The 70,540-nt window shown below is 42.3% G+C and overlaps 3 protein-coding genes across 8 annotated transcripts in view; 2 read left to right on the top strand and 1 right to left on the bottom strand.

Annotated features, from left to right (window-relative positions):
* Window positions 1-479: 479 nt before the first annotated feature.
* Window positions 480-23,401, bottom strand: AREL1 (apoptosis resistant E3 ubiquitin protein ligase 1). 2 transcript variants are annotated; one of them, XM_054275704.1, is made up of 20 exons: window positions 23,338-23,401; window positions 18,237-18,498; window positions 17,025-17,084; window positions 16,170-16,366; window positions 14,310-14,547; window positions 13,157-13,326; window positions 12,898-13,078; window positions 11,958-12,205; window positions 10,180-10,257; window positions 9,532-9,673; window positions 9,004-9,125; window positions 7,185-7,260; window positions 6,654-6,763; window positions 5,961-6,140; window positions 5,680-5,805; window positions 5,355-5,484; window positions 5,220-5,278; window positions 4,940-5,029; window positions 3,809-3,984; window positions 480-3,618 (listed from the first exon to the last, which is right to left on the bottom strand). In XM_054275704.1, exons 2-20 carry the CDS (start codon window positions 18,325-18,327, stop codon window positions 3,516-3,518), a joined length of 2,577 nt encoding a protein of 858 aa, XP_054131679.1. In that variant the 5' UTR covers window positions 18,328-18,498; window positions 23,338-23,401; the 3' UTR covers window positions 480-3,515. The 2 variants fall into 2 exon arrangements, with proteins under 2 accessions (XP_054131679.1, XP_054131678.1); XM_054275703.1 differs by having other exon boundaries at window positions 16,140-16,366.
* Window positions 23,402-23,441: 40 nt separating this feature from the next.
* FCF1 (FCF1 rRNA-processing protein) lies at window positions 23,442-28,456 on the top strand. The gene is made up of 8 exons (XM_054275922.1): window positions 23,442-23,482; window positions 23,576-23,643; window positions 23,790-23,861; window positions 24,123-24,271; window positions 24,680-24,752; window positions 25,098-25,185; window positions 25,641-25,735; window positions 27,834-28,456. The coding sequence occupies exons 1-8, from the start codon at window positions 23,480-23,482 to the stop codon at window positions 27,880-27,882; spliced, it is 597 nt and encodes a 198-aa protein (XP_054131897.1). The 5' UTR covers window positions 23,442-23,479; the 3' UTR covers window positions 27,883-28,456.
* A 4,434-nt stretch (window positions 28,457-32,890) lies between these two features.
* The window catches only part of YLPM1 (YLP motif containing 1), a 39,511-nt gene continuing 1,861 nt past the window's right edge, over window positions 32,891-70,540 (top strand). Inside the window, exons 1-22 of one of the 5 annotated variants that reach the window (XM_054275175.1) lie at window positions 32,891-33,919; window positions 39,006-39,242; window positions 40,141-40,335; window positions 41,500-42,242; window positions 44,357-46,669; window positions 49,020-49,125; window positions 51,691-51,769; window positions 51,881-51,934; window positions 53,098-53,190; window positions 53,548-53,722; window positions 53,881-54,026; window positions 54,376-54,563; window positions 55,185-55,247; window positions 55,539-55,658; window positions 55,957-56,133; window positions 56,348-56,431; window positions 56,659-56,742; window positions 58,161-58,247; window positions 61,218-61,269; window positions 66,029-66,159; window positions 67,585-67,764; window positions 68,116-70,540. The exon at window positions 68,116-70,540 is cut by the window's right edge and continues 1,861 nt beyond it. In XM_054275175.1, the coding sequence (XP_054131150.1) occupies window positions 32,891-33,919; window positions 39,006-39,242; window positions 40,141-40,335; window positions 41,500-42,242; window positions 44,357-46,669; window positions 49,020-49,125; window positions 51,691-51,769; window positions 51,881-51,934; window positions 53,098-53,190; window positions 53,548-53,722; window positions 53,881-54,026; window positions 54,376-54,563; window positions 55,185-55,247; window positions 55,539-55,658; window positions 55,957-56,133; window positions 56,348-56,431; window positions 56,659-56,742; window positions 58,161-58,247; window positions 61,218-61,269; window positions 66,029-66,159; window positions 67,585-67,731 (6,303 nt within the window). In that variant the 3' untranslated portion in view covers window positions 67,732-67,764; window positions 68,116-70,540. Of the gene's footprint in view, window positions 33,920-39,005; window positions 39,243-40,140; window positions 40,336-41,499; window positions 42,243-44,356; window positions 46,670-49,019; window positions 49,126-51,690; window positions 51,935-53,097; window positions 53,191-53,547; window positions 53,723-53,880; window positions 54,027-54,375; window positions 54,564-55,184; window positions 55,248-55,538; window positions 55,659-55,956; window positions 56,134-56,347; window positions 56,432-56,658; window positions 56,743-58,160; window positions 58,248-61,217; window positions 61,270-63,969; window positions 64,782-66,028; window positions 66,160-67,584; window positions 67,765-68,115 lie in introns of those variants that run through there. The other 4 variants (XM_054275173.1, XM_054275174.1, XR_008482985.1 and 1 more) reach the window with 4 other exon arrangements.

Raw genomic sequence — 70,540 nt, forward strand, 5'->3', positions numbered from 1 at the left:
GTAAAGGACTCAAAAGCCCCCTCTTCTGCTGGCTTCACCTAATCTTGATACTACTGTGAAGCACAAGCTCCTCAAGTACCTGAAGCTCAGTCAGGTAATATACAATGAGACAAAAAAGTGATTGCACCAACTGCACTATTAATTTACACTAAAGAGTCTTTAAAATTCTTTCTAGCATTATTAGCTGCTTCACAGCATTTTCCAGCCTACCTGCAGTGAGGCCTCACAGTGGTCTGCAAGCCCCAGCCCAGAGTCCTGCCTCTTCCCAAAAGTTCACAGGTCCTGCCTTCAGTCAGTCATCCTGAAAGGCTGCAGGTGGAAAACCATACCCTCCCTCCTGCACCAGACTTCTGCTAGACATCTGAAGACCTGGAGAGGCCCCTTGCCCACAGACAGCACTAGTTTGATTCCCTCTGTAAAGCCCAGAAAGAATGCTGAGCTGAGCATAATTTTTAAAATATAATTTTAGACATAAGACATAATTTTTAAAATATTTTATTTATTATACAAACTATTTACAAAATCAGCTACTACAACCACAGGCTTCCAAATTTTGGCTGAACTCTGCCAGAAATTCACCAGAGGGAAGTAGGATTTGACCTGTATCATCAACAGCTCCTGGTTTTTATAAACATGCAACATGGCCAGGCTGAAGCCAGGCCCTCTGCACCTCAAAGCAGCTTCAGGAAGCAGAGAACCTGTCTAAGATGGTATCAGGATCCTAATGATTTCTACAGAAGAGCCTCTATTAAGTGGCAATAAATAAGGAGTAAAAAAGGGAAGTAATGAGCCAGAAGGAACATACAGTATAGGTGACAGAAGCACATCCCCATTGCCAGAGCTAAGGGCAGCACTCAAAGTGACTGTACTGGGAAAGGGTGTAAAGCTAGAGAGAAGTTTAGAAATATTGTGGTGGAACTCAGGAACATGGGGGCAGCCTAGGGGCCTGTGCACACAGAGGGGATGGGTTTAGTTGACTAAGAGTACCCATCCCAGTTCTGCCTGCACTTGTGTTAAGAAGGAAGTCCTTGGCATCTTCACAGCTGCTGGGAAGTGTTGGGTGCCAGCTGCAATGGAGCGAGAAGCATTAGGAGCTTTTTCCAGTAGAAGTCCACTCAGTGGTCAGCATCCTCAGAATAAAAAAGGGCCAGTTCAAGAGAAGAAGGGAGAAGATTCCTGAGGGAGATGTCACTGTCAGAGCTGGCCCACAGCTACAGGACCGAAAACATCCTCAACGAGGTGAGGCTACAATATGGGAAAAACACCAAGCCATGCCTCCCAACAAAGTGGAGTTAAGCTGAGCACCACCACCTCCTCTCAGTCCCCTGGGAAAGCACTGAAGCGGTGGCATGGTGAACACAGGAGCTGTAACTCTACTGACCATGGAAGAAGCCACCTGCAGTATAAATAAAATGGTACCATACTCTCCACCCAAAGAAGGTCAGAACCTTGCAGAATGCAGCCTGCACTAAAAAAGGGAGAACAGCCACTCCTAATGTGATCTGTCAGAGCACAACAGTGGCAACTATCAAGCCAGCAGCCTCGCAGCACCTCAGTGCCAGTGAGGGATGAATTCACAAGGCAAAGAAATCCCCCTGAGTAGTCTCAAAGTTCAGCTGACTGCTTTTTGGCACCAAAATGGCTTTTTTTTTTCTGTACAGAAGTAACACACTCAGCCCAAGAATGACTAAGGTGCTTCCTTAAAAACATTTTATAGATGTAGAATATTTCCCACAAATTCCCAGTCAATTCAACTAAGCTAGATTTGAAAAGCACACACAGTTAACTTAAAATATCCATACTGTGCTCAAGTCTGACCGGATCAGCCTGAGGACAGCAGAAGGGGACTGAAGAGGATGATGTGACATTTTATCCAATACAGTGTTCTAAAATTAGCTCAGGGATGCCAGTCTGAGAATCCATTCTGGAAGACATCCAGCAATTCCATAATCCAGTGAAAGCTTACATTGCAGATAGTAGCAATGCATTTCTCCCACTATGACTCCTGCATGCCTTTGACTTACTTGTAGACTGTAGAAAGCAAAGATCTTGAATTTTGCTTCACTGAAGAACTCATCAAGGCTCCCAGATTCCCCTTCCCTTTACTTCCCTGGGAAGGGCTGAATGGATTGCTAACTACAACAGATCCCAGTCATAACCTTACTTCTCATTCTGGTCTATCCACTCCTTTCCCCACAAGCCAGACAATGGAGGGTGCAAGCTGTTGAGTGACCACTTAAGTGAAATTCTAGTTAACGTTTTGTGCTGGAAAGCTAACAGCACTGAATGGAACATGTGGAAAGGAAAGATGAAGAAAGATGGAAAGAAGGTTGGAAGGGCAGAAATCTAGCTGCTCTCCAGGCACCAGCAACTCCGCAGACACTCTGCCTGAAATGCAGTAGAGAAAGAGAAGCCTCAGGCTGCTGCATGATAGAGGTAGAAGCCAAGATCCTATGGGATGCTGGGGTGGAGGTACCGTGTTCTGCCCAGTACCATCATCCCAACAACAAATGCAAGCACAGTGCACACTGTAGCTGCTTATTGATCTGTCACTGTTAGCACATAACATATATACCCTGAAGGTGAATGGGGGATAGGCATTGGTGCTCAGCATTGAGGGATCACACTCATGCCCATACGCTCTCTCCTGAGGAAGGGAAAAGAAGGCAAGGGCATGGAATAGCTTCCTGTGCAACATCAACTGTCAGAAACATTCAGTGGAGGAGAAACTTCTCTTCCAGTTAGTTTGCAGAAGCTAATTACCAGCCACTGCTGGAGAAGGGTGCTCCTGCTGCCGGACCCTGGCCGAGGTAGTACAGGATCACTGTCAGGGCCAGCACTTGTGCTCCAATTAGATTGTTCTCCTCTTCGGGTTACTCCCTCCAGTGGATACTGCCCTTTTTTCTCTGGGGCACAGGCAACAACAGCATCCAGAGCAAGATGGAGAAGGAGAACCAGAAACCCTTCTGGGTCAGGTGCTGAAAGGATGGACAACCCTATTCCCCTCACGAGTCATAGTGAGATATCAGGGAGCATCACTGGGGGAGTTGAGCCAGGGTAAAGGAAGCTACTAAGACTTCCTATGAGCCAAGGCTTCCAGCAGAGCTCCATGCTGGTCTTCCCTCTTCCTCCTAGAGAGCTACAGTAAAGGCAGCTCAGCAGATCTCCTGCACCTCAGTGTGACTTCTGCTTATGAACTTCATCTTCTCACAGAAGGATGGGCACACAGGGTGCATGGAAATCAAGTGCAGTATCTCCTTGACAAACGAACCAGTCCTTTTGCTTTTTCATATTGAACCAAAGGGAGAATGAGGAAAAGGGAAAAAATGAGCTCTTGATGACATATTTGGGATACAGAAAGGCCACATGACATCTTCTGGATGACAAATTCCTTTACATGGAGTCTTTGCTCTGCCTCCACTGCCCAAGTAAAGGGAAGGAGAACAAGCAGAGGATTGAACTTGGGTCTTGCCACAAAGAGCTGAGAGGCTAAATGGTCCCCTGGGGAGGGGCAATCACAGCATGCCAAATCCCTCACAACCCTCGCTGATAGCTAGCTGCAGCATCTTGTGCACTTCTTCATAGGAGTCATAAGTAGGGAGGCACAGCTGGTTAAAACTGTAAAAAAAAAAAAGAGAAAAATTCCATTCAAACTAGGTCTGAGAGCTGAGAGGGAACCACCCCCATTAGCTGCCTTTAGATGGATTGACACGAGCATTACACACATTACACTGTTTGCCCACCACAACTGGCTGGTGTCACTCCCAAAAGCACAAGGAAGGAAGTCCTACCAGCCCAGGATACTTGCCAAGTGTGGGCTGTCGGCAAAGTACTGTGAGTTGGAGCTGCAATGATCTGGAAAGATGGACAGAGTGCAGCAAACCCTCCTGGGGGCAGCTGGGAGGAACCAGTAGTGAACTGCAAAAGCCTTGCCAGCTCTTCCTGTGTGAAACTGGAGACCACAGTCCAAAACCACCTCATGACCTGTTCCAAACCAGGCAAGGTAAAGACAGGTCAGCCAAGGAAATCAAGCAAGCACATCAGCAACTTACAAGAATATCAGTCAATTGCAGTCACAAGCAAGTGTTCTATTAACAGTTAGACTTGATTTGTTTTACCAGGGTGACACACAGAGGCAAGTATTACATAGCTCCTAATCAGTTAAGAGGCATCCCACACTACTATCTCCCACCAATCCTTTCCCTTAAAGCAGAAAGGCTTCTCCTGCTTCTGCTCTCCCCACAGAGATTTTATTTTCAGAAATACCTGCATAGGCAATGAGGTAGGTTTACAATGCAGAAAGCGCGCTTCCTTCTTGCACTATGTTAATTTTTTAGTTTTTCACATCATCTGGTACTTCTGCAGGCAAGTAGAACCATCCCAGTGTTTACAGATTGAAAACACAAGTTTCTATCTGTTTTTGTCTGGGGTGTTTTGGCAGCTTCCATTATTTTTCTAAACAAAGCTGCTATTATTCCCATACCCCTCCCACTGGGAAATGCAGAAACGGATGAGAACCATTAGGAGGTACAAATTTAGGCTACTACATCAGTAGTACCACAGCACTGAACTCCAAACACTACATGTGGGCTGCAAGCATGTTTTTCAAGCATCTCTTATCACCATGAACATCTTCAGTAGCAGTAATTCCCACCAACTCCTCCTGACTTCCTCCTGAACTGTTCTTCATTAGAGCTGTGGTGGATGTTTTTAAAGAGACCACTGCTGACAATTTTTACTTGCTGCTATCTGATTAAGCATCAGCTCTAGTCAGTCAGAAGGATCTCTCTAGGAGGAAACATTATATCATAGTGTGTACAGTCCTACCTGACCCCTAAATTTTTCAGTTTGTCCTTCTGAAAAATTAAATTCCAACCAATTCTGATGTATTTGGAATAACTAGTTTCAACAAGCAGGAAGGAGAAAGCCTTTCATTTACCTTCTCACGGAAGTGCCAAGATCCTCCTACCACTACAGCATGTGCCTTGAAGTCACAGACACTGATATCTCCAGTACCACACATAAGCAGCTGAAAGGCAAGAGACTGCAGTCAGAAAGTCAGGAGCCCAGGAAACAAGGCAACAGCTACTGTGCAAATTGCAGATGTTTAAAGTGCTCAGACAAGAAACATTTCAGTTTTTTCCCAGATCCAGAAAGCACGCAATTTGTCAGAGAGGAGGGGAAGTAAATGTAGAGCTGCTTAGGGGGGCAGGAATTACCTCAAGCTCATTCTCATCAAAAATAGCCAGGAGGTTCTCAGGAACCAATTCATTAAGACCTGGAAGAGAAGAGCAGCATGTGGTATGGCCTGGGACACAAAGGCAGAGAGGAGCAGGGAGCAGGCAGCATGTTACCTTTCAGGAAGTGATCCACCTCCTCTCTAACCTGATTCGCCAGCCTGTACTGTGCAAGCAGATTTAGGTACAAGATTTTGTTTTCATTGGTCACTGGTATTTGAGCCCCGCCTGCCACCAGTTCTACCACCTGAAAACAGAAAACTTGACATGAGTGTGACCAGTAGCATTCCCCAAACCTGAACTCCCATTCACAAAAAAAAACAAGAAAGGAGTTACTTCCCAGAGTAAGCTCAATTTTCTGGGGCACAGCAGAGCTCTTGGTCCCCACTGCTGCAGGTATTAGGGGTTAAACCTTCCTACTTTCAGGAATTGCTTTCCTCACCTTCTCAAGCTGTCCTGTTTTGCTATACTTCTCTTCAGCAAAGACCAAGTCCATCTCACTCACATCATTGTTCAGTATGAAGCACACTTTGGATTTATAGAATTCTGGGTCATCCGTTTCAAAATACTGTGTGAAAGAGTAAGAAAGCAAGGGCATAGAAGGAAGAACAAAACACCCCTTACATTGTTAGCCAGAATTCTAGGTCTGCTACTACACCAACATTCATTCAACTTCTCTCCAAAGCAGCACAGGCTTCAGCTGACAGGGCTGGGCAGCTTTACCTTGTAGTGCATGCGAAGTCCGATGATCTGGGCCAGGAAGGAGCGGGTGAAGCGAGCCCGGACCAGCTGTTTGTAAGCCCCGCCCAGAGATGACTCGTACAGACACTTGCCCACCAGGCGGCCCGCGAACTCGTACACTTTGAGCCGTAAGTACGTGGGGCGCCCCGGGTTCGGATGCACCTGCAAAGAAACAGCAAATGAAATATCAGCTACCAGACTGACCAGCACAAATAGCAAATATGGGATCATTTCAACTCACTACATCTCTCAAGCTGGCCAAGGAGCTTTAGTGTAATGTCCTTTAAGCCAAGCATTAGAAATAAAATGCCAAAGCCTGTGTAGGAGGAACGTGAAATGCTTCACATGCACGGGAAAGAAGCTGTATGAGAGCAGAAATGGATTCTGATATATTCAGACCCAACAAAACCTCTAAACACTTTGATGTCACCTCCTCTTGCCCAAAAATCCAGCCTTCCCCGCTGATTTGCCACCCTTTACTGCTCATCCAGCCAGTTCTTTGATGCTTCAGTGGGTTAAGATCATTAAGCAAAGCTTTGAGAAAGGCACTGGAAGTGACTATGGAAGCTGGAAGCAATCTAAAGAAGAATAAGGTAGCATAGCACTTAACAGCAGCATTGTTTAACCATCAGTGGTCACATTTCTGTGCATTGAGCATAGGAACTACAGACTCACCAAGGCCTGGTTGTTATCACTAAAGCGAGTAAACAGTTGACTGGTGGTATCAAATAATGCCTTACAAATGAGCTCAAACCACTCTCTGCGTGGACCTCCCCAGTCCAGAGCTACAAAATAAAACAAGCTTGGTCATCCAAACTGGTCATCAGTTCAAGAGTTTCATGAATGCTGTTCAGTATTACCCAACACAAGAGTTCATCACAATGAATAGCTCCATAGCAATGTGGCAATAAGCAGGGACTGCAAAACTATAGGTTCTTCTCCAAGACCTATTCCTAGTTGGTTTTTTGTTTGGTTGGGTTTTTTTTAGGGCTAGAGGGACAGGATTTACATAAGGCTTCAGGTCCCTATGTGAAGTAGCTCTAGAATAGCACCAGCAGGATAATTCACTAATATCTGTGAGAAAATCAAAGGGCTGGAAAGCCACAAAAGAATGGACATACTACAAGAAACCAGAATTTCCGACTAAAACTACTCTTCCATCATTCCTTTTGCTTCCTCTGCATTTCTATTCACAGGATAACTCACCTTCTTCATCCTGAAAAACCACTTCAAAGTTTTTGCTCCAGTCAGAAACAGAAAAATTTCGTGTTGCTTTAAATGACTGAAAAACAGAAGAAAATAGCAACAACTGTTACTGCTTGGCACCCCATACCCAATATGCAGTCCTGTACATTGAATGGGCAAACACAAAACCCCAATAGCCTAGCACTTGAAAGTATAAAAAGTAAAAATTAGAGACACCCAAGGTCCAATTCTTATCTGACAAAGCCACAAAACCAATTCCTCATTTTCTGTTATGAGACATTACCCACATAAAATACAGCTCATCTTAAAACCAGTGTGAGGTCTTAACACAGAAATATCACTCTCAAGGCTGCAGTAAAGTATTGTTTGAAGTATTAAAATGCCTGTGGGAAGGAGCAATTTCTGTAAAGCACTTTCAGCCCACGAATTAGATTTAAAATAGGAATGTTTCAAAGAGCACTACAAAATAGCTTGAAGAGAATTACTGAGTTCATACTTACAGCAAGTCACGATGCAAAAAGTAATAAAATACCCCAAGTGCCTAAAATTTCCAGTGCCCTGATTCCAGACTCCAGTTAGAGAAAATTTAAAAAGCTACATGGTAGTCTTCAGTCATACAGGTAGTTTTGGCTTAGTTTATCCTCAAACAGGTTAGATCATCATGCTACTCACACCTCTGGACTAAACACATCCATTGTGCCTATCAACCTTGGTCACTAGAGCTTATATTTATTTTTATTGTTATTATCATCATCATTATTATTATGGCACTAGATTTATTTTGTCTTACTAGACTGTAACAATGCTCAAGACAGGGCAGGAATTTCCAAAATAACAGGAAAAAGTAGTCATGGAAATACTGTTTAGAAATGAAGTAATTTTGTCCAAGCTATTAACTGAAACATAATCTCATAAACACTGCAAGCTGGTACATGCAGAAAATATTCTGAAACACAAATTTGCTGAGTATAAATCAAGGAAAATCCCAGCCCCTCCTGTTTTCCTCAGAAATGTTCTTTCCATCTTTGCAACATTACTGTTGTGAGACACAGGGGGAAACAATAACTGCTTGTAATCCTACTCAGGATAACTGCTTCCCCAGCATACAAAGTATTTAGAATGTCACTTAAGAACTACATTATATGAATGACTAAGCTCTGTTTTGGAAACACAACACTTCTGGTCAGACATGGTGAAGATTTTATTAAGGGACTCTACAGAATATTTTATCATCACTGTGAACCACTACTAGTAGTCTGTTGATACAAGAGTTTCATTGCATGCAGCTCAGGAACATCTGACTTGACAGCTTATCTTGCTGAATGGCTGTGTGTCAGAAAAACAGTAGATAAAGACTCAGGAGCTCTATTCTCTGCTCCCATATCTAGTCCAGGTAGACAGTCCCTCTCCAGGCCTCGAGTTCCAATGTAAAGTAGGGACAGAGTAGCATCAGTAGATTTCCTGCTTTTGCAGGCTATGAATCCTTTTACAGAATCACTCAAGTTGGGAAAAAACCTCTAAGATCAATTCTAACCTTTGACTGGTCCCTGCATTGTCAACTAGACCATGGCACTAAGTGCTACATGCAGGCATTTCTTGAACACTTCCAAGGATGGTGACTCCACAACCTCCCTGAGCAGTCCTTTCCTATGTCTAACAACTCCTTCTAGAGCTGCCTGCTGGCATCTGCCTTGAAACAGAGGGACTAACCATTTTCAGCATGGCTGCCCTAGCACATTCCAGTCTGGACTTCTTTATGCCCTGAGCAGAAAAAGGATGGAAGAAGCCCCGGCTAAGGTAAAAGGACCCGTTCACTCACCGACTCCAGCAAGCAGTGGCGGCTGACCTTCAGCGTGACCTTCGAGTGAGGTCTCTTCATGTGCACCTGACGTAGCTCTCGCTGAAAGAAGTTCACTTTGTCTTGGAAGGTTTCAGAGCCTCCTGAGAAGAGTGACAATTTGGGTGAGGCCTGAGATGTCAACACCTCAAACATCTACAGAGCACTTCTAAGATTAACTGCACAGATCAGCTTCACAGCCCAAAAGTGCATTTACCACAGCAAGGTTTGGAAACAGAACTCTCAAGGTAGTTTTGCAATTAATCTTGCTAGTATTCATACTCACAGGTGCACTTTCAAAGAGCCTGACAGAGAAGCCAAGCTGAAAAGGAACAGCTGCTGTGATGAAGTACATTCACTGGAAGCACCAATAGGAACAGAGCATGATACTCCAGGAACCAGAGTTCTCATCAGAAGTCATTCAGTGCCAGCAATCTTTATTCCCCAGGGAAACCAGCAGACCCAAGTGCTAACTTCCTGACTACTGTACCCACCTCACTGTCCCTTTACCTATGTTTTTATGCAGAGAGCGAATGAAAGTGGCTGCCAAGATGTTCCTCTCCTTGCAGCTGAGCTCCACAGGGGGTTGGATTCCATCATCCACCACCAGTGTCAGTAATTTGTGCACAGGATCAGGACCAAGGTATGAAAACTAGCAGAAAAAAGATGCAAGAAAGGGTAAACCCATCATGGAGAAGACACATTATGTTCAATAGACAGAGCAACACCACCTGTGCTTTTAAGACTTTCTCTGCTCCCTGACATGTATGCAGTTAACAGGAAAACTATTTCAAGCATCCAGACTCCATTTAGGAAGCTGCTTTAAACTTCACACACAATTCTGAGGGCTTCAATGGACACATTCACAGCATTTTAGGAAGGTTATGAGGAAAATAACCAAGAAAAATGCAAAGAAATCAAGATTTCTGCCTAGCATTGGGACAGAGGCAGGAAAGAGCGATAAGACTGGCACATAGTCACAAATATTAGCAAAACTTATGCACTGAGAGGGAATTGCAGAGTTGAAATTTATGCCACACAATGTTGTTCTGTGGGTGGAAGGCCTTCTATTCAAAAGGAAAAAACAGACTGTGATTCACAAGGATGACAAGCTAAGAGCATGGAGGTGCAGTGACAGGTACATGGAAAGAGGCTCACCTTTGTGCCAGGGCACACTCTAAAGGTGAAAAGGCGCCATGGAATGATCTTCAGGTAAAATTCTTTCACTGAGAATTGCTGAGTAACCACAAGGAAAAGAAAATGTTAAATGTCACACATCTGTTAAGGGTTGTCCCTGAAACACATGAGGCAGAGGACAGATCTATAAGGCTAGGCCTCCCTTTAACTCCAGCAACAGGCTTCTGCAGCATTTGGAACAATACTTGAGAAAAGCTTTAAAGCTCCACAGACGTGTAAGAAACTTGTCAGTAAGACTTGACTGCGTGCATTTATGACGTGTGTGGGATGCCAGCACGACACAGATTTCACAGCAGTAAGCCGCTGTGCTCAGCAGAACGTCACCAGCCTCACTGGAAAGTAATCTTAAGTACACTTGAGAAGCTGAATTCAGGACAAGATTGTAACGCACTGCCAAAAAGGTCTTACCAGAAGTCACACCAACGGACTACTCCTACCACTCCCCAGTTTTCATTATCATTTCAAACATCTTTTAAAAAGCACTTGCAATTGCTAAATCCATGAGATTTGCAGAAATTTACTGTCGGTGTATTTCTGCCAGAACAACTGACTAACTGCACAACTCCCGTCTTCTGCAGAGCAAGTTAAGATGAAATTTTAGCATCTTTAGACAAAAGAAAACCATTTCCTGCACAAATTCTTCCTAGCTGCAATGACTGGAAAAGCTGACCATCAGCTTTCGTCCACAAACAAGCCAAATATGAGCAGCAACTCTTTAAAATAGCAGCATGGTAACAGTTTTCTGCTGTTTCTATTTCCATACATAGAGACATCCAGGGATACAATTATGCAAGGCTAAGAATCACATTAACAACTTTGGCACCTAAAGGGAGCTTCTAACAGTACCCACTTCTGGTGATCTACTTTACCAGGTAATGCAACAGAAAAGAGTATGGAAGCCCAAAAAAATACACCAAGGGTGAAAGGATGCTGAGCTCACAAGGACATAGCACTCAAAGTCAATTCTTTGTGCAGCACAGATTTAGAAATCTCTAGCAGCTCCCTCCATCCTGCCACTGTTTCCCAGCCCTCTTTCTCCCTTTGGCAAGAAAGCAATTCCTGGATTAATCTTTCACTTTGGTATTTATCACTGCATTTTTCAGAATGCATTTGAAGAGATAGATGAACAAAATGAATTTAAATGCATTACTAGATTTAGAGGAATTTTCTTTCCAGTTTCTGAATGCTTTTAGGCAGTAATAATGGAAAATATTTACTGTTAACATATTCTTATTATAAGACAACCCTCAGTTTCTCCTGTTTCTTCTACTCATGAATTTACTCTTTGTTCTCTGACCATTTTTTCCCTTTTCAGCAAAACATTCCAGAAACAGGACAAAGAATAAAATCTGAGAAGGCAAGATTCTCTTAAGTTGAAATTCACAGGTATCAGAAACTGAGAATAGGAATTGCAGGTGTGACCTCAGAAAAGCAAAGGAAAGGCAAACAGAATATCTATTGAACAATCAGCAAGAAAATTCCCAGTAGGATTTGGATCAGACCTAGAAAGATCCTAAAATCTGAAAACACAATCCTAAAGCTTCAAGTTCTAAAACACACTCCTAAAACTTCCAAGGCTTATTTTACCATTATTCTCAGTCACAAGCTCCATGTTTGCCATAAGCAAACTTTTATTTAACCACATCTGAGGCACCTGAATCTGGAGCTAAGATATAGAGCTCTTCAGTTTCAGCATACTTTAAACATGCACTCAAGTGTGGCAACTTTCTGATATCTACCTTAGGTGACACATAGCAGTAGACTTTTTTAGGCTTCTTCACTTTCTCGGGGGTCTGGCTGTCAGAAGGAGAATCTTCATCTTCATCCTCGATGGCAGTGGAGGGACGGCGCTGGGAGGAGCTCAGGTGCACTGGTGGGAGTTGCCACTGAGTGTTGGTGTAACTAGGAGCATCGTAAAGGTAAGCTTCAAAATAAATACTGACACCTGAGGTGGACACATTGCGTTCTACAATGTTCTTTTCATTCTCTGAGGGAAATAGACATGAAAGAGTTGTGTAAATCCTAATGGAGACAAGAATGAAAAAGAATGCACAGGCCACCATCAAATCAGTGACTTTAATGTTAAAGAAAAGGTTATATATCCAAAGGAAAACCTGGTTGAGTGAAATTTTGATAAAGAGAACCCAGGAGTGGGATGAAAGATGGCTGTTTGTCTGTTAGTGACTGGTTGAAGAAAAAAGGCATAGAGAACCTCCCTTTCAGAGAACCAGCCTGAAGGTATAGCCACTTGACAGCCACACTGAAGCCTGGCTGACCCCTGAAGAAACCAGGAATTATAGCATTGTAAAAACACCCAAAAAACACATAGGTTACATGCGGTGTTCTTCCTCCATATAACTTGACATACAATACATGACTGGCTCAGATACCAACTAGTAGCAAGCAATAAAAATTGCCTAATTTCAGAGGTAAACCTCCTGAAATAGGGGAAAATCACTTGTTTTTATCTGCTGATGGATCAGAGAGTATCAGCTCCCAGAGACCTCCCCTGTTAGAACCAAATTCATTTACCTTAGTATTTTTAAATGAATAGGCTTTCCTTTAGCAAGTAAGCATGGCCAGCCTGCAGGGAAGCCACAGATTCTCTGCTACATGAGTGTGCAAAGCACATTGCAAGAGGACAGCTGGAGAAGCAATACTGATTAGGTCCTGACTCACCACTTAGAACAATGATGTCAAAATCACCATTGCTGATGGGCTGGCTCTGGTAGGAGATGCAGGCATGGAAACAGCCCCTGGAGTGCAAGGTGAGTCGGAAGAACACCTCACAGGTCTGCCGATTGGACACCACAGACTTCTCAAACACCACATCAGAGCTCTCTTCTTCTTGAGGCCCCAGCTAAACAGAAAACAAACTAATAAAAGGAGCTCTCCAGCTCACCTGAAGACAAGCAGCAAGGGGTGAGGTTGAACTCACCTCATGGATGGAGAGGCTATAATTGTGCTCATCTATCAAGGACACAGAATTGCTGGTGGGATTGTCATACTCATCTCTGGGAGCTATCTGCAGAGTGTGCTGCTGCCCACAGGTCAGCACCAGAGTAGAGAAATGGCAGACAATTTTGGTTTTGGAGGGAACAACCATTCCTGAAGCAGACAACAATAATTTAGAGTCAAATAAATTCCAAGGTAAAGCTACAAAAAGCAAAAGAAAAGCAACTAGGGGCACAATACCCTTGAAAATGGGTCAAATCTAAACACATTCTATGCCCCTACATTAAAAAAGCAAAGTATCTGAGCACTGAAGTATATGTTGTAGTGCACAGAGTGTGCCTTGGATCAGAGACTTAATACAAATAAAGCAACCTAAGTTACTAGTCCTCTAAAAAATGCTTTTCCATTTTTCAGCTTTCTGCTCAGGAACTTGCTCCCACTGTACATACAAAATATAAACTAGCTGACACCTAAGAAAACCTGAAAATGCAGCTTACCAAAAAAACTTTATTTGGGTTAAACCTAAGCTTCTTCTTTCTGAAGGGATATTTTAGCAAGCTTTGTATCTATTCACAAAGCAATGAATAGAGGTCCTTTCAATGACATGTACATGAAACATAAAAGAAGCCAAGTGGGGTCAAAAAATCAGAAGTAGAAGAAAACAAATTTTAGATGGATAAAAAGGAAATGTTTTTAAGTGTGTAATCAAAGGTATCAGCTGCTCCAGAAGCTTACAAGAATAGAGTAGGGTGTTCAGAAAAACAAGAGGCAAATTATGACAGCATCTCAGATTCAGATACAAATAACTCAATACTTTCACAAAAGCACTCTCTGACTACTAGATGGATTATGAAGAAGTTACGGTAAAATGGAGAACGTGACAGAATAGGGATAGGGACTTGAAGTAGCACTAATGACTTGTTCTGTAAAGCAGTTTCTGTTTTGTTATGTACTGGTAGTCACAAGTATGTTTTACTCATGGGTCTGTTGCTGGAATCCACACATGGCAGGAGGAAAATGGTGAAGGGTAACCCTTTCCCTGCCACCTACCTATTTTAGCTGGAAACATATTTACCTAAGGGCCTCCAATACCTCCAAATCTACTTTGAATCATTACAGGGCCACTTAGATCTTACCTGGCTGAAAAACCTTGTAGTAGGGGCTGTAGGCCACATTCAAGCCACCGAGTTTTACAGTGATTTTGTATCTCCCAGCCCTGCGCACAGTGAAAGCCACTTTCACCACATTGGAATTGGGCTCTTGAAGAACTTCCTGGGTTACAGGAATATCAATTGCTAGCTCCACATGGCAGATGTGAACTTGCAGCCCCACAGGCCGGTGAGCAGGGAAGGGTTGCCCATTTTTATAGAATAACTGCATGGGAAACAGAGAAGTCCAGGTCAGCAAGGACATACAGCACACACAGGAAGAGAAAACAAGTTGGCTTAGGAAAGGGCAAGTACCTCAGCTCAGAAAAGGAAAAATAATTAATAGACAGCTCTGTCACACAGTGTTCTCCAAAATGAACAAGGACAAGTGGGCATTGAACAGCCCAATTCTCTTTTGTGCTGGGGTTCACATGCATGCCCTGAAAGGAACATGCCTCTAGGCATTTCCCATCTGCACTTGTAGTGCAATATTAGAGCAGAAATCATGAGAACCCACTAGCAAAAGGAAAAACGTAAAGCCATACCCTTTCAGAGAAACAAGTAGATCTTGTTCATTTGTACAGCTAAGCTCTGAAAAAACTCTTACCAATTTGTTACAGAAAACAGTGTGATGAAGATGCTGACCCAGTCTTTACTGCTAAGAAGCATCGTAATGAAAACAACCCATTAGATAAAATCACAGGCAGCTCAATCACCAAAGTGATCTCCGGGACAATTTCAGAAGGTAATATATCTCAACCACTAGTTCCTTATAAGGAAAGAATTACACCTTGAAACTCTATATGCATGGCTCTTCAAGAGCCAGCAGCTTGTTGGCCAGAGCCTGCCTAGCATCTGCACTCAGCAGAATGCAGTCAGGAAAAAGTTATTATTATTCCCCGTTTCAAAGTAAGGGAGGGTGCGGGGCCTGAAGTCGTTTGCATCTTGACTGACATCAGGAGAAACTAGTGTATGCAAAGCTACTGTTGATGAATAAAGGGCCAAGCAAAGGGCACACAAGCATGAAGTGGAAAGGCTCATGAGTGTCAGCAAGGTGAAGGAAATAAATTTAAATAATAGTAACAGAACAAGTCCCTTTCCCCCTAGCTTTTTTCACTGCCTGCGCCCTGGAGTTAGACCTTCCCAAAGGGATGGGTATGGCAACCTAGCTGAACCTTTCTTCTTATTTTGATACCCTCCTGGAGGGGAAGGTAGGATAGAAAGATAGGCACATAAGCCCAGCAAAACCTTTCAAGTTGCTCAGACTTTCTCCACATAGCTCCAAACTCTCTGTGTTCACTCAGCTTACTTCCCCTAGACTTGGCCTTTTGGGATTAGACAAGAGTCCTTGCAGGTTTTTCCAGGTCTGATGGAATAACATCCATTTTGCAGTTAATGGGGAGTGGCCATGAAGCTTTACAGCTCTTGGGTTGGTAAAATGCCAATTCCCACACCCTCAACTTCAGCTGCACAACCAAAAGACAGCACCACGTTTGCTGAAGGCAAGGCTCAGCCTACTCACTTCCCAGTAAAGGAAGTAGCAGTCAGGACAAACCTGGTCTCCTCTGGCTCTTCAGAGGATTCTGAAGAGAGGGAGATTGGACTTTAACAAGTGCGAACCTCAAATATACACTTACAGAGATCTGTAACATTGTAACAGAGCAGAAGGCATAAACAGATAGCTTGCCAGTTACTCCTCAGTTATACCTGGCTTAGCCCCAACAACAACAACAAAAAAATACATTTAAAGAGCCCACCCCTAACTCAGACCTCTGTTCCTGCCCACAAAGCCGCATGGAAACAAAAATATTGCCTTACATGCACTCGGAAGGCCATGCTATGGCCCACCTCATAGGGGTCCTTCCAATCCCAGGAGATCTTGCAGGACCGGGGATCCAGGTAGTTGCCTCGCACGTAGTCATAAATGGTCCGCTCCCCTCGGCGCTCCCGGTCCTCATGCTGAAGGAAGCTGACGATACGTGCGGCAAGCTCAAAGAGGAACTTAATGGTGAAGAAGAAAGCTACAACAGACACTGTGATCCCACCTGCAGCAGGGAGACAACAAAGGGTGGTTGCAGAAGCCAAGATGGCTGAGTCAGGCTCTAAAATCCCCTCTGCATCAGCCAAAAATGCCTTTCTGTTAATGGTATTCTATTCAAATGCAAATTAGGTATTTAAGGCAGATGCTATTGTGTGAACGTTTATTTTGTGTTATGATACAAGTAAGGTTAGAAAATACCAAGTCTCTTAAAACTCTGCAAATGACTGCAAACAAAGGAAATAGTTAAACGTGGTAGAGAGTTTCAGGTAAGGCCTGCAGACATCCCAACAGAGACATGGAATTCCCTTCAAGTTGCAAGTTAGAACTACAGAGATTCCTTTAAGGGAAACAGATAAGCAGACAAGTTCTGCACATCACATTATGGCTGGATTAAAAAGCATCACAGAGGCAACAACCCTCCACTAGTTCTCAAAAGAAAAAGTAAGGGGATGGCTTAGGAATTAGGCCAATGAAAGGACTTTTGGATCAAGAAGAATGGTTGAGAGGCAAATCTGCCAGGTGGAGGGCACAGTGTGGCGTGACAGTAACTTCATGTTTGTTAGGTAAACTCTGAACTAAAATTAAATCAAAGGCTTTCAAGAAACCCTTCCAAAGCCTATGGAGAGGTCACCAAATACAGTGGCAGCCTTTCCTTCACTTACCAATAATGTAAAACATCAGGTCCCTTCGGTGAGACACACAGCCGAGGATCACAGCTGCATCTAGAACACAAAATAGGCCAAGTCCAGTCCAGTGACTTCCTCACACACACTGGACTATACTTCATCTATGGTTCCTCAGAAAAAATGCCTATTGATCACTTGTCTTCCTCTCCAAGGACATCCCTAAAGCATTATTCCATAAGATTGAAATATGTGAACAGCACAACGTGCTACAATTAACAGTTCTCCCTCCATCACAGATTCTCATTCAGATTCAGGGATCTATAAGGAGGACAACATATCATTCCTCTGAAAACAGTGAGAGGAGGCTCTGGGTAAGGCTCTGCACGAAGGAGATATTTTTTGCAGGATCACCAACTCCAACAACAGTGGCCAAAGCCACTCATCCAAACTCACACCTACTTGCAAGCCATGAAGTTATTTTCTGCTCTGATACAAAAGCATACATTGCAGAGCCACCACCAAAATGGACAGAAGCTGAACCTTAGCCAGCAACCTTGGAAGAAAAAGCTATGGAATAAAAGAGTTGCAGACAAGACCATCCCCATTTGTTCAGAACAAATAAAATCCTTCTAGGGCAGCAGTGAACCTGTTTTTGCCCTGCAAGTCTACTACAGAACATATGAATGCAACTGGAAAAGAGTCCCCTCCTCACTTCTGTGAAGTGGAGCATCTCTGCTGAAACTCTGACTGATCAACACAAAAGCTAAAACCTTCTATTTGTACACTCATAAGTTCACAGCAATTTTAAGTTCACACCAATCTAGACTCAAGTTTTCACTGAGGGGACTGCTAAACAAACATGTAGTAAAAATACCACACCCAGAACATCATGCTGTAGGGTTGATAAGACATAGCTGACAGATGGAACAAGAGCAGCAGCAAGGAACGCGTGTGACAATTAGACAAAGGATTTGGCATACAGTAATGCATACAACATAGCTCACCATGTCACCATTCAGTTAGTGAGAAGCTACATTGTGCATTCAAGCTGCCTTTTTTTTTCTTTTTAAACAAACACAAAAGGGGAGTTATTCAGTCATCTCGACAGCAGCAATAACAGACATCAGCATGCAGAAAGCTTAAACCAGGTATTTCCCCCCAACAATAGCCACAACTTTCTAGCTAGCAAATCCCCTTTGCTGGCCTTGGCACATAGTCCAGCCCTCCAACCACAGAGCAATCACATACCTTTACACAAGTGCCCATGTTCTAAAAGCCATAAAGAAGGTACCCATTCTTCAGCATCCTTCCGCTTTGTGCCCAGAACTGGGACAGACATCAGCAAGAAGAGGCCATAGAGAAGATTTTCACAGAAAGGATAACTCTTGGAACTGGCATCACAGAATCACTGCTGCAAAATAAGGACTTGAGCACAGCAGTTTCTTCCTCTTTGTGGAAAATGCGTTGTCCTGCAGTGCTGTTTCCTTTAGCCTGCAGTTTGCTAGGTTTCCTGAAAAAGCAAAAAAAGGAGAGAGAAACGTTAGATGTCTATATTGTGGATAAATCTAGCAAGCAGAAACACATGAGAGGTGCAAGATGCAAGAGCATCACTAGACATCAAATCCATGAGTAGTGCTATAAAAGCACCACTGTTGATGAGGTGCAAAGCTTCATCACATCCTTAACCTCTATCTGTCACAATCTCATTTCGTTACATGACCCCCTAAAACTAGCACATTCAAGATGGAACAAAACACATCCTTGCCTCCATAGGTTTCATGGAGATGGAAGCAAGAACTGATAGCCTAGAAGGAATACAGAGAGACTATCTCAGCAGCCAAGGATCAGGTTAGAAGAGCTAAAGCCCTGATAGAACTAAACCTTGCCAGGGGTATCAAGGGCACCATGAAAACTTTCTATAGGTACATTAGTGATAGACTAGGGAAAACATGTACCCTCTCCAGAAGGAAACAGGAGGCCTGGTTACCCAGGACAATGAGAAGGCTGAGGTACTCAACAACTTTTCCCCCTCAGTCTTCACCAACAACTGCTCCAGCCATACCAACCAAGTCACAGAAGACAAATGCAGGGACTGAGAGAATGAAGAACTGCCCCCTGTACTAGAAGATCAGAGGGATTTTTTACAAGGGCATGTAGTGATAGGACAAAGGGAAGGACTTCAAACTGAAAGAGGGTAGGTTTAGATTAGATAAATGGAAGAAATTCTTCAATATGAGTAGTGAAGAACCAGATCAGGTTGCCCAGAGAAGTTGTGGCTGCCTCCTCCTTGGAAGTGTTCATGACCAAGTTGCATGGGGCTTTGAACAGCCTGGTCTAGTGGAAGGAATCCCTGTCCATGTCAGGGGAGTTGGAATCAAATGATCTTTAAGGTCTCCTCCAAGCCAAATCATTCTATAATCAGGTAGCCTTTCAAGTCTTCATACCCAACAAAATGCTATTTCCTATTCTCAAACCAATTTTGCCCAGATTTAAAGGGCTATTTGTAGTCAAGCCTCAAAATAAAAGAAAAGAAAGTTTTTCAGAATTCTTGAACCACAAAGCAAACTAGATTTTGGGTTTGGTACTGTTGTTTTAGATATTCAGGAAATTGGAATCCTTATAAGGGATTTCAGCTTTAGCAGCACTATCCACTAAATTACAGTTTACTGTCAGGATTGAGATAAAAAAAATTAAAATTTAACAGCAAGGATTGACGCAGCCCACAAAAACCAGGACACATGCCAGCAGAAACACCACAGAGCCTACACAATCAGTATCTGCTCATTCAGAACACAGATTACCTAAAGGAGTGAGAATGGAAAAAACAGAGCCAAGCTCACCAAGGCAGCTGTCTGCTAAGATAGTCACCTCTTTTGGGGATGTGATGTGCTCCCCCTGCTTACCATGCCACCACCTCAGCTGTCACTTCTTCCTCAGCTCCCCCTCCTCTGCCTTCCTCTTCAGATGGCTGTCATTTCCCTCCATGCCAATAATCATACAGATCTGGCTGCCTTTACACACTTCTACTACTAACCTTTCTAACGCACATGAAAATCAACCAGCAAACCTGAGCAGAGCTTTTTCCTTGCGCTGCAGAAACAGCCAGATTTTCACATCTTTTCCTCACCCACATCTCAAGGAAAGTCCCACCCACTCATCTATTTTCCTCCTTCCTCTACTTTTCCTCACTGCAACAGTGTTGCAGTCCCCAGGGCATAAATTCTCATTCTCCTCCTTCGTAAAGCATCAGTTTTATAAACTCATAAATTTCTGTGTGTTAAGGACCACAGACCTAACGATTTCCTTGGTATTTTAGTCATTTCACAGTACATATCCAAGATGTGCTACAAATGACTGGGTGAAACTCTGCTCCAGCTTGGCCTGTCTGTGGAAGGTGTGTGACTGCTCCCCACACAGCTGGGGAATTTCACAGCAACTTATTAATATTAGGAATCTACATGATCTCCCTCCAGCATCTTCCAGAACCAGACTCTTCACACCACAAAAACCCCACAAAGCTGCCTCTGTGGGTTCATCTACTCAAGCTATTTCTGCTTCTCTCCACAACTCCTTGCCTTCTGTGTCACACAGCCTCTCTTTCAAGCATAGAAAGATCCATCATTAATATTCACAGTTTTTAAAGTCTATTGGAACCTGAACTCTTGATCTGGTTTGCAGAATTTTTGAACGTGCTGGACACATCAGTTATCTCAGTTATGTCAATTAATCAGCACAGCAATTTGTCATTTCATTATCCCTACATGACGTGGTAAACAAGGCACCATCTCGGGGGTCACCAGAGCTGAAGTTGCTGTTATACAATCACCTTCCCTCCAGCTTACTCACTGCCAGAAGCTCTAAGGGTGCTCTTGCAGCTGGAATTCATTGAGGTAAAGAACCTAGCTGCAAGTGGGTGGTATCCAAGATACACTGCCACTCACTCAACAGAATGCAGATGTGAATTAAAACAGTATCTGTGCTAAGAACTGCCGGGTAAAAATCGGGAAATAAATTCTGAAAAGTGGCAATGTAAGGTGCCATCACAGCTAGGCTGGAAAAAAAGGTGCTGAATTATCCAACAGGTCTTAGTAATCTTGATCCAAGGACAGAGCAAGTGATGGTCTCCTGCCGCCTGCAGGGAAAATGGGGATTTGAAAGCTGCACCTTCGTTTGACTCAAGGAGAGGTACTGGCATAATCAGGGTAGACAGCGTGGAATCATAAAACAAAGTGCATTAGTGCCATTGCTGCCTCAGGTCAGCAAGGAAAGGAATTCAGTAATGGGAATATATTTAGTTTGTGTTACTGCTGCTGTTGAGGCCAGAGGAACACAGTGCAGAGCTCCAGAAGGAAGAAAAGTGTAACACACACAAAAGGAACTGTGACACAGTAATGGCACATTCATGTGGCTACAGCTACAAAACCAGCTAGGGACATGATACACAGAACAGATGTACTGAGTTCCTAGGAAATCTGCTGTGCCTCTTGATTTTATTTGGTGCACTGATAAATTGCCATTCTTCTCTTAACAAGAAACGTTTAATTTTAAAGCCTTTTTTCAGGTTAATACTACCTCATCCAATCAAGATAAGAGAACCATTTATCTCTGTGCAGAATCTCTCTCAATCCATGTGCACAAATGTCTACCACAAATGGCACATCTGTCTCATGCCAGGCACAGAGGACTACTCTCTAGTGAAAGAGACTGTATTTTCTTACACTAAGTAAAGCAGGCACAAACCAACAAACAGGAATGCCCATGAGAACCTAACTTTAAAATACATTCACAGAAAACTGAAAAGTCAGCACAAAAAGCACTAAGCAGGATCCAGTATGAGCTGTCAAGGACAAAAGCTGCATCAATGGTCAGTGTCTACACAAAACAGTCATTCTCTTATTAAGGATGGTGTTTGCCATATGCATTTACATACAAGCTATATAAAACAGTAACAACAGGAAAACAAACAAACAAACAAGAGTCTTCTGTCAACCGCTTAAGTCTAAGGCCTTTTCATTGCAAATGAGCCACCAGCAGCGCTGTCAGCTCCTCCTGTCCTCCTCAAACACAGCAAGCCAGCCAGATGGCAACTTTCAAGCCAGTCTCATCCTGACACCAAATCTGCTTCCTGAGCCAGGGCAAAATTCAGCCACTTGCCATGCTGCACATCAGTGGGGAAAGCAGATCACCCCCTTCTTCCTCAATTATTTCTCTTCCCAAACCAGTGAGGGTCACTTGAGCAGCATCATGTGAGCTCTACCAACTGCATTTCTTCAACCAACAGTTAAGCTAGGTATGATCACTCAGGTGGAAAGCTCAGCTGTGGTTTTCCTAATAAATATAGTTTTTCTTTCAGTCTCGTTTTCTTTCTCATTGTCAGAGCATCAGTCGCAGTTCTACAGAGGTCACCACTCCTGAGAAAAAAAAATCCTGAGTGATTCCTAATTGGCTGCTTTTTCTGACCAGCACACCAGATAAAACCGATTGTATTTGGAAGATACCAACAGCTACAAGATCTCACTAATCCCAGTAGCTTTCATGACAAAGGCCTTTCTTTCTCTCTTCCCTGAACAGGGCACAAGAAACCAAGTGCCCCAGACCAGTCCGAGAACTTGGAGAACATTTCCATTCGTGTGCAGAAAAGACATTTTGCACATTACACCATTATAGCTGCACAAAGTACAGCTAAAATTATGCTCATTCGCTAAGACTTCTGATCACAAATACAGGTAAGATCTAAAGAAAATGACAACCCAAACTGCTTTTTATTAAGAAGCTCATGAGCTGGAACGAGACAACACCACTACTATATTAACTCTTACAAAACCAAAACAGTCCAGCAAGCTAGGTGGGTGGGCTGAAGACCTCCGTACCGTCCTGGCTCTGCTGAACAGAGAACACGAGGGGTAGGAGGGCGATTGGTGTGCTGTGGTTCCCCGTCCAGCCCGCAGCAGCGGCGGGCTCGGCGGGGCCACCGATCCCCACGGCCGCTCCACGGGCGCCGGCTCTCCCGCACCTACCGGCGTGCCCCGGCACCCGCAGCGCCGCGCAGCCGGCCGGGCTAAGCCGAAGCGCGGAGCCGCCGGGCAGCCAGAGCCGGCCCTTCCCGCTCGCCGGAAGTCCCGGCCCTGCCCGGCCCCGCCGCGTCCCTCCCGGAGCCATCCCGCGCCGGGACCCCGCCGCGGCTGTACCAGGCCGACCGCGGGTGCTCCGGGCCGGCAGCGGGGCCGTCGCCCCGGGGGACGCCCGTCACGGAGGGCGGCAGGGCTGCGGCTGCAGCTCCCCGCCCCGGGGGCCCGTTCTCCGCGCCGGGAGCCGAGGCGGCGGGGAGGGAACGCGACACCGCTGTTACCTGCTCTCCGACGGCGGCCGCGAGCCCGCTGTCGCCGCCCCGCGCCGCCGCTGCCCGGCGCTGGCAGCCGGAGGTGACGCGCTCCGGGGCGGGGCCGGTGACGCACCAGGGACGCGGCGGCGGCGGGACCGGCAGGGTCAGCATGGTGAGCCGGGAGCGGGGTCCGGCTGGGATCGGGGTCGGGCTGGGATCGCGTCTCTCCTTAGCTGATCGCGGCTGTGTGTCCGTGTCCTTGCAGGGGAAGCAGAAGAAGGCGCGGAAGTACGCGGTCATGAAGCGCATGATCAGCCTCCGGGACGAGCGCCTGTGAGTGCGGCTGCGGCTGGGCCCGGGCCCGGAGCGCCCTCGTGTCCCGCTCGGGAGGCGCGGGAGGAGCTCCCGGCCCAGGTCCCTCGGCCGCCGGTAGCTCTTCCCTATCGCTGTACCCCGGTAATGCCTGCGTTTCTTTGCAGTAAAGAGAAGGACCGCGTAAAAGCCCCTGTGAAGAAGAAGGAGGACCCGAGTGCCATCAAAGAGCGGGAGGTGTAAGTGCTGCCGAGGCACTGGGGAGGGAGAGGAAGAAGGAGGGAGGGCCGGCCACTCTGCAGGCTGGAGCTGAGGGTGTTTCTGAGCGATACTGTCAGAAGAAAAAGTGGTGCCCCAAACCGAAGGATTGTGCTTAGGAGGCAGCAGGAGGCCTGATGGGTTTTTCTGCTCATTACCTTTCTTCCATTCTATGCAAGTTGGAGGATTGGATGTGATGTTAAGTGCAATTAACTGATTTGAATTCTTTGTCTTCCTGGCAGGCCCCAGCATCCCTCTTGCTTGTTCTTCCAATATAATACACAGCTGGGCCCCCCTTACCACATCCTGGTTGACACTAACTTCATCAACTTCTCCATCAAGGCCAAACTGGACCTAGTGCAGTCGATGATGGACTGTCTCTATGCCAAGTGTGAGTTTCTGCACCGCTCACAGCTTCTTCAGACCACACAGTTCCAGTCTGCTCGTAATGTGCTTTGTCAGCCTCATGCCCCTGACTGAGAATAACAGAAATCTTGCAGAAAGAATATGTGCTATAGTCATGGAGCTGTGGTAACCCTGGCACTGCCTCTGGTTTCAGTCAAGTAACAGTTTTAAAATGCTAATCTCAGCAAAGGTAGAAGTTAGCTTAAAAATCTAAAATTACCATGGCATGGTTAAACTTGGTGGCTCTACATTTTATCACCTTGCAACATTATCAGTTGTCCCTGTAAGTAATACACTGTAGAGTTCCATGATGTTTCTAGGGCATGTGGGGCAGTACGTAGGGTTGTGGGAATAAATACTGCTTTGTTTTAATGCGGGCTTTTTTTGCATTTAGGTATTCCATGTATCACAGATTGTGTAATGGGTGAAATTGAAAAGTTAGGACAGAAGTACCGTGTGGCATTAAGGTAGGTGCAGGGTGTTCTTCTCTGTTTCTAGAATTTAATGCTCTAATATAAATAAATGAAAAACATATGGTGTGACTGGTGCTCCTGCACTAGAGGGTGGTTAGGCTGTTGCAGGGTCCTGAACTTGGTACTAAGAAACACTTAACTTATAATAACTAGACAAATTGCATTCTTTTTTTTGCAGGTCATTTCACTTGACCTTTGTCTACCATTTACTCCATCCCTTCATCCCTTATTTTGAGAACAGTGTTCTGTATATCACAGAAAGGGGTGTTCTTGTTCCTCCATGCTGTGCTACTGTACTCTGGTCTGATTGCTGAGCTGCTGGTTTTTATGTCCCCACAGAATTGCCAAGGACCCTCGCTTTGAACGCTTGCCATGTATGCACAAAGGAACCTACGCCGACGACTGCTTGGTGCAGAGGGTCACTCAGGTATTCCCCTCCTGACGTTTTCTGTACTGTGCTAACAAACTAAAAATTCCTGAACCCTCCTAATTACTGACTGACTTACATTTCCCACAGAGTAACTATAAAATCTCACCAAGGGGCATTTTTAGTTCTAACACAACTTTATTTGGTGCAAGGTATTATCTTCCCTGAGCATTCTTGTTGTATAGGAGAGCATCAGGAGGCAGTTAGGATGGGAAAGCTGTCAGCTTGAAAGGCTGGACAAGTTTCAGAGATTTCTTGAGTCTATTTTGGTGAGCAGAGGGATGTTATTAGTCTGCTGTGGAATTCTGTACAAGTCCTGGTAATGCCTTGCTAAGGACTCTCAGCCTCCTTCAGTGTTCAGTGAGCTCACTGAATAGGAATGTTTGGTCAGCCATGACTCCTTTCTGGGGTTCACTGGTGTTGAATCTGACTTGCCTTCTTCTGGTTTTTTGCAGCACAAATGTTACATTGTGGCCACAGTGGATAAAGAGCTCAAGCGGAGAATACGAAAAATCCCTGGAGTGCCCATAATGTATATTTCCAGGCACAGGTAAGGGCCCCCTGACAGGGAGAAATCCTGCCCAGTGCAGTCACTGTCTGACAGGGACTTTGTCACCACGTACTTCTCTCCTTCACTGTCTATAGTGCAGGCTGCAGTGAAGGCCTGGTGTTTACAGAGAAGTTGAAGTACAGCTACTGCTGGGAAGAGGCTGGTCACAGACCCATTTTTATTGCAGTCTACATGTTCACTTGTCTTTATCTGAAGAAGTGGTTTCCTTAAAGCCAGTGTTTCCATAGATCAGTTTTGCTCACCAGCAGCAGCAGGACTACCAGGCAAATGCATTGTACAGGTTCTTGAAGAAAAGAACCATTCCTGTTCCATATTTTATTTGGTAGCTTTGTGTACCCTCAGCTAAGAGACTGAATTTGCTTCTTAACTAAAAACCAAACCAATTCAGAAGGGTACTAGTGCAGCATGTTGGAAATTAGGAGCTTGATTGCTATAGATATGTAAAGTTTTAACTGATCTGTAATTAGAATGTGGCTCAAAAGATTTTTCTCCCAAAACACCTTTTCTCCTTATTCACTGTGGCCATGAACTTTTGGAAAATGCTGCCAAGGATGGTGATGGAGTCACCATCCCTAGGGGTGTTCAAGAAATAACTGTACATGGCACTTAGTGCCATGGTCTAATTCTCAAGGTGATATTCTGCCAAAGGCTGGACTCAGTGATCTTGGAGGTCTTTTCCAATCTAAATGATTCTGTGAATTATAAGTTGAGTGTCTAAAAATTTATTTTCTGTTGTGATCTGCTCTTAAATCCTAAATCAGATCTTACAAAACTGCAGGGTTTTTCCTTTCTCTGGAGATGGTGAGTTTTTGAGATGTCTGATGCTGAGTTTAAGGTGAAGAATAACAGCAACATTATGAAGACTTTTTACTTTCACAAGTAATATTTTTCTTGCTGGGGATCTGAGCTGCAGATAGAAATGCAAAGATTGACTATTCAGTTTACCTGTAAGCCTGTAGCTGCATGGGTGTCACAAATGAATGCTTTAGGCAACTTGAAGAATCACTGTCAAAGGTACACTAGCAAAAGCAGCTTTTAATATAAGATTGTAGCACTGTGACTTTAACAGAGTTTAATGACAAGGTTCATTCTATTACTGATGAAACATACAGAGGAAAATTGACTTAAAATCACTTTAGAATGTTGTGCATGGAGACCAGAAGTGCAAAGGACGACCCTCCCAGTCATTTGGATTGCTTTCCAAACTCCTGATGGAGTCCAGGTGCAGCTGCATCCAATCTTAGTCCCAGACTTGGTCAACAGTCTCTGTCTTAATTAGATTTTGAAAGCACTTGATCATTGACTAATTTAACATTTATAAAGTGATTCAGTAGGGTTTACTACAAGTATAACAGTGACTTAATTATATTTTCAGGAAGTAGCATTCATAATATACTCAGTAAAAAGTATTTCAGCTAATTCACATTCTTGCACACTGACATAGACATATAGGTAAATGTATAAAGGTACCAGTTAAAAATTCCTCCCAGCTTCAGTGAAAAACATGGAATGTCTCTGCATTTCTCAACTGGCAGAGCTTGAGTGATGATCCTTCAGCCATCTCAGCCTTGAGACCTTGAGGCTTCCTGCTCAGAGAGAGGTGCTGGTGCAGCCCATAGCAGTCCAGGAAAGCTCTAAGGGCCTCACTTAAGACCACTGCTTATAGGGTCACAAGATGATTGCTTTTAGTCAGGCATAAATTTTACACCTTGGCCATAATCCAGATTGGTAACTACTAGAATTTCCAAAACTCTGGTAGCATTGGTACCATTCCACTCAGGCCATGACTTAGATAGGATTGTCAGAGGTTGACTGGCAATCTCATCCTTCACCATAGACCAGCAACAGGAGTTCCCAGTACAGTCAGTGCTGTTCTCTGACCTTAGTCATGCAAGGCTTCCTGGTATGCTCAAGGGATGCTTCACCAGGTAACTCATTACACAAAGGCTAAGGCCTAGCAGGGATCCCTGAGGTGGCAGTGCGGCCCTGAGGAGGAAGAGGGGGTAGATTCACCACCACAGTGGGGAGGGGAGCAATGTGGAGTAGGTTGTCTTCATAAGTTTTGCTTCTTTCTCAGGTACAATATTGAGAGGATGCCAGATGATTATGGAGCTCCCCGATTCTAACCTGTCCAGTCAAGCCATCAATGCCCGGACTGTGAGCCAGGACAAGGGTCCTTCTGATTCTACCCTCCTCCTTTCTTCTTTTGTTGGAACTCTGCTCATAGGACTGTGGATAACACCAAACCGACTTCTTAACCTTGTTTTTCTAAGAAAAAGCTATTTTGAAGAGTCTGGTTTTATTCATCCATCCTCTGCCTTGGTCTGATTACCTACAGCTGGGAGAAGCATATGGGAAAGAGAGGGCAGCAGGACCAAGAATGTGCCTAGCTCTGCATCAGGACCATTGGAAAACATGATTTCAGCATCCTGAATTAAATATTGATGATGCAACTCTGAGAATGAAACCACAAGAGATTCTAAGTTTCTTACTGCTGCACCTGGAGTATACCTGGGACAGGTATTCCTTTGGGAAGCTACCTCACACCTGTTCAGTCAAATCAGCATCTGCATTCTGCAAAAAAGACATCAGATCTGCACCAGTTGGTGGCTTTCTCTGGAAAAGCAGTCTAGATTTTATTCAGAATTGATAGGCTTTTATTCAACTGCACAGTGAATGAAGTTTGTTTAAACCTCCTCTCAGACTGCTCTTTCTGTCCTTGGTTAGCTGGCAGCCCAGTTGTTTTGCTTACATTTAGAGTGGTGCAGGGCAGGGCAGGGTTGGGTCAAGACAAGTCTTTCACTCCTGTTTGTTTGGGTCCTATGCACCTCAAAGCTTTATCACTTTTGTTATGTATCAGGGACAAGAAGGAAAGTGTCTGATGGGCAAAGGTATTAATGTGGGCTGGGAGCACAGTCGTTGTGGAGGAATAAAAACAATGGTTGCAGATAAAGAGTCTTCCAGAGACCTGCAGAATTTGCTGCAGGGAAGGAAGTGGTCTGGGAAGGAAGGAAAAGAAATTATTAAACAATATGAAGAAATGTAGAGGGGGAAAATGATTTCAAAGCCATAACTCAGCATTCTCATATCTCCTCCATTATTCCTTCATTTTTAGCAATATAATTTGCTCTTCAATCTCTGCTGTGTGGTGAGGAGAGGGTCACCAGGAGCCAACATGCCAAAGCACACTTCCTGGCCAAAATGCTGGATCTGTAGTACAGGAGAAGACTGAAAATTTATATTCTTGGTATAATTAAGAACATTTCCAAACCTTAAGAGCTTTACCCTGTAGTCCCTTACACTGGTTTGGCTGCAGAGGTGGCCACAAAGGCCAAGAGCATCCTTGCCTGTATCAGAAATAGTGTGGCCAGCAGGACTAGGGAGGAAATCCTCCCCCTGTACTTGGTGCTGGTGAGGCTGCACCTTCAGTCCTGTGTTTAGTTCTGGGTCCCTCATTACAAGACAGGACATTGATGTGCTGGAGCATGTCCAGAGAAGGTCAGTGGAGCTGGGGAAGGGCCTGGAGCACAAGTCTGATGAGAAGAAACTGAGGGAGCTGGCATTTAGTCTGGAGAAAGGAAGGCTCAGGGGAGACCTTATCACTCTACAACTACCAGAAAGGAGGGTGTAGCCAGGTGGGCATCAGTCTCTTCTCCCTGATAACAGGATGAGAGGATATGGCCTCAAGTTGTGCCATGTGAAGATTGGATATTTGGAAAAAATGCTTCACTGAAAAGGTGGTCAAGCATTGGAGCAGGTTGCCTGGGGAAGTGGTACAATCACTGGGCCTGGAAGTGCTAAAGTGTGGATGTGGTGCTCAAAGACATGGTGTAGTGGTGGATTTGGCAGTGCTGTGTTGATGGTTGGACTGAATGACTTTGGAGGTCTCCTCCAACCTTAACAACTCTATAATAGCTGAACTTAGCTGTCTGTATGCTGGACAGCATGCTGCGAAGATAATTTCCTGTCTCTGGGAAATGCTCTGACATCCTGGTAACTTCCTTGACTGCACCATACTGCAGGAAACTTGGGGAACACATCACACCTTCCTCTCGTGCTATCTCTCTGCTTGTTGCAGGCTCCCCTATTAAACATCCCTGAAATAACAGCATACTGACACTTTGAAAATTTAGTCCCTCCCAGGCTATCACAATCAAAATTAATTTTCTCCACCTCTAGCCAGGAAGAAAGTAGCCAACAATGGAGAGATTTTACAGTTAGTATATAATACATACATTTCAAAAACTATATCCTTAGTTTTGTTCTCTCAATCCAATCCATATTTCTTTAAGCTAATGATCAAGTATTGTCATGAACAATTGAAGCCCATGTTTAGTCAAGTGAGGACTGAGAAACAGTTGTAGTATTACATCTCTGTAAATTGCTTTTCAGAATAATTCTAGTTTTGAAAGACTTCTTTCAGCCAGTAGTTAACTAGAATTGTTCCAGTGCAAATTAATTCCCTTGAATTAATCTAAATGGAAGGGGACTGGAGAATAAAGAAGAAAGGAATGGACACTTAGGGTAACATTTGAAAACAGTCTTTTCGGCACAGAAGAGGTCAAAGGCATAGCAGCCTGATGAATTTGGGGAACATATACCTGCCAGCAGAATGCCTTTTGCAGGGACTTCATGAAAATATATGTCTTTAGCACAAACGGTGGGTAGGCATCAAACTAAATGTGCTCATTTAGTGAAATCTTTTATTCCTTTTACTCTGCCTTGTTTTAGTAAAAGGAGGAGGAATCTGGAATAGGTGTAAGGCAATTGCTAAAGATCTGTTAGGAGGGTTGGAGGACGAGCAGAAGAAGAAAGTATGGGCAATGAGCACACCCATTAGGAAATTTTCATTAATTGAGTATAATTGGTAAGACAAAAAACTTGGCTATTAACTCAAAGAGCCTGGTCAGAAGATAAATAAGACAGGAGAGGACCACCTGAATGATCAGGTACTTCTCCTGCAATGCCAGACAACATGTGTACCAAACAGGTTCAGAGGAAAATGTTTACTCCACACACACAGTGGCATCCCAGCGTCTGATCCAATTTACAGTGTGTCACAAGAGGAAAGATCATTGTCACAGGAAAGACTTTGGTAAACTAGAATATTTTGATGTTCCCACAAATGGAGAACTCTGTCAGTCCAAACCAGAAGAGAAATTTCTTCCTGACTCAACTCTGGCAGTTGGTTTAAACCTCACAGGAGTTAGATATCAGATGCTTGCAGTGTAATTAGAGAATTCCTCCCTGCTAACATCCTGTCTCCTGCTGTAGCCAGTTTCCATAGCTTCAGAAGACAGAGAACATACAGGAGCGCCACATAAAGAAAATCTGAATATATGCAAAGAATGGTAGAAAATAATTTCTACTCCTTTCTGGAGCCACCAGGTTTAAGATTACTACAGCCTTACCAGGTGAAGAAATTTAAGCTGCTGATCCAAGATATGACACTGGTTAATTAAGGGGTAACTAAATGTGGTATAATAGTGTTTAGAAGCAGGAGGAACATGAGCTATTTAAAAAAAATTAACCCAAACCAACATGATGACACCCATTAATGTTGCAGACTGGACAGAATAAAATAATAAAAATAACATATTCTGAATGGAAGAATCAGAGGGCATAATGTGAACTTAAGAGGGTTGCTTTTTTGGTAGATTGGGTAAAGTAGTTTATCTTGTCTAGTGGGAGTCAACCATACTGCAGCATAAACCAATTTGAATATTGAAAAAGCATCTGTCACGTTATTTGGATGTTACATTTTGGCTTCCACAATGTAGGCTGGAAAGCAATTGGCCTGAAGTGTTTAGGTACACATATTCCCTCATAAGGGAAGTAACAAGTCTCTAGACAATATTGAGTAACTACAACAAACAGCAAAAATAGTAGGAGAGACCTGCCTGCAGGAAATAACTGTTAGTAAGCTGATCACAAGAGAACTCATGTAGAGTGAAGAGATCAGGAAGATAAATTAAAGGATGTTTGCAACAGAAATTCCCTATATTGGAAGGACAGGGTTTCAAAAGCTTAGTGAGTAAACTGGCCCATAGAACTCAGGTATATAAATGCTAAGTATAGGTATATCATGAACAGTAGATGCTAAAAATACAAATGCTATCTGAAAGTGATATTCACCGCAAGAGAAATCTAAACAGACCATCCTAAACAGAAAAGGATCAATAATCACCTCTAAAAGTGATTAGAAGGGATACTAAAGAATAGAAAAGGCAGTTCTAGAAGTATTAAGATAGTTTTCTTAAAGTTTTGCATCTCAGTTGAATTTAGTAAAATATTTTCTTGCAGATTCATGGTGTATCTCCTCTGTGGATTTCCTGAAATTTAACAACAAATGAACATAAAGTTTAGCTTTTCCACCAGTGAGGATAAAGCTTTTTCTCTACCTAACAATGTGATTTTCTTGATATTTCTCCTGACTGAAAAGTCTTAGGACCTTTCTTCCACGCCTTTCTCCACTGGCCAGGGATCCTTAATTCAGCAGATATGAACTAGAGACTGAACATAACAAAAATTGCTCAGGGTTCCTGTGCTTGCAGAGGACACGGAGCGGGGGCGCCGCCGGGGTGCTGTGCTGCGGACCCGGAGTTGCCAGGCTCCACTGCCGAGCTACTGGAATTCACACACACACACCTCTGCCCTGCCACAGGCGTTCAGCACTTGCCATAGCCATTGCTAAGTGCCTGCAGAATGTATTTGTACGTTTAAATCGTGCTTCAGCGCGGGTAACCGAGGGCACCGATGCCGCCGCCCCAGGGACACCACGGCCCTCGGGAGCGCCGGGCCCGCTATACACAGCCTAGCTTGCGGAGCGCCCGGCGGCACCCTACACACATCGGAAGCCCCGGCGCCGGGCCCGCAGCGGCTCCCGTGTGTGGCCAGCTCCGTCCCGCCTCCTGCCCCGGGGAACGGGGCGGGCGCGATCTGTCTGTCTGTCTGTCGCTCCGGGCTCGCCTCACCCGCGCTGCAGGCAGCTGTCCGCCAGGCGGCGCTGCCACCCGCCCAGCGGGGCGCTCTGGCGCGGCGCTCACGCTCGACTGCCCGGCGGGGGTGGGGCCTCCCCGCGCAGGCGCCGTGCGCCGCCCGCCGCCGCGGCCTGTGTCCGCTCCGCGCTCCGCCATGTACCCGGCCTGGGGCTTGTACGGGGCGGCCGGGCACTACCCGCCGCCCCCCACCTCCATCCCGCCCCCGCCGCTGCCCATCCCTCCCCCCAGCGTGCCGCCTCCCGCCGTTCCGCCGATGCCGCTCCCCAGCTACCCGCCACCGGGGCCCGCGCCCCCCGCCGCCGCGCCGCCGCCCGCCGGTTCCTCGGGGTTCCTGAGCCTGCAGGAGCAGCACCTGGCCCAGCTGCAGCAGCTCCAGCAGATGCACCAGAAGCAGCTGCAGTCCGTACTCTTGGGTCCCCCGCCGCCGCCGGGCCCGCCCCCGCCGGGGCTGCCGCCGCCGCCGCTGCCCGGCTCCTTCACCGACTGGCAGCAGCAGCCGCCGGTGCCGCCGGTGCCGCCGCCGGTCCGCAGCTACCAGAAGCAGTACGGCCACCGTGAGCCGCCGCCGCGCAAGCCGCCCCCCGCGGCCCGGGACCGCGACGGGCAGGAGCCGCCGGGCGGGCGCGGCGACTGGGGCGAGCCGGTGCCCGCCGAGCCGGTGCCCATGGACATGGAGCTGTCCTCGCCGCCGCAGTCCCCGCAGCCCGGCGCCCAGCCCTACCTGCCCCCCGCCCAGCCCTACCTGCCGCCGCCCCAGAGCGAGCCTTACCTGCCCCCCGCCCAGCCGCCCCCCGCGCAGTCCCCGCCGCTCCAGCCCTACCTGCCCCGGGCGCAGCCCTCCCAGCCGCCCCCCTCCTTCTCTGAGCCCCCGCCCTCCTACCTGGAGCCCCCGACGGCCACCGCCTCCCAGCCCTACCTGCCGCCTCCTGCCCAGGGCTACATGGCACATGCCCAGCCCTACCTGCTCTCCTCCCAGGCCTCTCCTTCCCAGCCCGCCCTGGCCCCCTCCGTCCCTCCCCCGGTGAAGCCATCGCAGGCTCATTTCCCCCCGCCCCAGACGTCCCTGCCCCCGCCCGCCGCTGCCCCGCCGGAGGCAGCGCCAGGTGCCGCCAAGGAGGGCGGGGGCGCGGAGCAGCCGGACCCCTCCACCATGACTCCCCAGGTAAGGCCGCCCGGCTGGCAGCGGGGACTCGCCAGGGCAGCGGTGGCGAGGAGCCGCTGGGTACTGAGTGTTGCAAAGGTCCCCGAGTAAGGGCAGTTGATAAACACACCGTATTTGCATAATATTGAAAGGATTTGGTCGCAATCCGTGGAAGTGTGGCAATGGCACAGCTCAGAGAAACCTTCATAAAGGCTGATTTGTCCAGTGGTGTTGATAGGTTGGTAGGGATGTAACAAATTGTCATTTCCCGAGAAAAATTGTTTAGGGAAAAATGTAAATCCTGGTTGGCTTTAATTTTCTTGAGCGCGCTTTGGTCTCTGGAGAATGTATTCCAAAGTACAGACTGTGTGTGACCCGCCCCTAACCCCTGCTGGCTTTGTCTGGCCACTTGTGAGATGCAGCAGTCGGTTTCCCTGTTGCACATTGCAGGATGTCACTTGTCTTCAGTGATTTCTTTATTACAGTTTTTTGAAGGTGTTGAGTTGCAGTTATCTGCCTGATCAGTGTAGAATGGTGACTGTTTTAGTCTTATCACACACAGTTAAAGCTGCAAAAATGTTTCTGTTGCAGTACGTACTTGTCCTCTACTTACACTTAATCCGCATTTTGTGCTACACGTGCTTGATCTTCCAGTACAAAATTGCATAGGGCATTGGAGGGAAATGCTCTGAAATGCCTTGAAGTGAAAAATGTTATAGCTGTGTGATTTTGATGTGTACACTAGGGCCAAAATGCTGCAAAATGTTTGTGTGCTTCACTTCCTAAATGAGACCAGTTCCAGTGAGCTTGATGGGACCGTTCATCTGCACTGTCAGGGACAATCCAAGCTTGAAGTTCAGCATGCACAGCAAGGCACGAGTGTTGGGAGGCCCTCAGCTGTACACATCGTCAGGCAGATTCACTGGGGTGAATCTGGGTTTTTTGCATGGGTTTAGAATTATTTTATTGGCATCCACCTGCAAGAACAAAATTGAGCTGCATTCTTCGAAATTCCGTAATTTAAATCTATTTAAAGCTAGGTTTGCAAAAGTCCTACTGTGTCATATTGAAGTCACTGGCACTTTGAATTTGCTGATTGCTGGGATATGCCATTTTTACATTTGTACCATATAACTAATTACTGCCTGGCAAACTAATTGATCTTTTACAGTGATAACAACAAGATTTAATTTTTTAATGACAAAACCTCAAAAAGTCATGTGTAGAAAGTGGTGTTTATTTGGTATTGAGTCAGCTTGTTGACTTTTTAAATTATTGAGCTCAATGATAAAATATTGATAAAATATCTCCAGAAGAGTTGCAAATAATGCTTTATTGTGTGCACACATGGAAGCAGCAGAATACTGCTGAAATTTATGTTGTCTGGTTTATGAGTGTTTATACAAACAGCTTCTATCTTGAGTAGCTTGCTTGCTCTCATTCAAGTTCAGTGTTAATTCAAAAGGAATATGTTTTCCTAGTCATAACTTTGTTATAAAAGACTGATACAACTTTGGCTGTCTTAGGCTGTAAAATGAGACAGGATTTGGAGTAACAAGTTTTTACACTATAAGGAATAGGAAAAGCTAAGGCTTTCATGCCTTTTAGTATTCTGAAAAGCCACGTGAAGGAACTGTAATTTGTCATTTGGAGTATCCTATTAAGCTGTTGTTTAAACTGGCAATTGAAAGCAATTATTTCTGTTCCTTATCCCACAGTAACACTGGCTGCAGACAAATATATCAGTGTTTTTCTCTTAACTCAGAAGATGTTACACAATTTGCCATGAGTTGGTGTTTTATTATTTTCCTTTCCAGTCTAAGATACTGTTCTTTGCCTTGACAGTATCGTGAGCTTAGTGTAGTTTCTTCCATGGGTATAGAGTTGGATTAAATTGCTGGATTCTTGTCAAATCTGGTTAAAATAACTGTGGTATTTCCTTAATGTTCCATCTGATACTTGGGTAATGTGTGCTGTTATTTGTTTACCACATCACAGACTGGGTAAGGTTGGAAGGGAGCACAGGGGTCGTCTGGTTCAACTCCCTGCCCAAGGAGGTTCATCCCAGAGCACATGGCAAAGGGTTGTGTATTCCAAACATTTCTTGAATATCTTCAGTGAGAGACTCCACAGTCTCTCAGGGCAATGTGCTACAGTGCTCAGTCACCTGCATGTAAAAAAGTTCTTTCTCGTATTCAGGTGGAACTTCCTCTGCATCAGTTTCTGCCCATTGCCCCTTTCCTTGTTCCTTGGTACCACCAAGAGTCTGGATCCTTCCTCTAGGCACCCTCCCTTCAGATACTTCTGTACATTGACAAGGTCCCCTCTCAGTTGTCTTCTCATGGCTCAACGGTCCCAGCTCCCTCAGCCTGTTCTTATTAGAGAGAGATGCTCCGCTCTCTTGGCATCTTCATTGCCCTCCACTGGACTTCTTCCAGGAGCTCCAAGTCTTCTTGTGTTGAGGAGCCCAGAACTGGACACAGCTCTCCAGCTGTGGCCTCACTAGGGCTGAGCAGAGGAGCAGGATCACCTCCCTCAACCTGCTGGCAATGCTCTTCCTACTCCAAGGATGCATGGGTACATCTGTACCCATAAATATGCATTTATCTACATCTGTTAAAGCTACCTCAGCTTTACCACCTCACCATTTAACAGACTGCTGCTCTCTTTAAACATCCCCTTTGTTTTGTAGAGGGTGCTAAACCATTCTTTTGCAGTTTTCACCTGGAAAGGACATAGTGTCCCCCAAAACAGGTATCATGTTATGGCCTAGGGTCACCTGTATTAGCTTTGGAGTAGTCCTTTGGTGTGGACTTCACATTAATGTATTTGGTGCTATGTCCTGTGGCCAGGAGCTGATAGTGCTGGTTTCATGTTCCTGTAAAATGCAACAGGCATTGTCTCTTGGTCAGCCAGAGATGGGAAAAGGCCTCTGTTGATGCTCGTGTTTTCCTTGGGCTAAAGGATTATAATTGGACTTGAAAGATGACAGGTCCAGTTGAATGACAAGTCATTGTGAGGTCGTGAGCACTCAATAACTGAATTCTTCATCAATGAAAAATTTTCTACACTAGCACTTCTGTTCTATTACAACTAAGCTGTAAAGATCTACCTTTCTGCTTTTCTTATACTTTCCAGATAGCACAGTAATAGCTGTCACAGACTCATCTGCTGAAAATAATAGATAGTTATATTACCATAGCTCTGGAAAGCCCATGTCATGTTATGAGTTCTAGCCCTATGTCCAGTTGGTGGAACGAGGAGGAAACAAGATGGATCTATGGAGACAACAATTTTGTGGCAGTAGAACATGTGCTCACCCATCATAGCATCTAGCACCATGATGACAAATCACCTTATAGTGAGTGCCTTTTGAGATGGATAATTGAATCAGGCTTTGTATACCTGGGAAAGTATGCTCCTCCCTTGAGCTGCACTTATTTCAGCATGTTGTTGAATGTTTCTGACAGTCTCTGCTGCAGTGTGAATGCATATCTTCCACCCAAAACCATGGGACTCTTCTGAGACATATTCTTGTTAAAAAGATTCATGGCAGGAATAATTGCATGATCAATTTAAAGTCTGTGAAGCATAGTCTCTCATTTCATTGACCTCATTTCCAAGTTACAGAAGTATTTTTTTAAAAATACAGCTCCATATTTGTGTTTCCTACCAAGAGAAAATATCATTTCTGATCTGAGCATGAGGTAAGTTTCTAGCAGAAAGTTACTCTTCTTCTAAACCTGTTTAAGATGGGCAGAGTGATTCACTTTTGAGAAATCTCATCAGACAGCACTTGCTGCTTTGATGTTGTCACACTTTTATTTTGAAATGCCTGCATCTTTTGGATTCTTTTCTGACTGGGCTTTATATAGGTTTTTTTTCTTAACTGTGCATGCTTGGGTGGAAAGGAAGAACAGAAGGTATAAAGGATAGAGATCAGTCACAGATTCTCAGAGGTAATGAAATTGAGAGCACAAGAATGGTTGCACTAGGTTAGACCAAAAATTAGAGTACTTTATCGTTCTGTCTTTGATGGTGACTAAAAGCAGATGTTAAGAGAACAACTTAAAAATCAAGGGTATAGTAATACTTTCCTAGGATACAGGAGCTGCCTTAGCTGTAAATGGTGTATTTATTTTCAAAATATGTAGATTTTTCTGAGCTATGACTTGAATCCACAAAATTTTAGCCCTTGGAGAGATCTCTCGTAGGGACTCTGGTGGCACAAGACCATGTCAGGTGAAGAGTAACCTCCCACAGATGTCTTTCTATTAATTTGATGACTGATATTTCTCATATTGGAAGAGATACAGAACTGTTGGTTCTTATTCATGCCTCTTTAAGACACTACTGCTTAAGTGTTGAGATACTTATCTCTAGTCTTTTGTTCTTTATGTTAGTGGCAGCTTACTATTTGAAGCTTCTGTCATCTGCCTTGAGTACTCTTAATTCTACCCTGAAATATTTAAGACTGAAAGCTTATTATTTCTTAAATGGATCATTTTTTTGGGGTTGGAACCATATCCACTTCCCTCTTCAGCTGTTGAATGAGTCAGAATTAATGAGAATTCAGATTATACATAATCTTCACTATATACTGATTCTGATTCTTCTTTTTCTTTCCATAGCTTTGTTCAAACATCTTCACCACAATTTCTCAGCTGCTATTTTCAGTCTACTTGATATCTGTGTTCCCTGTTCATCCTCTTAATCTCTTCTGTACATTTCCTTCTTTTTCTCTTTACTGTAGTTCTTAGTTATAAAAAGCTCTAAAACCAATAAACATGGTACTTATAGCATGTCCGTAGTAATTTTGCTTATTATTGCCTGTGCTCCAGATTTTTGTTAGAATTGTTTGCTATAGTTAGAGAATAGTAAGCTTGTTGGGGTAAAAAATAAATTCTATTGTGGGTTCTGTGCATCACATAATGGTTTATGAATTTTGATTTAATTTTCTGACATCCATTGCAATACTGTTCCTGAAGAAGTGAGTTTTTCCTCAAAACAGTTTTAAAAACTTTTCTACAGTATGATTCTAATGGCTGTCATTAATGATTTTCTATTGTTTTTCTTGTGAAACTTAGAAAATGTGCATCTGTTACAGGAACAGCAGCAATACTGGTACCAGCAGCACCTGCTTAGCCTGCAGCAAAGGGCAAAGGCCCATGCTCAGGGACAGCAGCAGATGAAAAGCCCAGTAGTGAAGGATGAGCAGAGAGCAAAGTCTGAAGAAGAGAAAATGAGTGCTTCAAATCAACAGTCTGAACCTCCTGCTCTTAATGAATCCCTGCCTCCAGCATCCAAAGAAGAGGAGTCTTCTCTTACATCCACTGAACCTCAGGTAGGCTTTGTAAAGTGATGCCACTCCATTTGTGTCCTAGGTGAGCCAAAACCCCAGGAAAATTCATGCCATCAAATTCTCTTGTATACTTTGTAACAACTAAATGTTGTGAAGCAGTCTTAAAAAAAAACATTTGCTAAAGCTGCAACAATTAGAAAATACACTTCTTGTGTATAAAATTACATATTCACCCACACGTGCACCAAACAAGTGTGAGCTGAGTCCCCCGCACCATCCACAGCGTTGTCTGTGAGAACACCTCATGATATTGAAGTGCAAAACCAGGTAGGTACTCAGTTCTTGAGGAATGCTGTGTTTAAGACACTATTTCTTAATCTCTCTCTGGCACTTGGTGAATTCTGGCTCCCCTTCTCTCTGTGTGTTAGAATTGGTCTGAAAGCCGAAAATTTTGCACAGAGGTTTTTTAATCAGCATGCTCAGTAACAGTTACTGTATAATAGATGGAGGTCATGATTGATGTTTGAACAGTATGTGCTCCACTTTAACTTAGAGCATGCAGATTCCTACAAAGTGGCAGAAATAATGCACTTGGAGTTACTTTACCTCATTGTGAGAAACCTGTTTCTCATTACATTTACTGTGAGTGGCAGATAACAGATTTTCATTAAGCTCTTTCCTGTAGGTAGTTTCTTTATGTATGAATAACTTAATTGCCATCAGCCTAACTTTTAGATTAGACTGTTCACATTAAGAAAATATGTGTTCACACCTAGAAAAGGTGGGGTAAAAATCAGCCTTCCAAGAGCTGTGGGTGGCTGAAATAGAGTGATAAAGTAGGAACAGTGAGAAAGTTCCTGTAAGATGTGTAGTGACCAAGTGTATTCTTTTCTGACAGATGCAACTTTCCTTTGTTTATAGTATTTACCTTTTTCTATAGCTCAATATTGAACCTCCTGATGACCCTGAGGAGGATTTGAGATTGCAGCAATTGCAAGCAGCAGCAGCTCAATGGCAGCAGCACCCCCATCAGCGGGTTGGGTTCCAATATCAGAGAATAATGCAGAAGCACGCTCAGCTGCAGCAGATAGTACAGCAGTATCAACAGATCATGCAACAGCCTCCACACTTAGAGGTGAGACACTAAGGAGGTGGTTTGATATACATCCTGGGTGACCCAGCACTCACAGTCTGCTGAAAAATGCGTAGTTGAGTAATTTGTAATGGTTGGCTCATTTGTCTGGCTACTTTTTCTGCTTGGGTAGAAGTTTATATCCATTTTCCCTACTGTCACAACTTCCGAATGAAAAAAACATTGGCAGATGGTGATAACGCTTCAGTAGGATGAGAAATACAATATTTTACACTTCTTGTGAGATTTTTCTGGATGTACCTAGGTGATACAGGAGCAAAGCTGAACACAATATTGAATTTACTCAGCTTTGAGTGTTTTGCCACTGAAGAAACAATTCAGAAAAGTCATGTAAACAGATGATTGCAGAGTAATTTGGAAGCTGCTCTTTTTTACAAAAATAAATATGTACAATTATAAATGTAGATGACAAAAATAGACAGGAAATGTAGTTTTAAGAATCAGTATCTCACATTATTTTTAACTCGAGTAATCAGTTGAAACCAATATTGTGACCTTTAAGCTTTTAAGTAGAAGTTGATTATTGTATTAGAGGGTTGAGTCAACTCTTATTGGGTTGGTGGAGTTCATACATTAAACATTTCTTTGTAGGTTGGGCTGTCTGCGTTCGTTTTTTTTTTTTTTTAATCTCTTTGGGTAAATCTTAAAAATCTCAGGCAAAATCAAGCCTGATATCTTCACATAATGAAAGACAGAATTTGAAGAAGCTTCATTTGTGCAAATAAGATCTGGCAGAGGCTTAGAGAAAAATAATGGCAGACAGCTGAGGGAGTTCTGAGCAGGTTAATAGCAAAAACTGAAGCCTTGAGAAATAGTCACATAATGTATATATGTGAAGATTGATTTGAGCTTTAGCCATTGTTAGGATGCAGTAATAATGCAGTTTATACAGATTATAGGTTTCTTCAGCTGTCCTGTTGGGGTCTTCTATACATAGATATAGTATATGGTCATAAAATATATAAATTTTCACAATGTCTTTACATGTCACTGTTAGTGTTTGTTTTTGTTACAGTGTAGTTCTTCCTCAGCCTTGCACCCAAGTCATCAGAAATTGTGATAGTACAAGTGATACTGGAATACGTGGCTCTGATAGTAACTGACTATCTAAGGTATTTTGAACCTATTCTTGTCATCTCATTGCAGACAATGTCAGTGGACATGCAGCTGCGACATTATGAGGCACAGCAAAAACAGTTCCAGCAGCTTCATAAAGATTGGGAGCGATCAATGAACCAGCAGTGGCAGCATCAGCTTCAAACCTACCCTCACAAAGACCAGCTTCAAGAGTATGAGAAGCAGTGGAAAGCATGGGATGAACAGATGAAGGTTACTCAGTCACATCTGCAGGAAAAAGTGACCTCACTCCAAAATCTGAAGAATCAATATCCTGCAAATGTGTCACTGCCACCTCCATTTATTCCATATTCCCAAACTGGTCAAGGTGGCATTCCTGTTATGCCTCCAGCTTTACCTTCAACTACACCTCCACTGGCTCCCCCACCCCTCTCTTCTGTTTCTCAGTTATCCAATTCCTCTGTCCCTTCAGGATCCGGTTCTCAAAGCAGTCAAGCTACTGAAGCGCCAAGGCCAGCTCTCCTTCCCACCCCTGGTACCTATGCATCAAAAATAGCTAGTTCAACTAGCTATTCACCTTACCATTCTCAAGTAGGTTCATCCTTTGGCTCATCTGACCATGGAAAATCTCAAGGTCATCTTAGTAAACAAACTGTAAATATTTCATCTGAACAGCAGTGTGGGGAACTGAAAGGCACTTCTGCAGTGTCTTCGACACACACGCCTGTTGTGCAGGATAAACCGGTGAGATCAGGTGGATTGCTTCCAGATCCTCCCAGATCAGCACGTTTTGAAGGCCCTAGAGGCCCTAGGTAAGAAAGTTTTTGTTGATCTATACATATTCCAGGCTACAAGATTTTCAGAGATTTATTAAGAAATGAAATATCTATCGTTTTCTCAAATCTTTTTGAGGTTGTGGGAAGTGTGTATTTCAGTGGAGGTTTTGTTTTTAATGTATGTACACCATACTCTCTGTATTAATATTTTTAAAGCAAGGATACATAGATGGCTTTCACTTGAGCATAATCTAGAGTAGTAGTTTGCTTTTTTTTTTTTTTTGGTAAAGTGCTTGAGGATGCTGCCCCTTTTTAGTCACAAAGACACAATGCTCCTTCTTTGAAAATAGGAAAGCTTTTGTAAATATTTTATATGTTTTTGCTGATTTTATACCTGCTATATAATTTAATCCAAGATCTTGTTTTTCTGAATGTTTTTCTTTAATACATGATACCAGGGTGCAAAAACAACATCTGTTCTATCTGCTGATTAGTTCAAGATGGGTTGGTGTGCTGTCTGCTGAATCAAAGGGCAGTGGTGTTCTGCTCAATTGTTTCTATCCTTGTGTACTCTGCTAGACTTTACAGTAATATCTTCATGGTTATTCCCCTTCTCTTTGCTTCCAAAGTGATCAATCATGAATAATAATTTGTGAATTGCTAGCAGTGTACATGAGCTTTATACAAATGAATCAATTTTACCTCCTTGTAGTTTTTAAAAAGTGTTTCAGTTCCTGTGGATTTGTTGGATGTACAGTTCTGAACAGAGTGTTTTCATGACTTGCTAGTGCATGTCTTTTATGTGTGTTGGTTTAGAGCTCAGTGATATGCAATGATAGGCCCAGGTTGTCTTTCTGGGCTGTGAGCAGACATTTCTGGTTCATGTCCAGCTTTTCATCCACAGTAATCCCAAGTCCTTCTTGGCAGGGCTGCTCTTGATCCCATCATCACCCAGCCTATACTGAGACCAGGGGCTGCCCTGACCCAGCTGCAGGACCTTGTACTTGGCCACATGAGGTTCCATGGGCCTACTTCTCAACCTTTTCTAGGCACCTCTGGATGGCATCCTGTCCATCAGGCATGTCACCCACACCACACAGCTTGGTGTCTTCTGCAAACTTGCTGAAGGTGCACTCAGTGCCACTGTCTATGTCATTGATGAAGATAAAAAACAGTGCTCAGTCATCTGAGGGACACCACTTGTCACTGTCACTGATCTCCATCTGGACATTGAGCCATTGTCCCCTATCCTCTAGATGTCACCATTCTGTCAGTTCCTCATCCACCAAATAGTCCCATCCATCAAATCCACCTCTCTCCAATTTAGAAAGAAGGATGTTTTGGGGGTGCATGGAAAAGGCCTTAAAAAAGTCCAGACAGATGACATCAATACCCCTTCCTTATCCATTAGTCACTCCCATTATAGAAGGCCACTGGGTTGATCAGGCAGAACTTGCCCTTGATGAATTTGTGCTGGTTGTCTCCAATGACCTTCCTCTCCTCCATGTGCCTTGGCGTAGCTTCTGGGATGGTCTTCCCAGGCACAGAGGTGAGACTCACAGGTTAGTTTCCAGGGTCCTTCTTTCTACTCTCTTTTAGAATAGGTGCAGTGTTTTCCTTCTCACAGCCACCAGGTACTTCACTGACTGTCACCATTCCTAGATATCATGGCTTGGCAAATATGGTAGCAAATTCCCTAAGTATTCTGGGATGTATCTCATCAGGTCCCATAGACTTACATATATTCAGGTTCTTCATGTCATTATGAACCTGATCTTCTCTTGTCGTGGGAGTGACTTTGCACCCCTAGTCCCCTAGTCCCTGTTTTGCAGTCCATCCACTCAGGAGGCGTAGAGTTGTCAGTGAAGACTAAGGCAAAAAAGTTGTTGAGTATCTGAGTCTTTTCCTCATGCATTTTTACCAGTTTGCCAGTTGTGTTTGTCCAAGGGGTACACTTTCTATGACCTTTCTTTTCTGGCTGATGGCCTTGCTTTGGCCTTCCTGATTCATCTGGTGATGTACAACTGTGAATCCCAGACATCTAAGCAATTTGACTTTAGACATGAGTTCTCTATTTTGTGTGCACTTATTCTATAGGACTTTAATACGACATCTTCATTTGAATAAAATTTCTGTTGCATCATCTGTAGATTTGACGGGCCTCGAGGAAGAGGATATGACAAGTTTGAAGGCTCAAGGCAGAGAGGACCTCGTTTTGACTCCCAGCGCTCAGAAGGATACAGGTCACGTTTTGACCGACAGAATACAGATGGACAGTCTTCAAGCAGATGGGGCTCTATCCCACGAGGACCAGCAGGACAATTTTATACAGCAAATGCATCACATGGACACGGTTCCCGACCTAGTGGTCCACGGTGGATGGGGCCCAGGCCTCACTTGGGACAGCAGCAGCAGCAGCAGACGCAGATAGACTCACAGTCAGAAAGCAAAGAGCCTTTTACAGACACGGCTGGCGATCAGCAGTCTGTGAGCAGAACTGAGTCTGCTCCTGACGCACAGAGTGCAGGTCCCATTGAGCCAAATGAGGACCTGACAGACACTCAACAGGAAGCACCCAAACCTGAAGTCAAAGAACCTAGTTCAGACCCTCCTAAAAAGTGGACATGGAGTTCACATGATCCCAACCAGCAAGTAGAAGAGTCCAAGGCACCCACCCCACCTATTCAGAACCAGAATACAGTACCCTCTGCAGAAGGAAATGAGAATTTGGATACACCAGATATCCAGTTGACTGCTTCAGATAGCACCCAGGGCCTACCTGGACCGGAAGGCAGAGGAAAAGGGCCATTCATGCATGAAGATAGAGGAAAGGGACCAGGAAGCAGAGGAAGGGGCCGTGGCAGAGGGCAAGGGGATGGCCGTGGCTGGGGAATGAGCCGTGGCCGGGGAATGGGAAGGATGGATGGTGGCCGGGGAATGGGAAGGGTGGACGGTGGTTGGGGAATGGGCAGGATGGATGATGGCCATGGCCGGGGAATGGGCAGGATGGATGATGGCCGTGGTAGAGGATATGTATACAGAGGCAGAGGGCAGGCTAGGCAGCCATCCATCCGTGGCAGGGGAGCATTCAGGAGTGCAGACAACAGGGAGAGGATGCCAGATAGACGGTCAGGCAGCAGGGAGAGGATGCCAGATGGACAGTCAGGCAGCCGGGAGAGGGGGCCGGCTGGACGGTCAGATAGCCATGAGAGGCTGTTCTCTAACCGAGACAGAGAGCCACCTGGACGGACAGGCAGCTGGGACAGGGGCCGGGCAGGAAGCCGGGAGAGAGGCCCGGTGAGACGCGCCTCTAGCCGGGAAAGAGAGCCCGTGCGGCGGGCAGGGAGCCGGGAGAGGGAGCCCATGCGGCGGGCGGGGAGCCGTGAGAGGGTCCCCGTCAGGCGGGCAGGGAGCCGGGAGAGGGTCCCCATCAGGCGGGCAGGGAGCCGGGAGAGGGACCTGGGCAGGCGGGCAGGTAGCCGGGAGAGGTGTCCCATCAGAAGGGGAGATAGCCATGAGAGGGAAGCAGGAAGATCTGAAACAGGCAGTATGGGTAAACCCATTCACTTAGGAGATGACCCTGACAAATTGCCTCCGTATCATCGAGATGAAACATTCAGGGGTTCTTGGGGTCATGAAGATGATACAATGCAGGAGGAATTTCCTTTAGATAATCAAGATGACCCATCTTTGGAGCATGAGCAGTTGGATGAGTGGGAAAGAGAACAATACTGGAGAGATCACAACTCTGATTATCAGGATGATTCTGTACATGTGTATGACAGAGATGACAGGTTGCAATCCCACCATTCACTGCCTCCATTGTCTCCCCTACCACCACTACCTCCTTTATCATCTGATCACGACAGACGAGATTCGTGGTGGGATGACTGGAAAAGGCCAAGAGAAAGGGAACTGGAGAGAGATCTAGATAGAACTGGAAGATCCTCAGATATTTATGATCAAGATTTAGACAAAGAATGGGATAGAGACTGGGACATGAGACATATGGATGACAGAGAAATGGGGAATCGTGACCTGGATATCCCCCCTCTACCACCATTACCACCCCTTCCACCTCTGGACAGGTATCGTGAAGATAGGTGGAGGGACGATAGGAACAGAGATCATTATGACAGAGATCTCCGAGACAGGGGCGAGCTTAGGATTCGAGAATATCCGGAGAGATACGACACGTGGCGGGAGAAGCAGGACTACCTTCCTGAAAGGACTGACTGGGAGAGAGAACGCCTGTCAGATAGGTGGTATCCAGATGATGGAGAGAGACTGAGGTCTCTGGATGACCACTCAGATACATCCCTTCCCCCCCCTTCGCATTCCTCTGATATGCTGGGAGCAGATTCAAACCTGGACTCTGACCAGTCCTTGGGAGGAGTGATGGTCCTAAGCCAAAGACAGCATGAGATAATTCTGAAGGCTGCCCAGGAGCTCAAAATGCTTCGGTGAGTTGTCTGGTTCTGTGATTTTGAATAGGAATCCCGTTCTGTGGGATCCGTTTGAATCAATGGATCAATCAATAAGTAAAGTAGTAAAAGTAATGGCTTCATTTCTTTGACCTGCAGCATGATAGCAGGAGCTCATGTGGAAGAAGTTATTTGGAGTACCTTTACCACAGTTTTTGTAGATGGACTTTTTTTCTTAAATAAGTGATTGTCCCTTTCCAGGGAGAGATGTGTCCCATCATCTGACCAATCTTTTTGTTATCTTCAAACAAACTTGTGGATAATTGCTTTTCAGTATTATTGGTGGTATCAGATGAGCTTAGTGATAACTGCTTTTAAGTACTTACCCCTCAAGACATACATTAATGTGGTTCTTAAGACCTGTTTTTTTATACTGCTCACTTTTAAGTTAAAACATAGGTTAAAACATAGGTTTTGCTCATTTGTTTGGTTTTTTTACAGAACCTCCTCATTTGAAACCAGATATTGTTGGTGAAAAGTTTTGTCAAATTTGGTTGATCTTAAGTTCTGGGAATCAGCATAAAAGGAGTGATCTAACAGTTAGGAAGATATGAATGCCAGAGTTTATCAGGACTGCATTTTTAGAAAGCAGCTACTAGCATTCCTAAGGCTTTAATAAGTGTTTATTATGAAATTAGTAATAGGAGAGATGGGGCTGTATGAGGCTTTCAGCAACCTGATCTAGTGAAAGGAAGGCTGGAACTAGATGATTTTTGAAGTCCCTTCCAACCCAAGCCATTTCATGAGAGAGATATTTTGCACTTTTCTTCAGACTGTTTTGTTTTCATATTTGTAAGATTGCTGAGCACTTCTCCCATATAGAAGGCCTTGGATGCATGCCAAAATGCAAGAAAAAATTGTTTTTTAAAGGGAGAACTTTTATTCTGAATAATTTAATAATTTACTGCAATCAGATTACTTCAATGGTGTTATTAACTGTGAAATCCATGTTGTAAAGTAGTATTTGCTGAAAGTTTGGAGTTACATTATTTTCAGCTTCCTGTCTTTCCCATTGCCTCAGTTGCCCAGCATGTGTTTTGCTGTTTATTGTGACTTGCTGCAAGCCAGTCACTTAGGCTAAGGAACATAGTTTGGGAATCAGTACGAGAGAAATTTATTAGGGCTTAAATAATTTAAACATAGTCACTAAAATATTTTATGTAAAAAGTAGTTACATATACATCTTTCAAAGCCAGTAAAAAGGGGAAATATAAATATGATACTGATTCTTAATAGAATATGAGGGTAATCTTCAAATTAGTTACACTGGTACTTCTCATTTGGTTCTTATAGACAGATGATTTAAGTCTGAACAGTAGGAACAACTTTATGGAGATTACTTATTAATTTTTATGGGGATTTTTTGGGTGAAGAGTTATACCAGTAGTGTGGTACATAACTGCTTTCATCTCCAAAACTAAAGCCTTCATCTGGCTTTGCTTTTATTGTGTTTAAAACAGCATGGTCTCAGCTGCAGCCTGTTCTGTATTTGTGATTTAGTGTAGTGCTCAGTTTACTCTTTTGTATTTACAAAACACTGAGGATTCTTTTCTTTGAGCCAAGTTCCCCTTCTGCTAAACACTCAATTGATGCATTACTGGTTAGGGTGGTTTCTGTTACATCTTGCTACAGAAGGATCCCATTCCTAGTTGTCATTTAAAAACTGCTTCAATGCAGAGTTATTAGCAATTGAAAAACCTAGATTAAAAATGCTAACAAAAACTGAAGGGAAAGGAAATCATATTCACTAGAACTCTGTAATCCAGTGATTATAGTACTCACAGCTGAACCTGGTCTCTGCTCTGTAGACTATGTATTGGTTGTGTATTAAATAGCATTTTGATATATAAACCAAAGAAGCAAAAGTTAGACTCATTGTTTGGGTTTTAATATATTGGAATCTCTTGTGCTTTGTTGGCCTTAGTCCTGTTACCATGTGAACCAGAGCAAGTAACTGAGAGCACTTAGGTATGTGCTTCCAAGGGGTTTCTTGCTTGCAGAAGGTGTTGACAGAAACCAAAATCCATCTTTTCTCTTTACTGTTCACATGAAGTGGCTCTGGCAAAGCACAAAAGCATAACTACATGTCTCAGGAAACTTGTGATCAAAAAGCGTGCAGCTAATACACTAAATGCCTCCATGGTTAGGAGGATGTGAAACAGGGATTTCTGAATCACAGCATTACCCATATAAACCCTGCTGTGTCCTTTTCTTCTTTTGGTTTTGTCTCTGGTACTAGTGTAATATGTGTTCTCACCATGAGCACTGATTTATTTTATTTTTCATTTAAGCTATAGACTGATAACATTTTCTTATGATGCATGTGCAGGGAGCAAAAAGAACAGCTACAGAAGTTGAAGGAGTTCAAACCTGACATTTCCACCCAAGAGTCTCCAAGATCACAGAACACAAGCACAAGGCCAGGTGCCTTTCAGGTAAATTCATCTTACACTGATAACATATTGGTAGCAGTTACTGTTTATGTATGTTGAGCCAGTTCTACACACTGATGGTCAAATTTCTCTCTGGAGTGCTTCCTCAGCAGTCCTTACAACCTTAGCTATCTTCTGTTGAGGCAAAACAACTTCTTTGTTTCTTTAAATTTTCCAAAGCATTTTCTGCTCAGTCTGTTGCAGCAGATCTCTCATTAGGGGTGGAAATGAGCCAAGACACAGACTCTCATTTAAAACCTGAAAAGGGTCCTGGTTTATTCTTCTTTACAGCTTAGCCATCCTGACTGACTACAGCAAACTCCTGCTGTTGGCTTCTCTGACAGAGTGACTGCTGGCTATTTCCTGCTGGAATAGGACTGCAAGTATTTCCTTGCTACCTCTGACTGCAGGCTTTTACCTAGCTCAGCTATGACTGCAGGCTCCAACAGCAGGCTCTATCAGACCCAGACTGACCTTGCAGCAGATCTTTTGCAGCAGCAACTCTCTTCCTTGTTTTGTTCTTCTTTGTGTTTCTCTGGATCATTCCTTCTTCCTTGGGCCTCCTCTACCTCTCCAAGATCCTCTTCCTCAAGGCTCTCCCTGACTGGCCCACCCATCCCTTCTATCACACCTTTATTAATCAGAGCCCATTAAAGGCAAGGCTATTCTTCTTTGGTAATTAGTACAACTGTGACTTATCAGGGGCGAGGACCCTTGTAATCTCTTCTTCTCCATGTAAAAATCCACCATGTCTTCTGAGTATGACCCATCAGGGATGGTTGCACATAAAACAGTCTAGATTGCTGTAGGATAATGTGCAAAAAGAGGCGAGCTCTCCCAAAACAGGGATATAAGATTCACAAGAGGATCCTGATTTTCCTTGCTTAAATTCTTTCAATTCGCACTACTTTTCCTACTTCAGGAGCTATCTCCTCTTTGAAGTTGGGAAAACTTGAGGATACATCCATCAGAAATTGAGATATTTCAATGTAGCATGGGCATTAGCCTTCTGTTTGCTGTTTTAATTGGGAATTTTTATTACCTTCTAGAATATCATGAAGTGCCTGGAAACTCATGTTTGTGTACCTCCATCCAGTTGTGATGCAACTACTCCTGTACTGCTTAATTTCCTGTGCAGTTCTGGGAACTATTCTCAGATGCATATATTTGGGTTTTTTTGGTAATTCAGAAATCAACTGAACTTCTGCAGTCGTGCTAACTCAGGTTTATAAATCCTTCCTAGAATGAGTAAACAGTTTTGTTAAATGTGTATTGGAGGAGACATCTGAGTTGATGCACCGTCTTTGTTCTTCATCACATCTTAACCCCAAAGTTACTCACACCAATAAATTTAGCCATAAGGTCTTCTGGCTCTGACATTTAGCCAGACCAACCTTTTTTTGTCCCTCCGTCCAGGGAAGTGTTGTGCAGTGAATGAGGCACTGCAAGTTTTCTTTTTGCTTAGGTGACCTCTTCCTTGTTTACAGTGTCTGTAAAGTAAAATAATGGAGCTGGTTTGCTACCAAGAACTGCAGATATGTTGATGCCTTTAGGAAGTTACTTCACTCTATTTTGATATTTTGTATCTCAGACTACTTCACTTGTCTGCCTAGAGGTTTTCAAACAACTTTTGTCTTTCTTGGAATTCTTCCTTCCAGATATTTCTGCCATGACTTTGAGTTGTTATTACAGAGCTCAGCTTTGTATCTACAACCGTCCTGCAATTTTTGTTGTATGTTGCTAATAAGGCTGCCTGTAACTTGGCATCTGCTCTGATGCTGAAAAGTCCTGTAATGTGTGGAGTTTCTTGTGGATGTTTGGTTCATGAAGGATTTGGTTTGGTTTTCGACTAGACAAGACCTTCCAATTTCTTATGTTCTTCTGATATTTATTTTATTAAGGTTTTCCAGGTATTTCTGCTCTCTGAATTTTTCCGGTGGTTTCCACAAAGAAACTGGCCTTATCAGTCCTTTTGCATCTCACCAAGCTGCCCTACTTTCAGATTTTCAGCCTTCACACAGATGGCAGGAATCTTTGCAGACAGCAGGAGTCTTTGGAAATAAACAGTAGACACTTTTGAACTGAGATAGGCCTACTGGAGCTAAAATTGGTAAGGTTATTTTGAAGAAAATCAGCAGTGTTTAAGCCTTCACATAGTGAGCATACGCAAAATTAAATCAGGCCACCAGTTTTAAAAAATAGTCCTCCTACCTGTAGCACCTTGATGGAGGTACTAGAAAATGTGTATGGTTTGACTACCAATTGCCATTGCACATACTGAGGATGAGAGAAGGTTAGTTGCAGATCTACATTAAAAGTGCTTTCTGCATCTAGGTGTCTTCTCAGCAATCTTTAGAGGCACCAGTAGAAGCCCAAGCTATTAAACCTTCTCCTGCTGTTATTATAAAGCCTCCTGTGTTGTTCAGACGGCCCACCCCTGTGACAAGACTAAGTGCCCCACTGGCAAGGCCTGCTCCCATGACAAGGCCACATGCTCCACTTTCTACTCCAACTACAACCCCAAGTCATGGTCAGTCTTTGAAACCATCACCTTCTACTGTGGAACAGGAACGCTGGGATGAGGACTCTTTCCACGGACTCTGGGACACAAATGAGGATAAAGGTGCCAACATGGAGTACGAGCTGTGTAAACAGGAGTCCATGATGCCTCCCCCTGTCTCCTCGCCCGTGAAGATACCTGCTGTCCACACCTCCATTCCACCAGCTGTACCAGTGTCCCTTTCTCCCGTTATTCCAGCGGTTCCCAAAGCACCCATCATTCAGCAAACGGTGGATTATGGCCACGGGCGAGGTGGGTATCACAGTGCATTTGGTATGTATCAAAGAGCTAATTAGTCTTCCTGACCTTTTTTTTTTTAAGGAGTGTGCCATGCAAAGTGTGTGTGTTCTGCAGTTGATGTGTAGGCTTGTGTGCATTAATGATGTAATGCTGATCAGTGCAGTTATAAGGAGTCCCTAACCTTTAACCAGTTATGACTCTGAGTTTAGTGTTTTTCTTGATGCTTTTAGAAAGAACTGTTTCATGTTGGTGAACAGTGTATTTTCCATGGTTACTATTCCATGAATGGTGTATAGCCATGGGTGCTTCTAATAAGTACAAAATGATGTGCTGTTTTTAGGTTGATAATGTTACTTTCCCTTAATCCCTTTGTAGGTGAGTATGGAAATAACTGGACTAGAAGGTACTTCGGATGGTTTGAGTTCTTAGGTGTTACTAGTGATTTAAAACAGAATGTGGCTGGTGTTTGCATTATTTATATACTGCAAAATGGGTGTGAGGTACCCTCTACCCAGAGGGGGAGGCAGAGTCTAGTTCTGAAGGGCATGCACCCTATACACTTGTTTAACACATAAGTAAATAGGGAGGCTCTGATTTTTACTACTGAACTTACCAAAGCTAAAATTCAACACTAGTTTTTAATAGAATTGATCCCCCTCCTTTAACAGGAGTGAAATCATGTCATAAAGAAGTTCTTAAATTGTGTGTTGTCATTTAAAGACTGTTTTTTCCCCTCTCTAAAGTACATAACAGGACTGGAAGCCGTATCTCTTCCATTAAGTAAATGGTTTTCTAAAAGATGTTTGAAAAAATGTCATTGTTGTGAGACTTTCAGATACTATTGTTGACATTACAGTAACTCTGTGAATTATTAAAACTTACAGAGCGTTTTAATGTTTAGAATTTTCTGACACTGCATGCTACCCGAACTCACCTGAAAAGGCAGTCCCATTGTTAAGATGAGTGGTTTACATACACACACACAAACTCAGCCTTTGAAAACCATGATGCTGTTTATTTATGTAAAGCTCTTTTAGCATTTTCCATTAGAAGAAATTATGGTAGTTTGTTCTAGTCACTTTTAGTGCCATTGACTGATTACTTTTCAAGAAGAGGAAAGAAAATACAAGCGTGTGTTTTAAAACCTTAGGATTCTTTTGTTTATTTTCAACCAGATATAACCACGAGTAAAGTGGAACAGATTCCATATGGGGAGAGGGTAACCCTTCGTCCAGAACCTCTACCAGACAGGCAAACATTTCAAAAAGGTAGGAGGTGCTTGGCTGGCTTTCAAAGAGTTAGTTAGCTCTTAGAAAAGTTGTAAAATGTTAAAGCTTGTTCAAACTAAGTAATTCTTGTTTAAGCTACAACCACTTTATTTTCTTCAGAGGTCCATAAGACTAACAGTTTATATTTTCAAGAGGAGTCAATAACCTAGCCACTTTAAAAACTCAGTTTGTAGCTTTAAGTAGGACTGCATGGTATGGTTGTCTCTCGTACAGTTTGGAAATGAGTGTGGATAAAGTGCATCCTAGCTCACATACCATATACTTTTCTTGCACTCTTACCTGTTGCCTTCTTTTCCCAAAACAGTAGTTTGGATTTCTATGGGTTTCTCCCTCCAGAGCATCCAGGTCGCTACAATAGAGAAAGAGACCGTGAGCCTTATTTTGAGCGTCAGGGTAATTCCAGCACAGATCACCGGGATTTCAAGAGGGAGCGGGAATTGCACAGAGACCGAGGCTCTGTGGACTACGAACGAGAGAGGTTTGACAAGGAGCGGCACCCCCGAGACGACAGGTACGTGGCTTTGGAGCACTATGGACATCGATACAGTTGAGGCTGTATTGTGTATCAGGCTGTCCATTTTGCCTGTGAGGTATATGTTCCTTTCACTCTGGAATCCACAGTGGAAATCCACAAAAATGCACAAAATACACAAAATACTTTTTTGGCAGGGTTCTTCCTACCACACCTTCAAGGACTCAGTCTTACCGTGACAAGAAAGACCATCCATCCTCCAGGCGAGGTGGTTTTGACAGACCACCATATGAACGAAAGACAGATCGTCCAGCATATGATCATGGGCCTTCCATGTTTGGAGGTACAGTTTCTCTATCTTAAAAGTCTTGCTAGAATAGTATAAAAAAATAATGAACATGCAGAGGTGAAGATTAATTGGTAGAAGATTGATTTGCAGTATTTGTTTTTTCAAAATATATAATTCAGGAAAATCTCTTTAGGTGGTGATATTTAGGTTTGTTTCTCAGTGGTGTTGAGATCATGAATGAAACTGTTATATACTCTGCTAAAAACTGTCTTTGATTGCAATAGGTTTAAGAATAGAAATTTTAATTATTTATGAGGACCTGTCTGTGAATTTAACTTAAAATAATGAAGGTCTGTTTAAATCAGCTCAGAACATCTTAATTTTTTTATTTTACTGAACTAAGAAAATTCTTCTGTCCAAACACTGGAATTTGAAGGTGATCGTAGAAATTACCCTGAGGAAAGGATTCCTATTTCTGCTCCATCAATGCCTCGTCAGCCACCACCTGCTCCACGAGTAGAAAGGAAGCCAGAATCTAAAAATGTAGATGATATCTTAAAGCCACCAGGGCGGGATAGCAGGCCAGAGAGGGTGAGTGTACATTCTGAAAGCAACAATCAATTTGAACAAGGTCTGTATTCAGATAAAGTGCTGGTGGGTGTAATATGTTGGGAACAAGTGTACATTTGAGGAAGCTCTGGAAATTAGCTTGATTCCTTTGCAAAGTGTTGTAGCACAGCTATTAGGAGTCCACAGGAGAGGTAAACTTCATTGGAACACTCAAAGCAAATTTGTGTGTAATATTAAAGTGTTTTGCACTCTTCTGAGGTCTTCACTTTGGTTTTTGATGTATCAGGGGAAAGACTTGTCTTTACCCAGAGATTTGGCAATGCACGTGTTATATAAGAAAGAACACAATTTAGGGTATAAAATATTTAGGTAAGTTTCTTTCAGTCGAATGAAAGAAGTTAGTGAAACTGAACCAGATCTATAGCATGCAGCCTAAACTGCTGTCATGATTAACATCAAAAAGTCTGAATTATGTGAACTACTACCATTTCTCACAGCCTTGTTTCTAAAACAGACAGGGAGTGCTTGATGATATGCAAAAGTGTGAGCCCACAGCACATAATTATCCAGAAGAAAATATTTGCAAAAGAGTCTGTTAAATTTAGTACAGTATCATACCTGCTTACATGATCTTTGTTTCAGATTGTGATCATCATGAGAGGGTTACCTGGCAGTGGAAAGACACATGTAGCAAAACTCATCAGGGTACGTAAACAGGCACTCACTGTGTAGTGCTGCTTGTCCTTTACATGTGCTTCCTCCACTGTTTGCTTTGTGTTTGCCTAGAATTCAAGTCTGTTGTTATTTTGTCCATGTGTTCATGTGCTATGTGAATCTCCACCAGTGTTAGCAAGCAGGAGGGATACTACTCTCTTTTTGTTTTTCCTATTGAGCAGGGAACTGCTGTTGACCAAAAGTATTTTGAAGTATTTTGAAGTGTAGCAGAATGGAATTTTTACAGCAAAGGTATATACTTTCTTTTTGCTTTCTTCCCAGGATAAGGAAGTAGAATGTGGAGGACCTGCGCCAAGAGTGCTCAGCCTGGATGACTACTTTATCACTGAAGTGGAGAAAGAGGAGAGAGACCCAGATACAGGGAAAAAAGTTAAAAAGAAGGTAATCTTAATTCTGTTGTTTTTCTTGACAAAGAAACAAGACATTCTGGAAAAACAGTGGCCATCAGAATTCCAGTCTGTGGGTTGGGAAGAGTGCAGAAGTCTCTGGGCTGTTTTTCAAAACAAGCCAATATAACTTGTATTGGGTGGTATATTAGGGTGGTATGAGCAAATTCTTAAAAACTGACCTGAAGGGTGTTTTTCCCACACCAGTGTACTTTGTGGTCATGCCATTCAGGTGTTGAATATTAGCCATTTTATAGATGTCCTCTTTCTTAATGCTTTTGTCCTTGGTAAAGGTGATGGAGTACGAATATGAGGCTGATATGGAGGAGACCTATCGTACCAGCATGTTTAAAACTTTCAAAAAGACCTTGGACGACGGCTTCTTTCCCTTCATTATCCTTGATGCTATCAATGACAGAGTGCGACACTTTGAACAGTTCTGGAGTGCTGCAAAAACAAAGGGGTTTGAGGTAATGGAGCCGGAATAGCTTTTGAACTTGCTGACAGCCATATGCTGATGTTTCTAAACTTTTGAATGGAAAAGTCTCCCACATTCAGGAAAAATGCTGTGGTTTACAGTTGCAAATTGACCTTTCTTAAAGTTTATAACTGCAGAGTGTATTACAAGGTAGAAGAGAGCTCTAAAAATTGGTTTACAGTACTTAACAGTCTTTTTCTTTCTAGGTGTACTTAGCTGAAATGAGTGCAGATAACCAGACGTGTTCCAAGAGGAATATTCATGGGCGCAAGCTAAAGGATATCAGCAGGGTAACTATATACATCTGGAGTCATACTGTGCTTTTGGGGCTGCTGCTGTTTGAAAACTATAGACTACATAATGCTTGCCCTTTTCCTCTGAGAAATACTGGTAGTTATTTCATGGGATTGATTAAAATTACTGAAGTACAGATACATCCTGTTAGCAATCAGGAACGAAATTTTCCAATGAATCTGTTAGATTTTTAGAGGTGCTTCATTTTTGTGTGTTTTGTTAGATGTCTGATCACTGGGAGGCAGCACCACGCCACATGATGCGCCTGGACATTCGTTCTCTGCTGCAGGATGCTGCTATCGAAGAGGTGAGAATCTCTGTGCTTGTTAAAACTGCAGATTATGTCAATGTCACTGTACTGAAAATATGAAGCTGACAAAGATGCGATCACAGCAAGGCACTTTAGAAAGCCAAACTCACTGTCAGGAAAGTGTATTTTGTTATTATGAATTACCCCAAACATAAATGTATATTTTTACCTTTTATCACCTTTTTGAAGCTCAGACTTGGGCATCTTTGAGCAAGAGTTGAAGTCACTTTGCTCTTAGCAACTGTTGAATACCAATTAAGAAGATTAAAGAGAAACTTTGCACTCTTAGATGAAGCTCAGCACTTTTAGAGGTTACTGAATCATTTAGATCGTATTTGAGAAAGTAAGATAAGAAAATAAACAAATTTGAACTCGGTCCTTGTTTTGAGAAATACAGATGTTTAGCAGAGACTGGAGAAATAAATCACATGTAGCAGAAGGCTAAAATTGCCTTTTCACTTCATTTGCAGTTTGCCATGACATGCATCTTTGGTGTGTCAGCCTACTGTATTGTTGCATTCTTTTTTAGCAGTTTTGTCAGGAGCTGTGGGCATAAATTAGTGTTTTAGTTGTGTGGTCTTTTTGAATGAACCATGGCTTGTTGCTGTCACAACATCTCTTGACACAGCCATAGAAACTGATGAACTGCTGAAGTAGACAGTCCGTCTTTGCAGGTTGTCACAATGTTAGCAAGTTATTATTGCATCTCCAAATTCTTTGTACTGGAAAATAGTAATCTTTAAAAGGACAGCAAAAGGTTCCACAATAAAGTAGGTTCAGAGAACGACAGACTGGGATTTACAAGGTTTTGCAAATTATGTAAAGGACTGTACAGACGTGGGGAGTTCAACATATTCCAGAGTATATGCATGGCTCCCCAGTACAGCTGTGGAGCCCAGAAAGTATTGCATTAGATGAGCAGAGTTAGATATTATGTCATCATTCTTCTATTTTGTTACGCTGAGCTCTGTGGTTACTATTATGCTTTACTGTGATTTAAAAAAAACGTAAAAGATAAAGGCAGCCATTCCAGGTATATATAGATGGCAAGTTTAAGAACTTTTTCTGCGATTGCAAGTTTTTAAATCCGATTGTGTGGGAAGCAAGAGAAGTAACTTGGTGTTACAGATAGTGGTAACACAAGGAATGCGTGTGAAGGAAGGAATGAACAATTTTTTCTTTTCCCCAGAAAATCTTTGTAAAGAATATTCTTTGTCATTCTGTTGCTAGAAGAGAACATGCTTCTTAGGAAAGCCAGAAAGGACACAGGATTCTTATATATTGCATCATCATACTTTCAAAGATGAATCCTTTCTTTTCTATTTGAATTTGGACATCTCTACTTTCTCTGTTAAAAAGATGATAATTCAAATCCAGACAGAGCCATGTAAGTCTGTGCATGTGCTTTGGAACAGGTGGAGATGGAGGATTTTGATGCAAATATTGAAGACCAGAAAGAAGAAGCAAAGAAGGACACAGCAGAGGAAGAAGAAAGTGAACTGGTAGGAGACACATCAGCCATCCCTAACAAATTGTTCATTAATGTGTCTGAGAGAGAATCTCAGACTTACAAATGCCAACCCATTGCCGTTCTTAGCAGTGCAGTCTTAACACACATGTTTCTATCAGTTTTTTACTTAAACATTTCTAGGAGAACTTTACCGATAAATCCTATTATTTCTTCCTAATTTATTTCTAAGAATATGTGAGTATGTGCTACAAACAGTATTGTCTATAGAGCATGGTAACATGCCTCATAGAGATATTTTAAATTGCAGTACATAATAGTGCTATCTTCCAGATAATCTAAGAATGACACAAAGTGGAGGGATGGGAACAATGGGCAAAGATTAATTTAGCTTATTTCCTTTCACGTGTCTAAAGAACTCTCCTCAGCTGTCACGGTACATGATAACAGTTATGAAGACTGCTTTTTCTGCCACGGTTGACTGACTTTGTTTGTCAGGTGGTATTTCCAAGGTGAGGCATTAGGTCTCTTGGATAAATAAAGGTTACAGAATTGCCCTGAGGGCTGGCTTTTTTAGGTATGTATTTAAAAGGCTACGAAAGGCTTCCTGCTGTAACTTCTTGGTATGTGTTGGAGCTGCAACTGGTCTGTGCTTGATGAGCTGAATGTCTCAAATCTTGGTGCCCACAACCAAGCAGTTAAAGTTCAATAAACAGGAAGTAACCAAAAATGTCTGAGTTGAGCAAAGTGTTTTTCCTGGATGGAAATTTACTATTCGTCAGGAGTGGCAGGTCAGAAAGCAGTTGAAATCAGAATTTTAAAAAGCTTAGGAAAAGTGGATTCTAATAAACATCTGTTTTTTTCAACATGACTGATTTATTCTCTTTACTAAATTATTCTTTGCCGCAGAATATGAGACTGCATAAAGTGTGGTTAGAACATTTCAAAGATGCATCCATGTTTACAAGAATATGGTTGCTAGTCCCATTTCAATGAGCTATAGTTAAAAGAGAAAGTTTTCTTTAGCTTTTGAGACATCTGTGCATAAATCTGTGTGTGTATGTGTGTCTTTATGGGTTCTGGGGAGTGTCCTAATGTACAGCACTTATAACAATAGGCCTTTTCTTTGAGACAAAGAGAAAGCAAAAAGTAATCTGCATATAAGAATGTGTTCTGTTCAGATGCACAAGATATGAAAAAGAGCATTATCTACTCTGGGTAATCTCTTGAATTCAGTCAGATGGCTAATCTCAGAGAATTATGTCAGACAGAAAGTGGAACACGACACTGTATTTGGTATCTCTTGCCCTTTTGAGAGCATTTGATGAGGGTTATGCAATTCATTTTGCTGCATTTAATCCTGTAAGAAAAGGGAGGTCTGAAGCTCCTGCCATCTGGCAGATATCTTTGAAATATCCAACTGTCTTGTACCAAAGGATAAAGTCTGAATCTTTGCTTATCCTATTTGAGGACCAGGATATTGTATAGATTCAGCACACAATAGGCCATTTCACACCATCAAAGTAACTCTTCTTGCTATTATCAACTCCCATAGGATTGTTTGTAGCATTCAGACAATTCCTGCTTTTCTGTGCTTGATGGTATGAATTATTGATACATTTAACTTAGTGTTCTCACCAGTGTATCCCACATCACTTTGTTTAAGGCTTTTAGCTGTGGTGTAAACTCTCTGAGCAAGCTTCAAAGTGCAACTTGGTTTAAATGTATAAACATATGTATATATATTAAGTTTATTTATTTGTTACAAGGAAACATTGCAGCACAAACTGTTTTGGTTTGCATTAATTACAGATTTGATTAAAACCAAGAAAATCCAGAGATCTGATAACCTCAAGTCACTGATATATGTTTGATAGAAAAAGGTCATTCAAGGATTTTTAAAGAGCAGTGCTGAATATAATCAAATGCAGTGTGGCTCTCTGGAATTTACTGGAATACACGAATTTAGTAACACATAGTATTAACAAATACACATATATTTTTACCACAGTGGAGCAACCTATAAATAAAGCAGGAAAGAAGTTAGTGTAATGAAACTGGTTTGTGGATTGTTTGTTTTCTTCTTGAAATCTTCTAGAGTAGTTCTTTTCCCTCTCTATTAAAAAACATTCTAAAAAATAATTAAATTCTCTCGGAGGGCTTCCATTCACTACCTTGAGCTTTTTTATGTGGTTGCAGAGGAACATAAGTACTTTTATATCAAAACTGAACAGCTAAAATGAGGGTTGCTTAGTAACAATTTACTTGTCAAAGAATTTAAAAAGAAAATACAACAAGAGGCTAACTTAAATAAATAAATATCTTTTTGCCAAATTTATTTTCATTATGCTCATTTACAAAGAATAAACTGGCTAAAGATCATTACACATGGTGACATTATTTGTAGGGCAAAGTTGTTTTATAAGAATCATTGCACTAAGACTACCATTTTAAAATGAAGAGTAATACTTAAATCCTAGTGACTCAGCAGATTCTCTCATTTAAACAAAAAAATTGTTTAATTGTGGATTAACCACTCATACATTAATTTAGTATGTCCCTTCAAAAGGAGTAAGTGAAGCTTATGTGTACTAAATCTGGGAATGTGTTCATAAAAACTTACGGTAACTTTTTCATTTGTGTTTGTAAAGCTTTGAATATTCTTTATGCCTGAAAGTTGTGTGACTTTGCCACCTGGAATAATACAATACAGTAACTGCACACTTTTGTGTGCTTTTGCTGTCTGTCAGACTCATTCTGGAGTTCTGTGTTTGCAGAGGGCAGCACTCATGTAATGATTTGCAAGGGCTACTGAAATCACTGAATGGCAAGTGGATGCAGAAGTTCTGAAATACCAAGTAATTGGTCTCCATCTGATAATGGGAATTGTACCTTACAAAAAGAAATACCTTGAACTCCCGTTGTAATGCTGTTTCCAGTTCAAAAGTGATATGCATGTGTGTCTCTCTCTAATCCTCCGAGCTTCTTTCTGTGTATGATTTAGGGTTACATTCCGAAAAGCAAATGGGAGATGGACACTTCTGAGGCAAAGCTAGGTGGGTATTTATTTTTTCCTGTTTCTTATAGTTGGTATCTAATGATGTTTGCAAGACTTGAATTTTTGTTTTTACTGTGCCTCCTTGCAAAGACAAATAAATGCGTTGATTTCATACATGTGTCTGAAACTGCAAAAGCGTCTGTACAGAACAGGAATTCATCTTCTGCCAAAGGCAGGAGACTTTACTACTCTCTAATCATCACTGTTTTATATATTCATTGATTGTTGTTCCATCTGGTCAAGGAAAGTATTTTGTCTTCAAATTTGAAAAAAACAGTATTTATATTCTTCATCTTTCTGTGTTTATTATTTTTATATAAGCAAAGATCAACTCACATCGCACTGTACTTTTTCATATTGCATACCTTTTTTCCTAAGTGTCATCAGTAACTTCTTGCATTCTTGGAGACATGCCTCATAGCTGAACTGTATTGAAGATGCTTCTCAGTTTTCAAAATTGATGTCTGTGAGGACAAAGTAGTGGCATGCTTTGTAGTTGGTTCTGAATTATTAGGTGTCAGTACATCTTTTCAGCATCTTAGGCATTGAAAAGTTTAAAGTTCATTATGCTTTGCAGTTCCAGGAGAGCAATAGAATTCTTCTTAGTAGTAAAATGGACTTTCCAGGAGCAAAAGGGCACAATTTTTGCTGTACTTTTTTGTTCTCATAGTGCTGATATTAGGATTCTGTCAAAGTCAAAAGCAACTTTCAGGCAGAAATGCATGCACCACAGCTATGGTGAAAGGATTATTCATGGAAAGGGATTTCTGGTCATTATGATCAGTTTTGTTATGGGTTTTTTTTTACTGAACAGTATAGGTTCTAAATGAAGGTTTTATCTAGGCAGTCTGCTCAGAACTGCTGTTTTCGTGTCATGTCCCTGAGAAGTAACAAATAGCTAATGGGACACATACTTCTTAATATTTTGTGGTTTGCTTCTTCATGTGTGGTACAGCCCTGTGCATCATAACTTTCCAATAACCAAAATCACAACTGCACTATAGAAATACAGTTAGGAGGTCTGGTTTGCATAAAGCAGCCTTTCACCTTTTCCTCTTAAGGGCTTAGCTACACCATCTCTTCTCCTGCTGTGCTCTCTTTTAAGTCATAGAAATAGTTGTAGATTATATTGATGATGTGGTACCTGCAGTACAAGCAGAGGCACCTTGTACTCTATGGTTTTGGCATACCAAGCAGCTAGGCAGCTAGACAATTAAGCTAGGATTGGTCTGCATTTTTGTTATAAGCAGTGATTTGTTTAATAATGTACAATTGTTTCTGAAATTCATGCTAAGAACTGTGTTACGTTTCCTTCCGTAATGAAAACTCCATCACGTACAAAACATGATTTTTATATAGTTTCCACTTAAATGTAAAATGGGGAGCAAGCAGCAGAATCACTTTTATACTGAAGTAAGTTACTTGCAAGGCTGTTGAAATAATCCTTTAACAGACAAACTTCATTAACAAACTGGATGTTAGCATACTCCAAGACAGATCCAGGTGCTGAGAAGGGCTTTCTATTAAATCCACATTTACAATTTTACTTTTATAACTACACTCTAGATTCAGTTTCATTTATATGTAAGTCTGTAGATTAAAAATAAATTCTGACAGAACTTAGGTTTTAAAAAAGCTAGGCATTCCTATGTAAAAAATGCAGTTTCTTTGGAAAATTACTCTGCCAGGACAATCAACATTTAGCTTAAGGTGGACATTAGAAGCACTTGCAGTCTGTGAGTAAGAGTTACTATATTTAGTTCACAATAAGGCTTCATTGTAGATGATCAATTATAATTGTTTCTGGAAAGGCATGTGAGCTGTGGTGTGCATTAGTTACTCCAAGGCTGAGTTATTTCCTGGGAGCTGGCCTGCCCATTAGGTTTATTGCTTTAGTCCCAGAGGGTGAATGTTTGCAGAATGACGTAAGTGCAGACTCCAAAAATGATGCTCTGAGTCTTGTTTTGCTTTTTTTTTCTTTTTGAGTAGATGTTTTTTACAGGAGAGCACAGTAAGATCTTGCTGATTGTAATAAACCTCAGAAGATGTCTGAAAAGTTTGAGTTCTAACTGCAAATACTGACTTGTGACAATTGCCAAACATATGACCCAGAGCTCTTGCTTTAGCACAGACTTACTTTATTCTTATATTCCTCTTGGGTACGTGTGTGATTTATCCTTTCCTATATGCTGTGCACAGCCACAGTTTCATTCTGAAAGTCTATTCATGGGTCTTCTCAGTGCATAATGCACAAAGGTTCTTTTATTGGAATTTAAAGTAGTGTTTAGTGCAATGCTCTGTTTCAAGATGTGGCTTAGTGGCAAGTTCTACAAACTTTCAGGAATGGAGAAATGGGCTCTGGTGTACCTGAAACTTTGATACCGTTGTAAAATTTGCTCTAGAATACAAATGGGATCCTACATAAAACTTTGTGACTTTTGTGTAAGAAGGGCAAAATTTAACTGATTGATTTATTTAGGTTTTGAAGGAGCTAATTAAATTAGTTGCTTTCAGATGTTACTTTAAAAATTTTACAGGTGAGTTTTTAAGTTTTATGGGTTTTCAGAAATGCTTCTGCTTTGTTGTTTTTAAACATAAAATGATAAAATGATGTTCAGTAGTTTAACACTAAGTAATCATCAGCCATAAATAATCACAAGCACCAGTGTTACAAAATGACACCTTGTCTCATTTTCAGAAAAGAACATTCTGAAATAATCCTTTGTGGCAGGTTTTTGACATTTGTGTAGTGTCTGCTGCATGACACATGTACCTTGAACTGCTATAGTATGGATGGAAGCAGACCTCTCTGGAAAAGCAATCCAGCTTCAAACATGGAAGGACATAACTTTTTAAAATAAATCCCGTGTAGCAATAACAAAAAGGGACAGAGAGGAACTGCATATTCAGAACAGCTTCTGAGCTCTCTACTGACATTTCGGCATTACACATTTCTTGGCAATGTTTTCAGTTGTTTGGTGTGCCGCAGGGAGTGGGAGACTTAACTTACTTTCACATTGGTAATGAGGTGAACTTGCATCATAGCTTCCTTCCAACAGGAATATGTCTGTCTACAGGTACTTGCCAACAGTGAACTCCTACATTTTCACTTTTTCATGTTCCTAAATGCTCCTCAATGAGTTTGTTGATCTCCTCTTCAATGTTATTTTTTTCTGGAAAATGCTTAATGCCACAAATGATCTACACTGATTGAATGTAGCTGGAGTAATAGAGGAATATTGTATAAATAAATTTTGTCTTCTAGAGGGAGTGTCACCTTTCTATGGAGATTGAGCATCAAATTTGGCAGATTTAACTTACAGCAAAAGAAGAACCTTAACTAGATAATTTAATAGATACAAATATTCCGAACATTTTTCTTAAATGTTGTCTATTTTAAGAAGCAGGGGGATTATAATGTTTTTTTAGAAGAAGTTCTGTATCTGTTCCAGGGAAATGGGGCAGAAGTGGAGTCTTTAAAAGGTTTTGAAGTGTGTGAGGGAGAAATAACTTAATTAGTTTATGGACTTTAAATTATACTAGCATATCTACAGTACCATTGCCTCACATTATCTCCATTGTTACTCTCTTCTCTCCCATATTAAGTAAAAAACTCATCTCTGAACTGAGTTTCTTTAAGTACATACCTTTGAATATCATCTTCTGCTATCCAGAAAATAATGCTGCCTTGTATCTGGTCTATTTCTGAGGCCTTTTGTGGGTGAATTTAATTACAACAGTGACTTCTGAAACAGTATTTCTGACATCACTGGTAATGGTTTAATGAATGTAATTGCCAAGCTTAGTGTTCCTTCTACACATACTTGAATTGTTGGCTTATAAACTGGTAGTTTACATCGGCAGAAGTAACAGAATTTCCTTTGACTTGTAGAGCCGGTTTTCCTTTTCATGCTTTGTTATTCATAATCTTACAATGAATGTTTCATCTCCTTTCCAAAGACAGTTTGCCACATAATGTCAAAAAGGTGTTGTTTTCTTTACTGAGAATAAGTGTCTAAAGTGGGACAAAATTTTAGAACCTAGGAATGGAATTGTTTCTCCTCATGTATCGGTTCAATAAGAAAAAGAAGAAAAAGAGGACTGTTGGACAAATGTACTGTTCAAATATTCATGACTGACCTCTTGCACCATGAAAGAAAAGATTCTGAGATATTTTTCTCCCAGTCCTGGAAGACTTTTTAAGTGGTTTGCCTTATGGGGAGAGAAAAAGAAAGGGGAGAATCAGGCTTTCCAAGGAGTTTTGTTTAGCAGAAACAGTATCTCAAAAACTTGTCTTTGATGCATTAAGTTATATAATTGCCACTTGTTCCCTGAAACTGCATGTATGCCATGTATGATACAGTATTGATCCCCAAATTTGGGAAAAAATGCTACAGCTTTAGTATTGTGTTCAAATACAGAAAGATGGATCTGTGGTTTCCAGCTATTGTTGGCTATATTGTACCTGTAAGGGCAGACTCCATGTAGATCCGGAAGAGCAAACTTTTTCTCCCTCATATAGAAAACAACACTGTGTTTTATTGCCACACAGTTAACATGAAAGATCAATAAAACTTGAAAACTGTGTTGAGTCTTCTTTAGTTTATTTCAACTCTCATCATTACACCTGTCAAGACAAGCTGGATGTACAAATTCTGCTGCTCATTCTTTTGAAAACTTTTCCACTCTTGTCTTGTTTGTGTGAATAATAGAAAAAATAATCTCCCTTAACGCTGAGGCTCTGTGTTTGTTCTCAGACAAGCTGGACGGATTGCGGACTGGCGCTAAAAGAAAACGTGACTGGGAAGCAATTGCCAGCAGAATAGAAGATTATCTGCAGCTTCCAGACGACTATGATACACGTGCTTCTGAACCTGGAAAGAAAAGGGTAATAAATTTTCAAATGACTTACTGTCTGTATATAACCCTTTAATGGTCTCTGTGAAAGAGAGCTTATATCAAGTCATTCATTGTCTGTGAATACGGGAATTTCATTGACTCCCTTTTCATTTTGCTGTTCCATTAGATTCTGTAAGAAATTATGCCTGCAAGTAGGGTCTTCCAGAGGTAAACATATTAGTTATAACAGAGCTAGGAATTGTAGATAATACAGATTAACTATGGGTGACACGATCTGAATACCAACTGCTGCATGTTTAAATTCTGTTGTGGAAAAAGGGGAAAAATCATAGAGGAAGATGACATATGTAATAGAAGGAGGTAATGTTTTTTTTTTCTTCTCTGTAAAATAGAAAGGCCAGCTTTTGCCACTAGCAGTAATTTGAATTAGCTATCAGTGTTTGGGTATTGATTTGCTCTGTAATGTCAAATAGAAAACTGGTAGTACTGGATAGTGTGTCTGAGAGAAATGGAGGTACTTAAGGCACTAGCAGAGGAGATGATGGTGGAAGAAAACTGACATTGCTTATCAGCAGGAATGTCAGGGGAAATCCAGGTAGATTGAGGATAGGGAGGTGCTGGCAGATAATAGATAAGGCTAGGTTTCCCAGTAACACAGAGGCCTGAGTGAGACTAATCAGTGTGCAGAGAAGAGCTTTTCACTTACTGTTTTTCATTGTCCTGCAATGGTGTGTTTCAGCTGAGTTTCTGGCCTGGAACGTTTCTCCATTGCACCTCTCCCTCCCTCCTTCCTGTTGCTCCCTCCCATTGGTGTCTTGTTTTGGGAGTGTCACTGTGTATATTAAACAGGATAAATTAAAGGGATCTTCATTGCCACGAAGAGGTGCAGTGCAGATAAGGAGATGTAAAGATGGGGAAATAACATACGTATGAAAAAGTTACTTAGTGTAAAGAAATAGTGGAGAATTTTTAATAGAAATATATCATGAAAGCTAGAGAAGAAAACTCCTTCATTCATTTATTCATTGCTGACTTGCTCTTTAACACTGTCTATCTGTAGTTTCATAGTCATCTTCTAGATGTTTCCATTGTGCAATTGAAAGACAGATTTTCCATAAAAATAAAACAGTAAATGAGTCTTGGATAATTCTTCCTGCAGAAAGTGTTGCTTTGAACAGAGAAATAATTGTAGTAGTTACACTTCAACTCTCAGAGCTATAGCACTGAAATGGAAAAAGCTTATCATGTATACCTTTTGTCTGCTCTGTAGAACACCTGGTCCATTCAGTTAAAAATAATTTCCCTCTTTACCTATCAGAAAAAAATAATACTTACCTGTTCTAAGGGAAATGAGTAGAAATTAGCATTCTTATATTCTTACTTGCAGTGGAAAGCCTAGATTCATATCAGGATTTCTTGGAAGATTATTGTACTGATAGGATGTTCTCCATAGGTGCGATGGGCAGATCTAGAAGAAAAAAAAGATGCTGACAGGAAAAGGGCCATCGGTTTTGTTGTTGGACAGACTGACTGGGAGAAGATAACAGATGAAAGTGGTCACCTTGCCGAGAGAGCCCTCAACCGCACCAAGTATATCTGAAAAAGTGGTTAAGTGGATTTTTGTGCCTTTGAGGTAAATATTCATCTTCCATTGTTCCATCAATGTTTGTAGCCTTGCTGTTTTTCAAGAGTTGAGGCTGAGTTCTCCCAGACAAGGTTGTTTGATTTGGAACTTTGTATAGTAGGTGTCAGCTGTGCCTATGTTGACATGCACCCTTCTGTACAGCACCTGACAATAAAGGGGGAAGGATTATCAGCCCTCAGATCTCCCAGCCTTATTACAGGAAGCTTGTGGTTCCATTTAGAGTAGTTTAGCTGTGTGCCTATTAGTCCTGTTGAGTTCAGATGTTGCTTATTATATCTTAATTCTAACCATGTTAATTACTGGTTTACGTGACATAACAAACTTTTCCTTTCTTTACAGGCCATTTGCTCTGCAGAGAAGTGAACCAAGGTGTCATGAGCATCTTGCATGGGTCATGTCACTCCCACCTTCACAGTTTTTCTTTGTTACTTTAATTTCAGCAATTTTCTTGAGATACTGGCAGATAACTGGCAGTGCCCTCAAAAAACTCAATGAATCCCACTACTCCTAAGTGAGAGAGAAAGTTTACTTTTTAATATTTTTGGAGGGGAGGGAGGGGGAGGGTCAGTAGTTTTAGCTGCTCTTTGTGGGATAAAGTGGAAGGATTAGACAGATGTTACCTCCACTGTACCGTCACAGAATGTTTATCACCTTTGCTCTGTGGATGTTCTCGTTTTATACTGTATGTACCTTGTAGCTTATTGTATTAGGAAGCAGAACAATAAATTTCACTATAAACTCAGTGTTCTTGGTGGACCATGTAGTATGGTTTTTGTTTGACATTTTGAATGTGGTCTGTGTTCACATGTTAGTGCTCAGAACCATCCTTACCTGGAAGACATGCTGTGCTCATATTCTGGAATGTGTCCTGTCTTCTAGGTTTTTCACCTGCTCTTTTCTCATAGACAGATCCATTAAGACCCCAGGTCTTGCTGGCCTTTAGGAGTTCATGTTCCTGGAAAGCAGGAATATCATTATGTTTGGATCCTAGTTTCTCAGTTATGTCAAATTTTCGTTACTACGTGAGTATGAATTCTATTGGGTGGTTATGTAATGTTCAAGGTAGCAGTGTATGAAAAACTTGTCTTTAATGCTCAATATGAAAACAGGTACTATAGAGTTTTCTGAGGGGCAGCCTAGAAAATTTGTTTTGGTCTTCTTGTGTCTTTTATTCAACACTAATCCCTATCAGTGTATTTAATTCCATTCATAAGTCTACTGAGTCATAGAGATACATCATTAAAAGAAGTGACAAAGACCAGAAGTTACACCCTTCTTTACCTTTGATAAATGTGTTAAGCTTGATGAAAAAAAAGATGAGTGAATAACAGTCCACACTACTAAAAGTAGTACAGATTCTTCATAGATGCTGGGATATCACTTCTGCAGAGCATTGAGTTTGCTGGTGAAAACTTTCTTATGTCCTCGCAGATTTCAAAGCAAATGCTTTGCATTTACGATGTCATACCAGGAAGGATGTTTAAATTTGAAAATAATTGCTGTTTAAATATTGAATTGAATTTTCCTCCTGATCTTTCTGAGGAAAGAAAATGAAGTCCTGAATTTTCCTTCTCTGTTGTGTGATTACATTGTGCTTTGCGTCTAGGTTGGTAAATCAGCTTGTTCTGGTGTGATGGTGTAGATTAGGTTGTTAAAGGAGACCATGGTTGTAATAGATGGGTTTGTTTGCCATTCTAATGTTTTGGTATTTGGCTGCTTCTCAGCCTTCTCTGTGGTGCATGATTAAAAGTTCTTCAGTAAACAAGGGGAATAGCTGAACTTGTATTATGCCCCAAATATGTTTAATACAAGAAAATTGAGCTCCCTGAATGCAGCATTTTTAAAATAGAAGGTATTAAATGTACATCTTCTGCATACACTTACTTTACATAGCATATATGCTTCTAAAATGTTGCTCAGTAAGTACTCTTTGAATTGTGACAGAGAATTGTTGGCAAAAGAAAACTAATAGCTAACAAGAAATGAGTACTGTGTATTGCTGTGGAAATTAAGTGAGCTTCACTTTGGAGAAGTTACTCTCAGGTATGCGTAAAATGGATTTCAGTCTATACTCAGTTTTTCATAACAAAACTGAAGTTCTCGTGGTACACCATGAGTTGATGCTGCTTCTTGACTCTTAAGAACTGATAGTGATTTTGCCTGTATTTTTGGTAATAGAACTGTACCAGATCCTTTTCTAACATTTTTCTTTTCAGACTAAAGAGTACTTCTGGAGCATTCAAATGGATAGTGTCTGTCAGAAGTTATAATGTTTACTGGTTTTACAAATTTTGATATTATTTTAGCAGATAATACTGAGAGGTTATGTCATGCTGTTTATTCTGTGGTGCATGTAGAACTAAAGAAAAATGAGCAGAGAATATTCATAAAATTATATTTTACTCTGATAAGAACTGGCAGAAAATATATCAGTCTTGAAGTTTAAAGCAAAATTCACTTATGAAAACATACCATTGTAGACTGTTGTCAGACTGTTTGACCAGAAAAGGCTGAAAGGCTTGGGTTTTGTTGTTTTCCTGAAGTTCAGTTGTTTTCCCCTTCTTTAGTACAGAAATATCAATGTATCCATAATCTTTGCCATTTGTTTCAGTTGGTTTGAATGCTTAGCAGACCACTCTTCAACTTCTTGATGGGAAGCGGCTCTGAAAGAAAATAACTTACGCCAGAACTACAACCTATAGCAGATTCTACATACTCCAGACATTCAGTGACTGAAGAAAACAAGCAAAAAGGAAAAATTCAT

Source organism: Melozone crissalis, unplaced genomic scaffold (assembly GCF_028551555.1).
Source record: "Melozone crissalis strain CALT ecotype California unplaced genomic scaffold, PUWL_Pcris_2 ptg000018l_1, whole genome shotgun sequence".
Classification (NCBI taxonomy): domain Eukaryota; kingdom Metazoa; phylum Chordata; class Aves; order Passeriformes; family Passerellidae; genus Melozone; species Melozone crissalis.

Coding starts and splice junctions, on each gene's coding strand:
- FCF1 (XM_054275922.1), top strand. Junction 23,644..23,789: donor AGCCTCCGGGACGAGCGCCT/GTGAGTGCGGCT, acceptor GTTTCTTTGCAG/TAAAGAGAAGGACCGCGTAA. Junction 25,736..27,833: donor ATGTATATTTCCAGGCACAG/GTAAGGGCCCCC, acceptor CTTCTTTCTCAG/GTACAATATTGAGAGGATGC.
- AREL1 (XM_054275703.1), bottom strand. CDS start 18,327: ATGTCTGTCCCAGTTCTGGGCACAAAGCGGAAGGATGCTGAAGAATGG. Junction 6,141..6,653: donor GTGATAACAACCAGGCCTTG/GTGAGTCTGTAG, acceptor GTTTCTTTGCAG/GTGCATCCGAACCCGGGGCG. Junction 5,485..5,679: donor AAACAGGACAGCTTGAGAAG/GTGAGGAAAGCA, acceptor TTCTGTTTTCAG/GTGGTAGAACTGGTGGCAGG.